Source organism: Cynocephalus volans, chromosome 10 (assembly GCF_027409185.1).
Source record: "Cynocephalus volans isolate mCynVol1 chromosome 10, mCynVol1.pri, whole genome shotgun sequence".
Taxonomy (NCBI): Eukaryota; Metazoa; Chordata; class Mammalia; order Dermoptera; family Cynocephalidae; genus Cynocephalus; species Cynocephalus volans.
In genome coordinates, this window is record NC_084469.1 from 17907077 (window position 1) to 17978275 (window position 71199).

Consider the following 71199-nt stretch of genomic DNA (forward strand, 5'->3'; position numbering starts at 1 on the left):
CCGTGACCTTACCCGTCAAAGGTTAACCCTATCGCCACCAGGCACCATGTCTTAGGTCGGCACACGTCCGGGGGGAAGTTGCCCGTCTCTGGACCTACTGGAACGGACTCTGAATTGTGAGTTGTGGGCCAACACGAGCCAGGGCGAACCCCACTGACCAGTTTTCAGGGAGGCCAGCCGGACTAGTCTTTGAGCATAGATAGCCAAATATCGGGATTGGCTCCTTGCTCCAGAGCCACAAGTGCTTGGGCAACGACCACCTTGTCTCTTTGTGTTTGGGCTTTCAGCCTACAGACCAGCCACAGAAGGAACACTAGTCCACAGCAAAGGGCCGCCCCAAACAATCCCACCCCCACCCATTCCTTGAAATGTGACATAGCAGTTGTGATCCAGGAGGACAATCCAGCTGCAAAAGAGGCATCCACTCTTGTCGAATTCACAGCCACGATGGCAGAGCGCAGGTCCCGCATCAGGCCGTCAAAGTCTCCTGTCCAGTTTCCTAAAAGATACTCAGACAAGCGATGAGACAAGTTTGCTGCCCTGGTATAATTTTCATATTGGATGCAGTTACACATAATCCTGAATATTTCCATTGACATCCCAGTTGTGCAATTTGCCATAGAACCTCTATTTGTTCTTGGACTAAATCTACCCTTTGATTGACCACCATCAATCCTCCCCTTAACTGAGAATTTATTGCAGTTTGTGTGTTCAGGGCCTGAGCAACAGAAGAGGACAAATTATTCAATGTGGAGGCAGTCTGAACCGTGGTACCCAAAGACACAGCCGCAGCTGTAGCTGCAGCTGCCGCCAAGGAGACAGCGGTAACAATGGCTGCGGTGATACCAAAATCCCTCTTTTGCCTGAATAAGGACATAGCATTAGGGGCTTCCACAGGAACGGGAACCCACCTAGGCATTCGCGCAATCACAGCCAAGCTAAAGTTAGCAGCATCCCAACATTGAGCATAAAAACAGGAAACATTTGTGCAAGTAAGTTGATTGTCTGGCGGCGTGCAGGTCCACTCTTGTGTATCTTCTGACAGGACCTCTTTCTTTCCCCCCTGGACTTTGTTGTTCCCATACTTTTGAGGGCCCTGGGAACGAGGGCCCGACCTCACGTTTTTTGAATCTGTTTTGTGTTGTTCCTCTGGCGGTGGAAGAAGCCGCCCCTTAATGTCCCTGATGGAGCGACACTGACTAGCTTTATGATATCCCTTGCTGCAGCGGGAGCAAAGGGAGGCTCCATCTCTATCTGGGGCTCGGCAGTCCTTTTTTAAATGTCCCACCCGGCCGCACTTAAAACAAGCTCTCTTGTCTGGTTTCGGCTTTAGCTGTCTCTGTGATAAGATAGCAGCCGCCAGCCCAGCATTGGTAAGGGGTCCTCCAAGCTCCCTGCAGATCCGGAGCCAATCTTGTAACCCCTTACTTTTCCTAGGTGCTATGGCTGTGCGGCACTCTTGGGTGGCCTGCTCGAAGACAAGCTGTTCTATGAGTGGCGCGGCTTGTTCAGGATCGCCAAAGATCCGTCCTGCAGCCTCTGTCATTCTAGCCACGAAATCCGAAAAAGGTTCCTGGGGTCCCTGAATAATCTTTGTAAGCTGACTATCGGCCCCTCCTTTCCTGGAGAGCGCCTTCCAGGCTCTAATAGCCGCGTTAGAAATCTGAGCATATGCGCCCCAATGATAAGCAGATTGGTTAGCCGCATAACGACCCTGTCCTGTCAAAAGCTCAAAAGTCCATTCTTGTTGTTCAGGTGTTAGGGCCGTAGCGTTTGCTCTAGCCTGCGTTTGGGCTGCCTCATACCAAAGCGCCTTCCATTCTATAAATTGGCCCATACTGGTAAGGGCAGCCTTCGCAATCATTTGCCAGTCTGTGGGCGTCAGTGCTGTCATAGCCAGCCTGTCAAGCTGTGTAAGGGTGAAGTTGGCCGTGACTCCATACTTTCTAACTGAATCTGCCAACTCCTTAATCTGAGTAAACTCAACAGGGGCATGGACCCGTCCTCCCTCGGAAGTCTCAAAGACCGGAAAGGTCATGGTCAGTCTTTTCCTCACCCTTTCAGGGATCAGCGAGAAGGCGGATGAGCGTGACGCATAGGGAGGCGGCGCCGGAGGCGGCGCCGTGGGCGGCGGCCGCGTTAACCTTTCTGCGTCACTTCTCCAATATTCATCAGGGTGATATCTCTCTTCCTCATATCTAGCCACTTCTTCCTCTAGTTCTGACTCATCACTAAGACCGAGGGAATCAGAGCCCGAATCCCCTAAGTTTAGGGCTCCCAGCTCCCTCAGGGGATAGAGGCTGTCCCTTTTTTCCTGAAAATCACTTGGGTGCTGACTTTCTCCCTCGTTAGCAGACTCGCCGGGAGGGCCCTTTTTCTTTTTGGAGACGTCTCTCCTTTTGCGGGTACCCATCCTCTCACTCCGTTCAGTTTCTGACATGCTGTCTTGGACTTCCTCTAATATATTTTGTCCTTCTGTCACTACCGGTTTACAGCCTTCATCCTCCAAACAATTCTTAATGAACTTCCAAATGGTCTTGGTGCCCTGACGTAGGTCTCCCTCTGCGTACTTGCGGTCAAGGTCTTTGCCCAATTTGTTCCAAGAGCTCAAGGTTAGGGAGCCGGAACAGGCATACCATGGCGCCACACGATCTACCTCTTTCACAAAATTTCTGAGTACACGGCCCCCTACTTTGATCTCACGTTGTCTCAGCACAGCCTCTAACGCGGTAACCATAGACTGCGTGGAACCCATAATGCGCCCTGCTTTAGGAGGCGCGGTGAGACACACCGCTCCCTTATGTACGAGAGGCTCACACGGGTCTCAGGTGCAGCTGCGTATCTACGTCAGTCTGACCACACCAAGGGACGAGTCTAAAACCTTGTAATCTAACCGAATTCACCCCAGACCAAGAACAGACACACCTCTCTGAACTTACCCTCCTGCAGTTCTGAATCCTCCCTGTCACCAGGGGGTCTCCGAAGGTGCTGACGATGTCACAAGTTTCCCGGGTTTCGGCACCAGATGTCCCACGCAACCGTCTCGCCAGCAAGAACGACGCGGCACACACAGGATCCTTCTGCAGTAAAGCTTTAATGCGTCTTGAGAGGCAGAGCACAAGCTTATCGGGGCGGAGACCCCAAGTACAGAAACCCGTTCCCTTTTATAGAAAACTGTCCCTCGCCTAGGACGTGTCCCTCTCTGACTGGCGGTCGTGCATCAGCCCAGATGACGCCACGGGAGAGGCAGAGACTGGAGGTCGGGGAATTTCCCAGCACATGCGCTCTAGACTTGTTTTTGCCGATTGTCAGTGTCGGCCGGCGCCATCTTGTAATGGCGATTACGGTGTAACGTGGGCAGCTCCCCACATTGTTCCACCAGAAACGTGGATCCCCTGCACACTAAACTAGGACAGTGGAAATGCGTAGAATCCAATGTTATTACATATTCAGAGCAACACATCAAGTGACCTTCACTGCTACTCATCACCAGGGTCTGGAGCTGTTTTCACCCTGAAAGACATTTGATTTTCCAACTGGAGGCAGCTTTGTAGAGAGTTGGAGTCAGCAAATGATTCAAGTTTTTACAGGTTATGTGACCTTGACCAATATGTATTTATACCTTCATTTCCTTTGTTTATAAAGTGGGGATAATTATACTTTCCTTACAGGTTTGATGTAAACAGAAAAGATCAGATATGTCAACACAGCCTGACATGTAGTAGACTGATCTTTATTGGTAGCAACTTATAGGTAACTCAGAGAAACGGAGGTATTTATGGTGGTCATTAGTGTGAAGTCCTCTAACCTCTTCATTTTTAGATTTCCACTCGTTCTACACTTCCTCTGATATCTCTCACTGGCCACTGAGGCTGGCAAAGACATTCAAAATATTAGCTAAATTAAAAAATAAATTCCCTGCAGGAAGTTCATGATGTTATAAAGTTCAATATTTGAGCAATCAGACAAGGGACAACGAGCCGATAATTCTGCAGGTATGGCAGGGGTCCCTGACAGTCATGAGAGTGAATCAGATGACTTAGCTCGGGTAATTAATACTCAGGCAATTTGGTGGCTTATACCAGTCAGCCTGACCTGAGGGAAGTGCAGAGAGTCTGGTCTTCTCAAGTGTTGGGGATTTGATACCTTAGGGAAGAAAAGCAATAAAGTAAGCCAAGTGTGTGGCCCAGCTGAAGGAAGGGCAGAGCAGGAGCTGGGCAGCCACCATATGGGACCTTCCTATCCCTAAACTAGAGGTGGCTCCTGGTTCTCAAGCAGGCTGAAAGACTCACGGAGTCAAGGCTTATCTCAGGGGAGAGAGGGAACGTCTGGCTGTGGCACCTGGTTTGGGAGTAAAGAGAGGAATCTACGGCTCTGAGCCCAACCCAAGCCGCCAACCTGATACCCATCTCGGGAAACCAGGATTCTGTCAACAAGGGGATTTTCAGAAACAGCTTCATTAAGGGAGGTACTACTGAAGTGTCCACCGGACATTTAGGGGTCAGGCAAACCTGAGGTTTAACTTTTACTTTTTAAATGTCAACAGCTAAATAAAATATTTAAAAAATAATAAATAAAATAAATGTCAACAGCAAACGGCAGATCCAGCAACAGTGAACCATTTTACCTGCCGCTGTCTAATCCTTTTATCCACCGCAAATTCCATTCCAAAGGAATCAATAAGGCAAAGTAAAAGTGATGAATGCTGATTAGGGAGGGGGGTTAATGAAGTTCCTACCAGAGCCGGCGCTTTCCTAAACCCTCAGTGCTGCTTCTTTCTCATGTTTCTAAATTATGCATTCAAAGGATTTCATAAAAAGTAGATGTTAGGCAAAAAATACTAAGACAAACACACATGTACCCAAAACACAAACTAAGAATATCACCTACGCCACCAAATAATCCTGCACATTCCTCCCTCACTTCAAATTCTGCTCCCTGGACCCAGGAAGTTACTCTGTTCTGAATGTTGTATTTATTACTCCTTTTTCTCTTTTTCCTGAGTAATAGGCTTTATTTTTATAGCAGTTTTAGGTTTACAGAGAAATTGAGCAGAAATCACAGATAGTTCCCATGCCCCCCCCCCGCACTCTTTATCCTAATATGAACATGTTACACTAGTGTAATACCTTTGCTACAGTTATAAACCAATATTGTTGTATTATTAACTCAGTTTTACATTAGGGTTCCCTCTTCGTGTTGTATCATTCTATGGGTTTTGCCAAATACATAATGACATGCATTTGCCATTGAAGTATCATGCAGAATAGTTTCACTGCCCTAAGAACCCTGCGTTCCCATCCATCCCTCCTCCCCTAAAACCCAGGCAACCGCTGAGTTTTTCCCCCGTTAACTCATTTATCATTTCTGTGTGCTGGGAACGTTCAAAACCCTCTCTTCTAGCAAATTAAAAGTACACAAAAATTGTTAATTACAGTCACCCGACAGTGCTGTAGAACGCTAGGAATTAGTCCTCCTGTCTAGCTGTACTTTGGTATCTGTTTTGTGCTCCTTTTCTTCAGCATGTGACTTACCTGTGCAGGTAGCGATCCCTAAACTGCACTGTTCAGCTTTTTGTTTTGAGCTTCATAAAATTGGTATTATACTGTATGTATTCTCCTGCAACTTACTTCTTTCATTCAGCACGTTCGTGATGTTCACCCACGTTGGTGTCCTGGATGTAACTCTTTCATTTTCACTGCTGTGGAATATTCCATCATTTGACTACACGAAAATTTATTAAACCTTTGTCTTCTTGATAGATATTTGGATTGATTCTAATGTTTCGCTATTGCAGACAATAAATACTGCTTTGATCATTAGTGTACCTGCCCTCTGGGGAACATGGCAAGAGTTTCTCTAGGGATCGCTTTCTGTTGGATCATACAGTTTGCACATCTTCAACCTCCCAAATAATGCCAAATTGTTTTCCAAATAGTGTACACAGCCACCAGCTCTGTGTAGTTGTTCCGGTTGCTCTATATCCTTTTCAATTCTTGTTTTATTTGACATTTCAAGTTTTGACAATCTACTAGATGTGAAATGGTAACTCTGAGACCTTAATTTGCATTTCCCTGATTTCCGATGAGATTGAGCATCTTTTCCTATATTTATCAGTCAGTCCTATTGGTTCCTTTGTGAAGTGCATGTTCAAGGCTTTTACCCTGTGATCTATGGAATTGTTTGTCTTTTTCTTATTAATTTGTAGAAATTCTTTATATATGCTGGGTCTTTGTCAGATTTGTTGCAAATATATTACTGACTTCTCTCTTTATTTATGCTTACTTTTGATAAGAAGTTTTAATATGGTTTGTTATTACTAACATCTTCTTTCCTTATGTAATTGGTGCTTACAGGAGGAAAAATAAGCTGGGATTTAGTTCACCCTTAGTGAGTGGCTCCCTTCCTCTCTCTTGGATAGTGTTTTTGGAAGGAATCTGGAGTTGATTCAGTTTATTTTACACATTTTTTTTTAAAGCAGAAGTCTGTCTCTAGAGGCCCCCCAAAAGTACAGGCTTTTGTTGATAACTTTCACCTGTTCTGGGGGAATTCTGCTTAGTGTCAAACAACCATCAGAGTCTCAAAAAGATTTTTTTTGTTTCTGAGAGTCAGTAAGGAATTGTAGAAAGGAATCCTTACCCTTACAAAGGGTTCCTGGTGGTGTGGTAATATGGAGCTGAACAAACTTGGAATCTTAACCAAGTTTCAATCGGTATCCACTATATAAATTCTCAGACCCTTGGAATCCTTGTCTGTTAAATGAAGTTAACTGCACCTGCCTCTCTCCCTTTTAAGAATCAAAAAGATGATACAGATCAAGTGCCCACGTGGCACACAGCTCTCACGAGCGCTTGTTCCCTTCACTTTAAGAAGGGGGCAGTCCTTTAGCACCAGCCAGCCCACCTGTAATCTCTGCCATCAATTCCCCTCCGCCACTCCCCCCAAACTTGCATCTGCACATTTGGCCTGTGTGAAGACTATAGCAGAAAAACAGTTGCTGGCCAGGGCTTCTGATTCTTTTCTTTAAATACTCGGGAATATTAGCACCATGTGCTTAACCGTTCTAATTCAACTCGCTCGTCACGGCCCATATATTCATCAAATGAGGAGCCAATATTATTTTTTACAAGCACAAAATCTTAGCGAGGATCACTTAGGACAAAGTACACTTGGACATTCCGATTTTCATTTTGTTTCACAAAGTTTCACTCACAAATGCCCCCTAGACTTTTATTCACATTCTCTCTCCCTCTCTCTCTCTCTCTGTCACACACACACACACACACACACACACACACACACACACACACACACAAACACGCCCTCCTGCACAGGTATGTCTTAGTTACCATAATCTACTCAGAGTAGTCAGCTACTCTGATCAGAATGAATCAGAATGCACTTGCAATGGTGTTTTGGTTCAAAGCTTCCAGTTCCAACTTTACTGCTCTTTCTTGCAGAATTTAAGAAGCTTTCTAAGGCCGCCCCCGCCCCCCGCCCCGCGAACCTTTTCATCAGTTGACCTCGCCCTGGCTAGCACCAAAAAGCATGACCATGAGAAAGTAATTAGGGTTCTCAGCATCTACGCTGCTCATTCTTTCTTTTTATTTATTTATTTCTGTTCTTTTCTTTCTTTAGCCAAATTTATTTTTCAGTAATCATACCATTTTGTGGACTCAAGTATTCTTTGTAAACCATTCATTCCATTATGTTACAATCTTTCCCTCCTGGTCAGTTGCACTGGTTCATTTATCAGTTTCCCATTCTGAATTACTTTAACAAATTGTTCATTTATTCATTAATTTAATCAGCAAATGTGTTAAATTTTACCTTTAAAAATGTGCTCTTAAATTTGCTATCGATGAAGTCACTTACAATTTTTAGTAACTCATAACACATTGATCTGTGTCTGTGTTGTTGCTGTGCACATTGCTTTTATTATGTGTATATTCAGATATTTCTATCTTGTTCTACTTTCATTAATATCAACACCCTCCCCTGACATGGTGATTTTCAGTGTTTCTCTTTTCCTGTCATGGACTCGCAGAGCCCTTTGCATACGCCACTCTACAGCACCCATCTCACACTGCATTGTGACATCATTATGATTTTGTGTCTTATTTCCCCTTCTAGACGTAATGACAGCCCAGTGTCTGCCTGCCCCCTCTCAAAGATCACTTTTTCTGGTATCCTTGAGGAAAAGGGTTTTGTTTCAAGGGCACGGTCCCGAACCTTCCTTCCTCCAGGCGGTGCTGCTGCCAGCCACGCTGGCCTCGAGGCGGGGCTGTACGTCTTTTTATTGTCCTCACCCTTGGTTTCCTTTGACACCATTTGCACAGGCTGTCATGCACAGTATATTTTTATGGGGGTCGTAGAAGGGCTAACAATATAGCACAACAAACAACTTGGAAGTGAACATGAGACATCACCGTCCTGAAGTCCCCAGGCCATCTCCATTACAGAGAAATTTTCCAGAAAGAAACTTTCTTTCCTTTGATTCTGGCTTTACCGTCATCTTCTCAGGTCCCCCTTCCTCCCTCGCCCCTCCTCATATGTCCGGACATCTCTGTCTTGTGGGGTCACCCCTTCTCTTTCACATTGATTCTCTTCAAGTCCCCTCACGTTATTCCACAGAGAAATCGTGCTCTCTTGGTCTACCACATCTAAGCTATGCCTTCCTCAGCCACAAAGTTCCATCAAAGGGTTTTCCTAAACTATAATGTTATCTACCCTGAAATCCAATTTCGCAACTTCCCTATAGAAGTGTCTGTAATCGGTTTTTGTTTTAAACAGCTTTTTTTCCCTTACCATTGCAAATGTGGGGACCATATCTTATTCCACATCACTCACGGTGACCTGCACTTCGGAGGCTCTAATTTTGCTATACTCTGTTGTTCTTGTTTAGCACCAACCCTTGCATCTCAATTGCATGCAAAAAGGAAAGGGAGGAAAAGGAGGGACACACACACCATGAACTCCGAGCTTTCTAGCTTAGATGATCAGGTGGCTGGTAAATCATCGACCTCTGCCTAAGACACACCGGAGGAGGAGCTTCTTTCGTATGGGGACAAGAGTTCAATTTTGAACATGTTAAACTTGAGGTATCTATAGAGCATCAGATAACTATACCCAGAAGGCCGTAGGAGTAAGATGTTGGCACTCAAGAGAGAAGTGATTTGTCTCTTGACTTGGGCATCAAATTAAGCTGTAAGAGAAGTCACTCGAATGCCAAGGAAAAGAAAACAACCAACAATGAGAGATAAGATAATAGATAGAGGAGTCAGTGAATAAATGTTGATCCCGGAGATAATAGAACAAATGGGAACAGATACAATAATCAAACAAATAGCAAAAGAAATGTAGGAAAAAAACACTAGAAGGGATTTCCATAAAAGTCAGAGGCAAGACAACGAGGTCTACTACCATTACGCTTATTTATCATTGTTGTTAAAATAAGTTCCATCCAACAAAAAGATAAACAGGAACAAAGGAACGAAGGGAGGAAGGAAAGGAGAGAGGTTGAAATTATCAATAATTGCAAGTTGATGACTGTCTAACTAGAAAATCCAAGAGAACCAAATAAAGTACTAGACCCAAGAGAGTAATAGTAGTCATTTACGAGATAAAAACTGTTTTCCTATCACATCTCAGAAACAACTATCTAGAAAATATAATGGAAAAGTATTAAAATAAATACCATTCACAATAAAAAACAAAAGTAAGGAGAGAGCAAAGTTTGGAGATGCCAAAGAAGGAAGTTAAGGGAACTCTTTCCTACAGCCCATGGTATGGGTGGAAGAATAGGCCGCATCTCTGCTATTACTGCACACGGGCTACTCCTGAGTCCTCACTTAACTCCAGGACCATGTCCTTCCTTCTGTTGCTCATATGAAATCTCCTAGAGAGCTAAGGAGGTCTGAAACTACCCTCAGAGGAGCAGGGCTGAAACTACCTGATTCATCCTCTTTCAGTACATTTTTCTCAATTCGACTAAAACTTTAAACAGAGACCTAACAGAAGGAAATAATCACTTTGTGAACTGAGGAAATATCCTTGTATCAAAATTATTAATCTTATCCTCTCCCCCCAACCTAAGAACTAACAGTTTCACAAGACAAGATTTAGTGTCCACATTCCTGTTAAATTTCTTTGCTTCAACAAAGCATGTTTTGTAAAAAGACCTTTGTAAAATGAATCTGCTGGAATAACCACAAGAACCAGCATTCTCAAAAAGACTAGAGTCAAGGGAAAAGGAAAGAAACCCTTTCAAACCAGAATTTTCTCTCTTCTGTCATTTCTCTCTCCTCATCTCCTTGCTGGCACATTGATTACCTGGCACAAGAAGGAAGACAATTAGTACATCTGTGAATCCAGGGTGATGTATGAAGAATCATTTGTAAATTTAAGACTATTCTAAATCACAGTGTCTTTTGCCTCATGGTTGAGTCAGCCTAGGTCCCTGTTTCACTTAGAACAGAGCCATTTGAGAAGGAAAAATGCTTAAGGAAATTCAAACAGGGTTATAGCATTATGTATGGTGGTTATAGTTTGCATTTCCCTGACAACTATTAAGTTGAGCACCTTTTCATAAAAGACTTCCAATTTTGGCAATATGGTGACAACCTGAAAATGCTCCTGCTCAAAAACCTGAAAGATGGATAAAATATAACAACTTTCACTTACATAGCTGAATTTGCAAGAAAGTAAGAGAGATCCTTAAAGACCAAAAATGTACAAACCAAGGGGCCGACCCCGTGGCGCACTCGGGAGAGTGCGGCGCTGGGAGCGCAGTGGCGCTCCCACCACGGGTTCGGATCCTATATAGGGATGGCCGGTGTGCTCACTGGCTGAGCGTGGTGCAAGTGACACCAAGCCAAGGGTTGCAATCCCCTTACCGGTCACAAAAAAAAAAAATGTACAAACCAAAAGAGTTGTAAATTTAAGTTGATGCTGGGATTACCTGGGATTAGAGAACCAATGTTATTAATGAAGGGCTTAAACTTTGTTTTTCTCTTTTTAATCAGTTAAGGATTTTCCTTTTTTTATTAACTTTTCCTTAGTAAACGTTTCTGAAGTGTAACACGCAGACAAAGATGTACTCACATCATAGTTGTGCAGCCTGATGAATTTTCACAAAGAGAACACATCCATATAACTAGCACTTGTACAAGGAAACAGACTCTAACCAGCAATCCAGAAACCTCCCTTGTGACCTATCCAGTTCCCACCCATCCCTCCAAGGGAAACCTCCATTCTAATTTCCAACAGCATCGAATTAGTTTTGCCTGTTTGGTCTTTGTATGATGAAAACACATGGTACGTACTCATTTAAGTCTGGCTTCTTGTTTGTAAGACTTAGTTACGCTTTTGCATTTAGTTGTAATTTATTCATTCGTATTGTTGTGTGATAGTCCACTGTATGAATACACAACAATTCATTTATCTTTTCTACTGCAGATGGACTTTTGGGTTGTTTTCATGTTGGGGTTATAGTGCATATTGCACTGCTAGCATTCCAGACATGCATTTTGTTAGCATATGTATGCATTTCTTACGGGTATATACCTAAAAGGGGAATTGCTTGGTCACCGGTTATGTTCCTGTGTCCCTACTAAACATAGTTGTAGAACACTGACAGTTTTAGTAGATACTGCCAAACAGTCTTCCAAAGTGGTTGTACCAATTCACATTCCCACCAGCTGTGTATAAAAGTTCCCCCAACACTTGGTATTGTCTTTTTCATTTTAGCTCTTCTGGTGGGGGGTATAGTAGTATTGCATTGTGATCATAATCTGTTTTTTCTTGATGACTATTGCGGTTGAACACCTTTTCATATGTTTCTGGGCAAATTGTGTATCCTCTCTTGCAAGCAGCCTATATAAATCTTTTGCCCATTTTTTTATTGGATTATCTGCCTTTTTCTTTCTGATTTATAAGTGTTCTTTATACATTCTGGATTTGAGTCCACACATATATAAGAAAATCTTCAATATCTTCTATTCTGTACCTGGCTTTTCATTGTCTTAGTGGTATCGATTGATACGCATAAGTTTTAAATTCAGTATAGACCAACCTATTCTTCCATTATGATCAGTGCTTTTTGTGTCTTTAAGAAATCTCTGCTTAGCCCAAGGTCATGCTGATATTCTCCCATGTTTTCTTCTCAACATTTTATTCTTTTATATTTCATATTTAGATCAAAATCAATCTGGAATTTATTTTTTGTGTATGGTGTGAGTCAGGGATCAAACTTCATTTTGCTCCATATGGATAACCAGTTGACGTGGCACATCCTTTTCCACTCCTGTGCTACCTTTGTTGTAATTCAGGTATCACGTATGTGGGAGTTGGCTTCTGAACTCTCTATTCTGTTCGAAGACCTATTCATCTACCTTCACACCAGTACCATGCTGCCTTAATTGCTATAGCTTTATGATAGGTCTTCTTATCTTTTAGGATACATTCCCCAGTTTTATTCATTTTCCAAGATTTCCAGGGGCTTGAGTTTTAACTGACGTACGAGGACAGGATAGTAAGGAGTTGCTACCGAGACTCATGAATAGCCAAAAACTCCCAAAACTCCCACCTGGTATAAGACAAGGAAATTTTGTCCTCCATTAAATTTGTGGTCTGAATTTATCCTTCCTGCATAATCTAACAATCCCCAAGCTGAAAAAATCAGCATGAAAGGTTCATCTTCAAAAGCAAATAAAACTGTTTTTAAGGGATCTGACAGGAGATAAAGCCTGGCTTAGGACAAATTCTTACAAAATTATAAAACAATAGAAGAAAAAAATCTGTTGTGAAATATTGGTAGACCCAATAAATTACAGTTAGCTTAGTCACACACACCCCAAGAAACTCAGATAATAGAATTATCATCTAGAGATGACTTTAAAGTATATTTGACAGTTAAATGCATAAAAAGAAGAGATCATACACATTAGAAAAAGCAATATTTTTTTTAGAAGACTAAGCTGACTTGAAAAGGAATCAAGTAGAATTTCAAGGAATGAAACATATGTTCTCTGAAATTGGGAGTATTCATTGATTCAATAAAAGCGGAAAGTCTTAGTTAAATAAATGACTGGTTTTAACCGCAGAAGCATAAACATGACCCTGATTAATTGTCTTTTTCTACTGCAGGCATCAGGCAACTTTCCATCTTTGGTTGTGTCATGCTTAATGCCAGCAGGCATGCAATAAGCAGGGAATGTTCTGAATGGGCTGGACATCCCTACCACCTCATCCCCAGGGTCTTTGCCTGTCTTAAATGTTAAATGTGGCATTTTTACTGAAACACCACCGACAGGGTAATGCACAGAAGTGACCCAGCAAAATAGAAAATCAGAGGGAGCTTCCTGGTGGCTAAGCATTAGAAGGAATTTTTAATGCCACCTGAGCAAAATGTGTCCCATCTAGCCTGGTTCAGGCTTAGGTTGTGTTGCAGACAGTGGACATAATTCTCTATATTTAACTTCAACACTTTTCCCAATCTGGATAGTTTTGGAGTCATATCTGAATTTAAATTATGGTTCCACCACTTACTGCTGTATATGGCTCAGAGGTGGCACTCGGTTCCTGAGGCCTCTCTCTTCCCCCCGCATCTCCACAACCCTTAACAATGCTCAGGACACACAATGGCTGAGCTTCTGCTCGTCTAAGTCCTCAGGCCCTCATGAAACAGTAATAGTAGCTGTTATTTACAATCAGTCGTGTCAGCCATTGCACCAGATGTTTTATGTGCTTTACTTCATTTCAATTCTCACAATAACCCTGGAATATACACTGTACATACAGTGGCCCTCCAGCTCTGTGGGTTTGGTATCCATGGATTCAACCAACCGCAGATCGAAAATATTCAGGAAAAAAACAACTGCGTTTGTACCAAACATGTACATGTATTTCTTTCTTGTCATTATTCCATAAACGATACAATATAGAAGTATCTGCATAGCATTTACACTGCATTAGATATTTTAAGTAATCTAGAGATGATTTAAAGTATATGGGAGGATGTGCATAGGTTATCTGCTAATACTATGCCCTTTTATATCAGGGAATTGAGCATCCGCGGATTTTGATATCCGAGTGAAGTCCTGCAACCAACACCCCCCCCCCCCCGGTATATAACTTTCCCCATTTTTTAAATGAAGAAACTGAGACTCTGGTTTTTTTTGCCCCAGATCACACAGTAAATTGTGATAGAAATAAGATTTGAACCCATGCCTGTTCTAGGTTCTTTCCACTAGCTTGCCTGACTTGTGGCTTATAAACGACACTTTCTAAATTCAGCTTCCTTTTGAAAAGACAATTCATTTTCATAAAATTTAAACACTGGCAAGTAAACAACAGGGCCTGGCTGACTCTCTTCTGGCAGCTCCGCGGTCTCCTGACAGCCGTGTTTCTGGGGCAGGTCTGGCTGCTCCCCTCAGCTGTGAGCTGCTGCGGCTCTTATGTAAACCCCTCATCCAGGACAGGCTTTATTGATGCCGCCTTCAAAGCCTAGGCAGCCATCTGAGAGGATGGAAGAAATCAGTAAAAGATGGAATTCTGTGGAGCCATCCCAGGTAGAGCTGTGTTTTTTTATGCACCAGCACATTTGTGGAGAAAATTTGGTGTACTCATAAGGGCAGTTAATGAGCACAAGCGACGTTCAGTTCTTTGTGTAAACAGCGGACAGAGCATGTGTCTGAATGTAATTCTGACTGCATCAAGGTCATTTTAGAGCTGGTCGAGCTCTATTTGTCTTAGGAAATCTCGAAAACTTTTATAGGGAATTCGGAAAATATTTCTGGCCAGCAGGAAAGATAAAATCCCTGCACACAAAATGCAGGCATGGGCCCAGAGACTGAACAGACAGACTGCTGTAAAACCCCTGTTTAATAAGGCATTAAAATGCCATCGACCTGGACACATTAAAAAAAAAAAAAAAAAAAAGCTATGAAAACAAATACCATTCAAATAATTAGGATCTTATGCCTGAGGCCAGCCTTGATGCCAAGCAGGGACTTCCCTGCAGGAATCAGAGTGAGCCTGATCCCTGAAAGGAGGAGGTGTAGTCCAAGACAAAGGCTTCTAGCTCTGGGCCTGGGTTTTTTCCCAGCCCCCTCTGCTGCCTGCCTCATGCTGCTGAAGGCAATGTCTTTGAAATAGTTTCCCTCACCGACATCTTGGGTGATTCCAGTCTAGCAGATCAAATGCGGATTCCATGCCCCAAAGGTTGACTCACCCAGCTTTGGGAAGGCCCAGAGAGCCATCCTTAAGGGTGACTGCAAAACTCTTTAAGGGTGGGCACTCGTACCTTTGTGTTCCATAAAGGACAGGGAGGCATTTGAAGACCTACTCTATTGGATAAATATGTGCCAAATTGGAGTGAAGGTTAGAAATATAGCTATGAGGGGAAAAAGATGTCTTTTCACAGCTCCTGCAAATACAGAAGCTGCTGCAGAGCTATTTCCTGCCACCATAGCTTCGGAATACTTGAAGTCCAGGTGCACAGGAGCATGTTTTATTACCTCCCCCCACCGCACCCTGCTACCACCCCCAGGGTAGTTTCCAAGAGCTCAGCCCCAGAAATTTGAAAAATAAGGAACTTGTCCTTTTGTTATTTCTGGAATGGTTTTTTGTTTGTTTGGGAGCACCAGCATTGTGCAGGATTGATGCTTAGCAGGTCTAAGTGAAGGAGTTTTCATAAAATTGAATTTTAAATTAGATGTGTCTACCCTACAACTTGAGAGAACCTTGTAATTTTTGGCCTTTTTATTTTCTCTTTTAAAAAATCCTCATATGAATTTGTGTCAGTGATCAATAACTTTCCTTAAGGAGTTCTGTGGAGAAATTAGTGACTGTCTGAATATGTTTCTCATATTTTATTTCTTCTTCCTGTACCTTTCCTTTTCTTCCAAGAGATTGTAATCGCCAGCAAAATTTGAAAATGAGATAGTAGAGAGAGGGAGAGAGAGAAAAAGAAGGAAAGAAAACAGAAAGAAAGAAACATAATTAAAGTCTGTGCATTTTCTGGGGTTAATTTGAGTTTGACCAGTTGGTTTCGTTTTGCAATGCAAAAGAAAAATTCAGGCCTTAGGGCGTAAGATTTTCATTAAATTCAGCTTTGGCGAGTTCTAATAATACAGTGGTTTATTAAAAGCGTGAAAAATGTCATTGCGAGGCCTTCCCTAAGCAGCGGCCTCACCTCTTGGGTATGACTCATGCTTCCTCCACAGCCGCCTGAACTGTGAAGTCGTGGGCAGGATATTTAAGGTCCAGGGAACCGGCTCCTTGAATCTTTCTTGCCATTTGGCTGGGATCACATCCCAATTAGCAGTGTTGCCATGCAGAGCAGTAGCTGCACAGCGAAAACAAGAGAGGGGCTGGTGCTTAGGGCTGTTATAAATGATTAGTCCAAAAGAGTAGCGCAAAACTTAGAACTTCGTCCCGGCAGGAGTCTGCTGGAGGAAATGAAAGGATCAGCAGCACAGAGGAGCACTGTGGCCGATTGTGCATGGCCACAGCCACAGGCTTTTCTGCGTGTGCCGGAAATTGACCTCATCAAAAGCTGAGGATGCAGGCAGGGCAAGGTAATGATAATGCAGGTGATGATGCTAAATCATCCACCTCGCAGAGCTGGTGAGGTTGGTCAGTACATTGCCAATCATTCCCCTCCTTAGTCTATAAAAAGCAGTGTTTGGGGTTTTGGGGTTTTTTTCTTTTCATGAAAATGCAGAAATGAGCATGGACTGGTACTAAGAGGTCCGACAGGAAGCTTACTAGTTGCAATCCCTTTAATTTCTTAGTAAGTATTTTCATTCCGAAGCATCTCATTTGGCCCGTGAACCAAGCCTAGGAGGTTGGTAACATAGATATTACTCTTCCCTTTTTATAATGGAGGAAATTGATGCCAAGAAAGACTGAGGGATTTGCCCAAGACCTCCAACAAATAGCGGCAAAGCTGCAACTTTCTTTCAACAATAGATCAGTTCCCAGTGTCTGCTGAGTTTGGCAATGGACTTTGAACGAGACATGAAAAACTTAAGCTGTCTCTTCCTGGAGGCACTGGTAAACATGGCTGGCTGCTCTATTGGAAGCAAACCCTTTCCTAAAGGTCATTGAATGTTGTCTGGCCTCCTGGACAAGCCCCAAACGCCTGGAAGTATGAAGTGCTCAGAGGGCTGCAAAGACCAAGCAGGACTCCTCGCGGCCCTGCCCTCCTGCGTCCCGCTTGGCCCTGTACACTAACTGCACATAGATCTAGGCTCCGGCATCTGGGAACGGAGGCTTAACTGTGAGACAGGAGAAGCAATAAAGTCCTGAAAAGCGATAAACAGACTTTCCCAGAACAAAAAGATCTCACATCTTTTACACACCTAAAATAAAACCCATGCAGACTGGCATCCCATGTTGGGGGAAGGGGAGCAACTTGAACTGAGCACACATTTTACCTGTATTATCTCATTTAACCTTCTCTATAACCTTGGCGGCGAGGCAGTATTTATTACCCCTAATTAGCATGTGGGGAGACAGAGGCTCACAGAGATTAGGCAAATGTCTAATCAGTGGTGGAGCTCCAGGTCCATTCTCTGTCTATTAGGCAGCCGGGCCTCTCCACTCAGAGCTCCGGTAAACCATGGCTGGGAGGCTCAGGTGGAGCCGAGAGCATCCTGGGGGCGGCAGAGGTCCCAGCTGCCAGCAGAGCTTGTGGTGACTTCTCCATCACCCTGTAGTCTCCACACTTCTTTTTTTATCTCACTTCCCTTGAACAAAAAAATTCAAAGCACATATTACCAATATATTATTTATAAGTTTATTTACAAAGTATTCATAGGTACAACTATACAAATGTAGGCATTAGCTATTTGAAAAAGATGAGATTAAAATAAATAGAAAAAGAAGTTCTAGTATTTCTTTCCTTTACTTTACATCAGAGAGTCCTGCTATTCAGACAGAGCCCCCCTATAACTAAGAAATTCACTAGCGCAGACATTATTCATGGAATTATAGTCCTTTAATGCTGCAAGAGATATGAGAAGCTGCATGGAACAAGGAAAAGGAAGCTGAGAAAGAGGGGACATTGCACAGCCAGCATGTGACAGATCTGGGATTAGTACCACATCTCCTCACATCCAGCCCCGAGCTCTTTTCACTTTTCTACACTGAAATAAAAAGAAGCCAAAAGTTTATGCTCTTGGTCTAGAAAAATACATTTGGATCTCCAGCATGACAGGCCAGAGCTTAATACCTGCACCTCCCGTGCTCTGTCTGCAGTAAGTTCAGGTCCATCAACTGCCCTGAAGAGACAGCCCTTGGCTTTTCAGTCTGGGCCACAGAGCATGTGGCCCAGGCCACCAGCACGTGGGGACCTGGAAGAAGGAAGCCTGTGCGGTGCTGTGTTTGATGCTATTAAAAGCAGCTCACATAGTTTCCATCGTTTCTAATGGAGCCAGGTCATTTTACAGACCCAGCTCTTGCTACAGGCACCCGAACTAGGAATTCTGGGTGTTAAAGAAAAGGGATTTCCAACAAGTCTCTTCCAGAGAAAGAGGTCGTCCTAAGGAAGCATATCGTGACCGGGAGTTGGAAAGGCATGGAAAGGGCACCCTAGCTCTGCTGCTCTAGCCAGGTGGGGCTTAGTGCCATTCCCAAAGCACTACTCCAAAAAACACTTTAAAGAGTTGTTTTAGACGCACCTGAATTCTTTACTGACTCTGCTAGTTTGGGCCAAGCTGACTCGCCCACACGGAAAGGGTGAGAAGTAATGGAATGACAGCCCCTCCTTTGATCAGCCACCTCTGTGACATGAAGGGCAACAGATAACCCAAGTTCCTGGCCCCGTGGTGGTAGGTGGTTGTGGTGGGTGGAGACAATTGTTAATTCTCACCCTCTAAAAGGGCACCCCTCTGCCATTTTCTACCCTTCACATCATAAAACTACTTTTAAACATGTTTGGTTTATTTTTGTTAATGAACTCAAAGTCACTAAAAATACAAATCTATTCAGTCCAGCAGCCTCCGAGGAAAGGGGGCAAAGTGAGGCAGGTGACAGAATGCACAGTGCTGGTAATGGTGACGATGGCAGCAGCAGTGGCATCTTACAGAAAGAGCAAACGCTTTGGGTTAGAGAGTCCTGAACTTGAGGCCAGTTCTGACCCTTAGCCCGTAACCTTGAGCAAGTGTTTTTACCTCCTTGAACCTCAGTTTCCTCCTCTGCGAGGTGATAGTGAGAATACCTCTCCTACCAAGTTGTTGGGAGGATTCGAGAAAATACACGTCAAAGTGCCAAACCCAAGGCCTCATGACCGATTACTAAGTGTAAAATTTATTTTTCCTTTCTCATTTTACAGAGGAGAAACCTGAAATTCAGAAACTTCAGATTCAACCTGTATTTTCTGAATCTGAAATCCAAAGCATCTCCCTTCCATCACGGGACGCACTAAAGAGGAAGGGAACTAGCGTTTGCTGAGTGTCTATTCAGTATTAGGACATCAGGGATGGAGACTTGCCAGATCCTTTCTCATGTTATTTTAATCTCCACAATCCCAAGAAACAGATGTTATTAGGCATTGTTATGTTATCTCCATTTTATTTACATAGACGCAGAAACAGTGTCTTTGCATAAAGGTATAAACCAGAAAGTAACCGGGCTGAGTCTTGAACCCAGGATTTCTGGCTTAAGGTTTAGAGTTTGTCCCACTTCCCCACAGAGGATGAAACGCTACTTCCCACTCACTTCAGGAGACAGCACCTATCCCTTAGGGGAAAACGGGAGATCAGGAGTGTGAAATTCAGCTCCTGTTCTTGGAAGAAGGCTTGAAAAGCCGCAGCAGCAAGATTCACCTTTCGTCATTGACTGAAAAGGTTGAACGTAGGCTTGGAGAATATCTGGCCTAACCTCCATCAATCTGATACCGGAGGACCTTCTGCAGCATTCACCAACCTCCAAAGACCCCCTGGCGATTGGCTTCTTGTTTTCGATCAGTCTCAAATTCCAAAGAACCCCCCTGGGACTCTCCTGCTTGGCCTGGCAAAGGGACACACAAATCTGCCTTGTGCCCTCAGAACCAGGAGGACTCAGACAGCTCTTACAGGGCTGAGCCTTTCTCCTCCTGAAATAAGAAAGTAGGACAGCTGGAGAGTGTCTGAAAGGAGCCTCAATTTGCCCAGCCATAAAGTAGGAGTAGCACTTTCCACCTTCCAAATTAGAGTGATGCTCTCTAAGTGCCACAAATTATTCACTATATTATATCTGGAGGAGTCGCCATTCCCTAGACTCAAAGCTGAAGGTTTATAGTGTGCGGGGGAACTCTTCTAGCTCAATAGCTTATCTGCAGGCAGGATGGTGAGTGACTCTGCTGCTGCTGTCCCACAGTCCATACGGGCACCTGTAGGTTGGGAGAGAGGTCAAGCTGTGAAGGGACAAAGGACCAAGGATCACCGTCTTTCCTGAGCATGCACCCTATGCCAGGCCTGGTGCTAAGTGCTTTATGTAGGGAGCCATGTTTAGGGCTTCTTGTTTTTGGTTTGGTTTGATTTGTTTTTTCTCCTCTTAGGAGAGAATCAGGGCCAGTCCCATCTTGACATAGGCTGAGTGGTCTCCCATGGAAGGGTTTGAAGGGAGAGACAATTTGAAATCTCTGAAGGAGAAAGAGGTGTTGGGGCATGGGGGAAGATGCTAGAAACAGCCCTGATCCAGTGTTCACAGGCCCATGTGCCCCTAGGAAGCAGCTGGATATGAAGACGGAGCTGTCAGTGTGAGCGTCACACCCTGGGCACAGGCTTATCAGAGTGAGAAGGTGCTCAGAGCCTGTGAGCCTAGGGGATAGCCTGTGACCCCCGCAGAAGCACCCTGCTTTCTCACCAGGCCCATCGTGGCAGCCAGAGCAGAGCGCTCAGGCCACACCAAGCTGAAAGCAGGTGAAGGTGGAGCTTCTATCTTTGAGCAGCCCGTGGATACACACAAACACCCATTGCACACGTATACCCCACACACATAAGTGCACCCCACACGGAGGCTTGTTTTTGTTTTGTACTGCACACAAATGAGAGACCAGAGACCATACATATTTCTCAGGAAATTTTTTTCACGTACTGTGTCATGGATATATATTGTTTTCTCTTGTTAGTTGCTATTCAATAATACATAGTTCGACCACACTAATCTTTTTTTTTTTTCATTTCAGTGTTCTTGAGATCATACTCTATATTAAGATCCTCTTTTTTCACTTAATTTCAAATCAATTCCCACGTCACTAAAAGCTCTTTGTAAACATAATTTCAACGATTGCATCATATTCCAGAATATGAGTATATCGTAATTTACTTTACCAATTTTCTTTTTGCCAATTTGAGGCTATTAAAAATAGTACCACAATGAACATTATAAAGCATTAAGCCATGCCCACATTTCTGGTTATTTTCTTTAGGATACGAACACTTTTTTTTCCCACACTACCAAATAGCTTTTTCCAGAAAAACTGTAACAATCTGTACTCCCACCCGCAATGACTGAGAGCCTTCCCACGTCTTTTCTAACCAACTGAGCTAACTGGCCAGGCTTTGTTATCACTTTAATTTGCATTTTCGATTATTAGTGAGGTTAGCTTTGTCCAGACTAATTATCCATCTGTAGTTCCTCTTCTAAGAATGATCCGGTCCCACGCACCCATTGCTCTAGTTTTCTGAGTCAGCCCCTCCTCTCTTAGCACCAGCCAGGCCCCAGCCCTGAGCCCTCCTGCCCTGGCTGTTTATTGTCCTCCTTTGGCTCCCAAATGGCCCTTTCCCTCCTGGTCCTGCATCCCTTGCCATCTGCTCACAAGCCTCTCCCACCCCCTCCACAGTCCCATGACTGGTCTCTATGGCTTCATGCCTGTTGGTACCCCTTGCTCTGCACCCCCTAAGTCCCTGCACTGGAGACCAGAACAACCAAACAGGAGCCTAGAATTCTCAAGCAGGCTGCCAGGTTCTGCCATCAACTGGGATCAGTGTTGACAAGCGGGTAGACACCGCAGGGGCCCTTGCTGCTCTGACCTGGGCCCTAACCTGCTGGCACTTTGCACAGCCCTCTTATCTTTTCCTTTCCCATCTTCCTCCTCTCCCCATTATTCTGACTCAGACTTTAATTTTCACAAATGATACAATTTGGTAGTTTGGGGTTTCTGCAGGAGAATTTCTGTGATCCTCAGAGCACTGGGGCCTGTTTGCCCTTGTTAGGGGAGAAGGACCCTGGATGCTCTGCAGACCCCGTCAGGCTGTGGTAATAAGCAGGGGCTGTTTGAGCTGCAACGGGTAAACCTGGTCCTTCTTAGTGAGACTTCGCAGAAATCCCACTGGAGATTTTTCTGCCCCTGCTCTGTCTACTTTCCTTCATAATGATAAATGGCTGAAAAGAAAACTATCTAATCTCCAAAATGCTTGCTTTTTTTCTACTCTTTCTTCAAGGAGAGAAGGAAGAACACAGTCACATAAAACAGAGTCCTTCATTGCCTCTTCTCAGGAGACAGTTCTTTCTTTTTCATCCCGGGCCTGTTTCTGATCTGTGATGGGCTCTCATTGAAAGCTCCAGCCTGGCCCTCTCTAATCAGCTGCGACAGACGCTGCAGTTGCTTGGGCTGCCTATTGAAATTGAATTGATTGCCCGGCCCCTTTGCCATTTTGTTCTGCGCACAATTGCTTAATAGCTGTCACCTTGGCTTTCAGTCCCGGCCGGCTGCAGGCTGACTGGTTCCCATTACTCAGGATGGCCAGTGCAAGTTCATCACCTTTACAGGATGTCCCTGATTGATTCCGTATGCCTTGGAGACCTGTAATATATTTGCATAGGGGGGTGAAGGGGGCTGCTGGGGGCCGGACTAGAAATCTCTTGGCCACAGGAATTGCCAGGTTTCACGGCAGGGCTCGCCATATTTGAGTCATTACCAGCACTTCTTGTCAGGAATCTGGCCTCTGCTGACACAGCTGCTAATGAATTTGTAAATTTTTTAAAAATACAAAACAATCCAGCCTGCTCTAACCTTTGCTGTCGCCACCTGTCGTCTGGGTGGGGGCGCAAGCAAGAAACGGCACTTTTCCGGCCTGAGCTTGTGTTGGTCTTTGAAATGACAGTCCCTCCCTCCTCACCCCCTTCCCAGCTCAGCCCGCCGAGCAGGAGAACGTGCTTGGAGGCAGACATCTTTCAAGTGAAATCCTTTGCACTGGGACTACTTCAATTAGACAGCAGGGGGAATGTTAACATGCCCTCCGGCCTTTTAAGTGGGTTTTAATTTTATGTTGTAAGATAAGACACTGGAGCTGGGCTGCTGCTCCTCCAGCAGGCTCCATTAGTGGGGCCGGCCAAGGCCTCCTGACCCCCTGAGGCCCAGCGAGGCTGGAAGTTGGTTCAGTTTTTTAACAATTTGTCAGGCTGACCCAGCTTCTCTTTTCCTTCTCCCTTTTGTTATTCTAGGCTCTTCGGATGTTGAGGGCAGTTTTGTGGCTGAGCTGCAACTGAGAGGCCTAGCCCAGCTTCTCCCCAGTGACCTGGCCCTGGGCTGGAGAGCAGAACCCCAGAGACTGCCTGCCCATGGCTCGCAGCTGAACATTAACCGGCTTTTGTCCCTGCCCAGGCAGGGCACAGCAGAAGCAGACCCTTTTCATGTGGCAGGTTTCAGCCCGATGATGTATGACCTGTTGGTGCTACTGAATGGTGCCCTTTGTTCCAGGATATCCCATGTGCCCCCTTTTTAACTGAGTTGTTGATTCAGAGGGGCAGGAAAGTTCCACAAATCCCACTGCAGGCCTGGCTCTAGCCATGCCCAGGTGGGGAAGAGGGACCTCATGCTTCCCAGAAAGCTGGTAGGAAGCTGTGGCTGCCTCAAGGAGAAATACCCCTAAGAAGCGGCTTTCTTTACCTCAGAATCAGCCAACTGTGTGGAGAGAGCCTGGGAATAATATACTTTGAGTCCCCAGCTCTCTGCCTAGGTTCTAGAAGGCGTGGAGTATCCCAGATGTGCAGTCTTCACCCAAAGATTGAGCAGAGCAGATGTGAGCCCCCCTCCCCACCCCCTTCCTTGCGCCTGAGCCAAGCTCAGGTTAAGTTTTTCTCTGCGACCAACAAGGCCAAGGCAGGAGCCAAAAGCTAAGGGAGGAAGGAGCTTGGCCTTCTGCTCTGCAGAAAGAAGTCCAGCCAGAGAGCAACCCTAGAGATACAAGGGAAGGACTCTGGGGAAACAGGAGACAGGTTGACTCTCTACCCAGCAGGAAATCTCATCTTAGTTGCAATGAGGACAAGGATAAAAGGGTGCCCCTACCTTTGTCTTCTCTTCTCCTGGGTTCCCAGACCAGCCTGCATGGCAAAGGTGGAGGAGGGGGACAGCTCTGGGGAAGAAGGCATGAGGGGACAGGGCAATAGGCAGGGGTCATAAGCAGGGAGACCCAGCAGCACCTTCCTGCACCTGCTTCTCTTCTAATCTGGAGGGTGAGCCTGGACCGGACTTCATGTTTCATTTCTATCTTGTGGCCGAGCTTCAGAGATCTGGCAAAGCAGCGGGCAAGAGGAGAGCTTTGCTAGGCCCTGACTCCTCCTGTCTGGGGTGAAGGTGGCCGATGAGCTCACTCGTCTGACTGCTCCAGGAAGCCCTGGGCTCTGACTCTAACCTACTCCTCAGTTCCTTTTCCAAAGCAGCTGTACACATCCCACCAAAAATCCCCTACTTGTGAGACCATTTCCCCCAAATTGCCAGCTACTAAAAGGTGGCAGGTTCTTGCTTACTGCCTGCCCTGCTGCGGTTTTTGTGGGTCTGGGAATCTGGACCTATAACCTGGGGAGTAGCCTGAGATCAAAGGTACAATCGCTCCATTTGTCCTAAATTAATTCACTCTGAGTTTAGAGGCTCCATAGTACAGACGTTTAGAGGCACTAAGGTCCCCACCTGGCACTTGATAAAAAAATACAAACAAAATAGGATGTAGACACCACTGCTAAACCAATAAATGACAAGTCAGTAATAAAAAGCATCCACACACTTCACAGTTGTAAAATGGCTTTATGTTCCGATATGTAAAATAAAATGTCCATGCTATATAACAACACACTTGAAGTTCCATATCACCTGTTAGCTAATGTGTTTTCTAATAGAGCTTTATCTGCAGTGTGTGTGTATTTATATATATATATATATGTTTTATCTAAGCCATTCTTAGTTTTTAACATCAAACGTGTAATAAAAATTTAAATAGATGTCTTTCCAAATACCCCTCAATGTTCATTTTTATTAAGTTTATTCATTTGTAAAAAGCAAAGCTGAATTTGACATGTGGCCTGCATTTGTGAGATATATATATATTTATTTATTTATTTATATAAAATAATATATAAATAGCTATTCAGCATGCAAAGAGTTTAGTGATTTCCCAAATTTGATTTAGAGTTCACACCAGCCACGCTGATGGTCTGGTGATGTTTGATGCTGAAGAAGGCAGCTAAGGGCAGCGAGGTCACCTCACTAGAGAAATTATCTTTGCACCTCTGTGCTCACTGGCTGAACTTACTGGAAGAAGAGAATTTTTCTCAATTCTCTTTTTTATTTCTGTTGAGCTTCCTTGCCCCACAGTCGTGGATTTTCTAGGAGCAGAACAGGCCCTAAAGATGCCTGACATCAGTTCCAAAATGGTCTCTTGGGGACGTTGCTAGGTGAGATGTGTTCCCTAATTGCCAGTCGCAAGATGCAGACAGTGCCTGAGAGGCCGAGTCTTGCACACCAGGGACAGGGAGAGATTATATGTTGGGGACAGAGGAGGAAGGGCTTCGTACTTTATGACAAAACCTGACTGAGGACAGAGATGCTTGCTATTGGTTGCATTTTCCCTCCTCTTGAAGGAAAAAAAAAAAAATTTTCAAAAAATACCCATCAGGTGGAATTTAGCACATGACCCTTTCTGAAAGGCATCCCTCAGGCCTCGGAGCTCTGGGAATCAATTTGCAGGCCAGCTCTGCTCTTATACACACTTTGTAGCTTAGCTGAGCCCACTTCTCAGATAGTCTCACAGAACCTCCAGAAGCCAAAGGAGTGGGTCTCCTGTTCCCAAACAAGATTCTCAGCTCCTCTTGCAAATAGAAAGCCAGGGACTCTAAGATGTGCATGGAGCCCTCCCACCCTGCAGTGAGAATCCTTCCCAGTGAGAGATCTCACCACCTGGCCCCTGAGTAAATCAAAAATTATGTTATAAAAACCTCTAAATAACTCATATGAACCTTCCACTCCCATCCCACCCATGGGCATATCAGATAACAACGGACCCAGGTCTTGAAGCCCAAATCACTTCTTACATCATTGCGTTTTTTTTCTCGTCCTGGCCTTAGTTGTACATCAGAAGACAGATGTTCTCCAAATACACACACGCATGCACACACGCACACGCACACCCCCCCTTTGAAATACCTTCCTGTGTCTCTTGGTAGTACAGGCCACCCACAGAGGTTAATACTGGATTAACACAGTCCTGGGGCTGTCAAGGAGACATGGGAGTCATCCGTCAGTCCAGTTCTCTACAGTCCCCATTCCTGAATGATACTGTAAGGAAGATTCCCGGGACAAGGAGAAGCTTTGGGAGTAGAGAAACTCATTGGCAGCATTCAGGTGTGGGGAGGGCGGCTTCCTCTCACACACAGGAGGGAGGCCACGCTCTCTTGAGAAGGAGGTGGGGGGCCCCCGCTCTCGGACCTGAGATTGTGACAATTGGTTGTAGACACTGAAGTGGGTGTTTCCCGGTGGCTGGGAGGTCTGAGCAGAGATGGTGGGCAGCCGAGGCATCATAGTGGTGGCGGTGAAGTGCGTGGGGAAAGGCTGGTAAGGCACGGCCTCCATTGTCTGAACGCTGTAGCTGGTGTACGGTGAGACCGAAGTCCACATGTTACAGCTCAGCGGGGGTGGGGGCAAGTCGTCCACCCCAGACACCCCGGGAATCTCAGGCCCTGACCCTGAGTACATACAGGCTTCTCTTGGGGTCACCTCGCTGCAATAGGAGGGGCTCAGCATCTGCTGGTCGTAGGGAGGGGGAGAACGGAAGTAGTGATCCTCCCCTACCGAAGAGGGAGCTTCCAGATAGGATCGCTTGCACGGTAAGTCCAGGTGGCGTGCACTGTCTGCTGGAAGACAAAGGGATATTCAGGAAGAGCCATTACCCACAGCCCAGGGCCAAGAGCTGCTGTGCCCTGCCGGATAACAGGACAGCCCACTCTTCTCATTCAAGACCCGCCTGTGCCCTTGTTGCCATGGCACTCCAGCACCATTCTAATCAGCTACAGCTTTTATAAGGTGGCAGCAGCCAAGACGTGGTCAGATTATAGACCCTACTCAAAGGCCCAGGGGACACTATGTCACAGGATGCTGAGTGATGTGCTTAGCGGGGCAGCGCCAGCTTTGATCCTTTGCCAGCCTGACTCCTGGGATGGTAAGAGGCCTTGATGTGCACTGGCATTCTCAGGCACGGCCGGCCTGGCCAGGGAAAGAGGAGGCACTGCCAGGCCAAACCAGGCCCAGAGGCCACATCTGTCTGAACCAGCCAGAAAATTAAGGCCACGATGTTTCTGCCTCAATCCTCAGCTCCCAGGAAGGCCTCAGTAAGCCAAAGGTACTTGTAGGCATGTTTCTGTTGTTTTTAGGAGAGGAGGTTAACCTCACATATGTTCAAAGACGACCCATCAGATTGTTATTACACAGATTACAACACAGTGTCTACAAAATTAAGAAATGGAGCTGATAATAAGTGAAAAGGGTGACATACTTTTCAGGCTAAGCTGACACTCTGCAGAAAGATGACATCAGATGCCACTGGAGGAGCATGTCCTCCCACAGGATTCAGGGCTGACCCAGGCCTGAGGGCTTGGGTAGCACCTACGCAACCAATTTCAGAACACTTTTCTGTGGCTTCTCTTGGCCTCCCTCTTCTACTTCCTCTAGGGATTCACCCCGGGGGCTGCGAGCTGAGCTGCGTGTGTGTGCGCAGGGCAGCCTCGCAGGGCAGGGAGGCTGCGGCAGGGCCGAGGCTGTAGCCTACACTCACCTCGCCCCCTGCCCAGAGCAACTTGCTCCTGCCTCTTCCCTGGCTCTCTCCTTGACCGCCCTCTCTTCCCTCCTCCCCATCCTCCTTCAGGTTCCTCCTTTCTCCCTGCACTAAGCTCTTAGACTTGGCAGGTGGCCCAACACTCTAGGTCAGGAGTGAGCAAACTTTTTCTGCAAAGGGCCAGATGGTAAATATTTTAGGCTTTGTGGGCCATACAGTATGTATCACAACTACTCAGCTCTGTTGTTGTCCAATGAAAGCAGCCATAGATAATATGTAAATGAGTATGGCTGTGTTCCAATAAAACTTTATTTATGGATACTAAAATTTGAATTTCATATAATGTTCACATATAATAAAATATTTTTAAAAATTTTTTTCAACTATTTAAAAATGTAAAAACCATTTTGTCTAGACAGCAGGCCAGAATTGGTCCAAGGGCCACAGTTCTCCGACCCTGCTTAAGGTCATTGAGCTCTAATGATTTGTGTCTGGCTAGTCCCCAGAAGCAGAGCTGAGAGAAGAACATTCTGGATTGTAAGCAAAAGTCCCCAGACTCATTCTCAAGAGAATTTCAGGGGCTGGGTCAGGTCTTCTGCTGGAGTAACCCTAATCATCCTGATTCTATCCATGGAGAAATCAAGAGCTGATACCAAAGACAGATGTTATGGTTCCCAGCTCAGGGCTCTGCTTCTTCACAAAGAAGTCCAGCACAGACAGCGCTGTTGCCTGGCCTCCTGGCCCCAATCTGTATCCACAATAGCTCATTTCACCTCTCATGCAGACTTTGCAGATCCTGGTATGATGAGGTGGTGAGCCCTGCACACAGGACTCCAGGTCCTCCCTATTCTGGGACTGAGGATGCTTTGAGAAATGATGGCCCCAATCCAAAACCCCCTGGAATGTGAAGCTTCAGCTTCCTTCCGCACTTCTAGGCAGCTGATTTTGTGTCTTCTGCCTGCCCCTTGGAGGCTCTCAAAGCAGTGACTGCAAAGCAACATCTGGGATTGGGCAGAGTTACCAGTGTCTGAAGACTACAAGGCCACAAGCTCTCTCCGAGGATCTTGAAGGCTGCATTAAAAAGGTGAGAACCAGCAACCCTGTGCCAGGCAACATGGCCCTGAGCCTGGCCCTGGTCCCTCACCACTCAGGCTCACTCTCCCAGATCACCCACATAACCGGGTGTGTGTGTGCACATGCATGTGCTCCCAAGTGTAATAAGGAGTGGCTGTGGGAGCACTGCGCCCTCCCCAGACCCTCTAGGGCTTCTAGACCACACAGTGCTACCTCGTCTTTTCAGGCAGTGATAGAAGAGGCTGGAGTCCCTCTGGGTAGGGAAGGTGTTGAGAGCAAGGTCCTGCGGCTCCGCTGCTGCGAACTGCATGTGAGCCCCGTTTTCGTACTGGTAGTGCTGGAGCGCCTGGTGGGCGCCATGCAGGGGGCTGACGTCAGGCTTTGCTGAGAGCTGGGTGGAGACGAGCCTCTGCCTCATGATGCTTTTGGAAATCACAGGATATTCTTTGCTGAAGGGGTGGGGAGGACAGTTAGAGAGACAACAAGAGAGTGAAGATGGCTTAGGAGTCCACAAGCCTGACCCAGTCTGCCTACCCCCACCCCTGGGCCGGGGTAGCCCCACCTTTGCAGCCGGGCCACACGCAGGTCACTGTCATCACTGCCCCGGAATCCCTTGGCAAAAGGATTGTTCTCAATTTTCAGCTGTGTGATCTGTCAGGAGGGGACATACAGTAGAGTAACTGGGAGGAGAGAAAGACTGGGCTGGCCGCTGGCCCTTGTCCCCCACCCCAATCCCAGACACACTCAGAAGTCATGGCAGGGGCTGGGGAAGCTACACACCACAGCCCTGAGCCAGCCAGGTGTCACACTGGGTCCTCCTCAGCTTTACCATTCACATCTGGCTTGTTCTAGACCCTCTGATTCTTTCTCCTAGTCTTAGAGTACTGCACCACCTGGCTTCAGTCCCTCTTCCATCTCTCCTGGTTACCTGCACACAGTTAGCTTCTGTGCATGTCGCCCCTGTCTAGGGCAACTGCCACTTCAGGTTCTGAGGGATCATTCTAAATGCAAATCTGACGCTATCATTCTTCTGCCTCAAGTCCACTTCAGCCTGTAGCCCTTCCCCAGTGACTCTTGCCCCCCTCACCCGTCCCAATGTGCATGATGGGACGAGCACCCATGAGAAGGGCAGCATGGGGCAGGAGTGAGTGGCCTGTCTGGGAAGCAAGGGGTAGTCTGGGATGGCCGAGCTGGAGTGGGGTTGGGAATGGGGTGGGAGGGGTCTGGGACACCCCAGCCATCTCTGACCAGAGCCCAGGAAGAGCCTCCACATGGCTCAGTCCCCTGCTCAGTCCCACCCAGCTGACAGTGCCGTAGGGCTCCTCTCCTCATTCTCTACCCCTCTCTCTGAAGGCCGAGAATCCTACCTTTGGATGTAACAGGAAAAGGAAGATTGAATAACGAAAGGGCCTAACACTCAAACCACAGGCAGGATCCATGCTGCCAGTTTTTACAGCTGCCAGCTTTGCCCAGTCCCCTATATACAGAGACCAGGATTGCTTTGTGCTGGAGATTGATGTGCCTAGTGTCTTTTTCTGTTCATCATTAGGTTTGCTCACTGCTCTGAGGAACATCACAGGTCTCCAGGGTCCCTGCAGTGGGCCTCTCTGTAGCGGCAGCAGGAATGCAGGTGGTGTTAGTATTGGGGACAGTGTGGGCGGTGGCTGTACCTTGTGATTCTGGTAGGAGGTCACAGAGATGAAGGAGGTCTCTGGGAACACATGGGTGCAGAAGGCTGTGTTTTTGGAGCCAAAAGCATTGTTCTCATCAGCCTTAACGATGTGTAGCCGTGGCTGGTACTTGTGCATGGAGTTGAGGATGATCTGGAAGAGAATGGTCTCATTCTGGTCTCTAGGTCCCCAACTTCTGGTTCTTGACCTTATTCGGCTGGCCCCGGACTGGCTCTCATTCTCCTAAAAGCCCAGGATCCAGGGCCTGACTACCCGAACTGAGCCCAGAAAGGTCCTACAGTCCCAGGTGAAGAACCAGGCCCCTGCACCCCAAGCTCAGCCCCATGACCCCCTCTTAGTCTCTCTGCTCCGGCATTACGCCTGGTCCCAGGACCTGCCTGATGTGACAGATTGTTTCACTATGGCAATGGAGAACTCAGGATAAGTCCTTACCAGTTTAAAAGCCCCCCAGTAAATTCAGCACAGTGTAGTAGGTGGAATTCTGAGTTGTAGGCAAAAGTCCAGGGTGCCACTGATTCACCCGTGTGACCTCCAGCAAGTCACCCAACTTCACTGAGCCTCAATCTTCATATTTGTAAAATGGGATCATAACATATAACTTACCTTCCTCGGGGGTCCCCCCCCCAGGCTGACCTCTTCCCACCCCTCTTACATGTGACCTGTGTTTCCTAGAAATGCCACCTGAGTGCTCGATGCCTCCTCTCAGGTTGTGAGCAGCAAAAGCAGCTCCACAGCCTGGGGTTTTGCAGAATGGGGGAGGGACAAAGCTGAGGAAAATGTCCTGCTCTCACTTTTGTCCTCATTCGTCTGTCCGTCACAGCAGGCTGCTGAGGGGATGCTGGGGAGACCTGGGTGTGTCCTGTCCTCAGCCTTGCCCATGGCAGCTCACAGCCGGGAGGGAGGCTCCTCACGGGCTGGAGTTTAAGATACCAAGGTGGGAGACAAGCAAAACTCCTAAAATAATGCCAGAGAAGGCCAGAGGCCCTAGGCACCCACGGGCCCTTGATGAGCCCTGGGCTGGGGGAGACATGGTGCCCCACTGGATGAAGCTTAGCAAAGAGCCATGGAGCCCCCGGGAGTAACACACGGTAGTCGCTGCTCCAAGCCCGCTTCATTTGGCTGTGCCCCACGGTAGCAGCTGCATCATGTGCCATTAAAATGTATTTTTTATTGTTGACATTTGCCAGACGCCCTCCCCAATGGAGGCAGGACCAGGAATTTGGGGCATTTTATCAGCGCTGCTGCTTTTGTTAACCCTTTGGTTTCTGTCCTGGCCAGGCTGTGCTGGCCCTCAGGTCCTCTTCCCCTCCGAGTTCCTTTCTCTCTACCTGGGAGCGCCCCTTCCTTGGGTTGGCCCTGCTGGCTCCCACTCTTCCAGGAGCCCAGAGACAGGCCTGGTGCTGAAGCTTCATGGAAGACTTAACCCTTTGGTGACCAGAGTGCCAAGAGAAAGGCCAAAGTCAGGCTCTTCCATGGCAAACCTGGGCGCAAGTCTTAGTCTGGGGAGATTCTGCTCCCATCATGCTTTGGGGGCAGGGACAGCCTAGGCAGGCTCGGCTGAGGAAGGGGGGTGGGCCAGGAGCTGGACTGTGGCCTCTGGCCATCACTGGGCCCCTCAGTTTGATGAGGCAGCTCTGACCAGCAGGATGCAGACTTTCTGCCTTCTGCACTGGCCACTCACCCCTTAGTCCTCAGTGACAAATCTCTGGACCTCTGGGGCAAGTAAAGAGCTTCCCAAACCCCAGACAAGGTCCTATAACTGGGGACCCACTGTCCAACTGCGGGTCTGCCAGATGAGAAACTCAGAGAGAGACTAAGGGACACAAGTCCTACCCAGGGAGGCCTCAATGTATGTCCCTTTCCAGGAGCCTGGGAATGTTCTCACGGTGAGAGGAGCTGGGTCTTGGGAAACCCCTCCCAGTCCTTTAGGTTACTTTGTCATCTTGTGCTATTCACAACACGGTAGGAGCCCACAGAGGACTTAAGTTCCCTGAAGATCCAGCAATTGACTACCTAGGAGGTGGCCTAGATGTCTCCAGGAAGGTCCAGATTCCCGCCTCTACACCTTTGCACATGAAGGTCCCTCTGCTATCATGACCTCCCTTTCCCATTCTCTCTCACCTTCCAGGCCTACTGTCTCTGCCAGGAAGCACCCTGGATCCTGGGCCTGTTCTGAACTCCTAGTTCTGAAACTTCCTTCCCAGGCATTGTCTACTTGGCTGATATGCTGCTTCCCATATTTCCTTGTCCCTTCAGTTAAACTGTGAACTCCTCAAGAGAAAAGGCCATGCCTTTTATTCCTTTTGTACCTCCAGGTTCCTTTGTCCAAAACAGGATCTAGTAAATGCAAGACCAGGTTATGTGAGTGGGAAGATCTGGGCCACAACAAAAGACTCTTTAAGGGAATGTTGGCAAGTCCCCTCCCTTCTGGTCTGTACTTTGCTCACTAGAGACAAGATAACCTCTAAGGCATTTTTCAGGCCAAATCTTGTGATTAAACACGTGCACCACCTCTCTGCAAGCACTCATGTGCCTCAGCTCCCCAGCAGGCAGGACCAGCCCTGGTCACTCTGGCTCTCCCCAGTGGCAGCACAAAGGGAGAACGAAGACAGTTGGCTGACAGAGCCCAGAACAGGGGCCAGAGGCACCAACACCCCAGGGAGGCTATGCAGGACACTTTGGACCAGCAGCAGCACCCCCCGCTCCCGAGACACCTGGGCAGTCATGAGCAGTCATAGTCTGGACAAAACCTGGAGCATCATCAACAACTCCCCTTCTCCTCACTGTCCCCCACCTCCAGGTCTACCCAGTGCCCGAATCCTGTGACTCTGCTTATAAAACAAAGGCCCTTCCATTGCCTCTGTGCCCCTGGCTCGGGCCCCATCATCTCTGGCTGGGTGGCTAGGCCAGCCTCCTCCCTGTCTCCGTCTACTTTCCCTCCATTTTCACCTGCTACGCATTATGTCCGGTCACTCCCCTGCTTAGAACCTTCTGGGGCACCCAGGAAGACTGTACAGTGCTTGAGAGCAGGGCCCTTTGTATTTCCCCACCCCCACATCCCCTCACCACCATTCCCGCCAGTATTTAAGGCTCAATAAATGCCTTATATTCATAATGCCACCTTTTATGGTCCCCTCTTGCCCCTTGGAATAAAGGCCAAACTCCTTAGCCCTTCCTGATGACTGGGGTGGAGAGACTGCCACACACACCTTCTACAGGAGGGAACCAGCCAGGCTGGCCAGGAAACCTGGGAAGAGAGAAACTGCCAGACCTACAGCGGAGTGCAAGCCCAGCAACAGAGAAGTTGAGAAGGGTCCAGAAGCTTCCATTGATCTCTGTTCACCAGCTGCAAGTCCTAAGCTCTTCCCCTCTAGCAATGGGGGCCCCTATCTTCTCAGTCCCCCTTCGACTAAGTGGTCCCAAACACCACTCCCAATTCTGACAGTCTGGAACCCAGACAGGTGTCTGGAATCCGCACAGGTGTCTGGAACCTGGACAGGTGTCTGGAAGAAAGTCCCACCCATGGACCAATGAAAATATAAACTCAAGCATCAGCCCCATCAGCCTGGGAGAGTGTGAAACAACCTCAGTGACTCACGCACCCGGCTTTGTTCAGAAGTTCCTCAGGCGCCACATTAAACGACTTTGCCAGAGTCTCACATTTATATTTGCTGCAGAGGATATTGGGCCAAATGGGCCGTCCACATCAACAGCCTCACTTCATGACTGGTTCCATCATCATCAGTGTTTTGCAGAAATGGGATTCATTATGTTCTGGCCACAATTCAGAAGCCTGCTCTATTTTAACAATTGCAATAGCGCCAAACATCCATCTCCTCAAGAGATCATCATAGCGTGCTTTGGCCAAAAAGACCCAGATTTATCTACATTAGAATCACAGAACATTTGGGCATGGAGAAGCAGACCTTAGAGATCATTCTAGTCCAACCCCCTAATTTGACAGATGAGGAACAGAAAGCCTATAGTAGGAACGTGACTTGCCCAAGGACACACAGCTGGTTGGAGACAGAGTCCTGAGCAGAATCCAGATGGCCTTTGAGAGAGCACATACTGCTCTCAACAAAGAGCTCAGTAATTAATGATAAAGTGTCAACCAAACAATGTAAGGAACATTGATCCACCAGGCCCTATTGTCCATCATAGAACACAGCACATCTGGATGCTAGCCACACAATAGAGTGACTAATGTCCATTTTGTCGTGTATTGAAACCAGATATACCCTGGATCATAATTTTACTTTCTAACACTACCTTTTCCATCATACTTCTTACCTTCTCCAGCTCTGCATAGAGATTAGGGCAAAGACAAGATCTGCTTTTAAAAAATAAAAGAGGAAAAAAAACTAAGACCCAGAGAGGTAAGTGACTCGTCCAAGGAAAATTCAAACTAGAACCGAGTCAGGCAGGGCATCAGCCTACTTAAGAGGCGTTGGCCAGATAGACCTCAGGCCTCACTCCCAGGGCAGCAAGACTGGCATAATATTAAGGGCCCTGAAGCCTTCCTGCCTTTTCTCACAGCCATAGGAATAACAGCCAGTGTGTACTGAGCATATCCTGTGCACCAGGCCCTGTGCTAGGTATTTTACATACATCATATAATTAATCTTTACAATATCCTTACAAAGTAGGCATTATTATTAACCTCATTTTAACAGAGGAGGGACTGAGGGTCAGGGAGGTGAAGGCATTTGCCCAACATCGGACGGCCAGTTTGAGGCAGAGCCAAAATTGGTACTAATTTCCAAGCCTGAGCTCTTACCTTTACCTGGCTAGGGAGGGTAGGACCTGATCTGGAGTTCTGTGGGGCATCTGAATCCCCAAAGCACCCAGCAAGGGCTTAGCACATTGTCAGGGCTCAGCAAATATGGGAGAAACAGAGGAAAAGAAGGAGATAAACAGTTCTGGGTCCTCACTGGTCAGTTAACAGCTTAAGCTTTGGAGGCCATCACCCCCTGGCAGAAGTGCCTTTCCTGTCTACATGCTACCCCGTCAGCGGGTTCACTCATTCACTTACTGTCCATCAGCACCAGCTGTGGCTTGCCAGGCACAGCGCTAGGCACTGGGACACAGTGGTGACTGAAAACCTCATGGTTTACTATCTAGTGGGGAAGTCACACAGTAACCCAAACATCAAGCACAAATAAGTGATGAGAAAAAGTAGTGGAAGAAAGAATGCATTTGTAACAGTAACAAGCAAATGGCATACCTAACAAAAAAACGTGTAGGACCTTATGAAAGAAACTTGAATGCACTTTGAAGGACAAAAAGAAGACTTCAGCAAAGAGACAGGCATTCCTATCAATCCTCCCTAAGTCAATTTGTAATTTAAAGCAATTCCAATAAAAATACAAGTAAGTTTCTTTTTCAGCTGATTCTAAAGTTCAGATGAGAAAACAGACAAGACTAGCCAAGAAAACTCTGAAAAAGAAAAGCAAGAGTAGACTAGCCCTGCTGAACACTAAAAACTACTAGTAAGTCTCAACAGTTAAGGCACTGGCACATGAATAGACACAAATTCATACAGGGATTTAGCGTACAGAAATAAGGCAGCCTAACCCAGGGGAGGAAAGAGGACTATTCAATTACTGGTGGTGGGGGAATTGGATAGCTCTCTAGAAAAAAAAGTTAGGGGCTGGCCAGTTAGCTCAACTGGTTAGAGTGTGGTGTTATAACACCAAGGTCAAGGGTTTGGATCTCCTTACCGGCCAGCCGCCAAAGGAAAAAGAAAAAGAGAAAAAAAAAAAAAAAAGGTTGGATTCACACCTCATATCAAATGCCAGGATAAATTCCAAAAGGATCAATGGTTTAAATGTAAAAATAAATCCATAAAATGCTAAGGAAAATAGAATAAAATTCCCTTACAAGAGAGGAATGGTTATGGGCTTTTGATTACTCAAAATCCAGAATCCATAAGGAACAGATTGATGAGTTCAATCAAAAAACTTCTGCGTGGGAATATCACTTATAGGCCAAATCAAATGACAAATGACAAACTGGGAAAATATGTGCAATTCATATCACAGAAGCTAAATCTAATTTATAAAAACTCCTAGAAATTGATGAGATCAAAAATCTAAGAGAAAACATGAGCAAAGGATGAGAACGTTCACGAAAGAGGAAATACATATATAAAGATGCTTAACCTCACTCATAATAAAGGAAATGCAAATTACAACTAAAACTGATATCTGCTTTTCACCTATCAAACTGGCAAAATCCAAACATTTACCCTCCCACCCTGTTGGTAAGGCTACCTCCCACCCTGTTGGTAAGGGAACACACATCGGTACAACTCCCGCGGAGGGCGATTTGGTGATATTTTCAAAATTACAAATCCAAATACCCTTTGAACAGGCAATTTATCACACAGATACACATGACACAGTGTAAAATGACATATGCACAAGCTTAATGAAAAGGGCAGAAAAATAGGAAAACGATTCCTTCAATAAGGACTGGCACATAACTTATGGAACAATCATGGGATAAAATTCTATGCAGCTATAAAAGAAGGAATGAGGAAACTATGAATGGAATGATCTCAAGATATATTTGTTTACAAAGCAAGGTGTTAAAAAGTATGTATAAAAGTGGGTACACCTTTTATGTATAAAAGAGGGAATTTGAGAGTATATATTCTGCCTGTATGTGCAAAAAGAAACACTGAAAAGGAATTAGTAACAACGGTTACCTGTGGTGTGGATTCAAAGAAAGTGGGCAGGTGGGCACAATACAGGGAGATGTTGTATCGTAGACATTTTAATTTATTCAGTGATTTATTGTTAAAACCATGTGAATGCATTTCCTATCCAAAAATAAATCTTAAAAGTGCAAATAAGTACAAAATATAACTTTGGTAAGTACTAGGATGAAAAGGTCATAGTGCTCTAAGAGCACAGAATGGGGTCCCTGCACTTCCTCTCTGAAGAAGCTGCATTTGAGCTTGGAGCCCAACGCCCAGGAGTAACTAACTAGGCAAGAGCATGGGCAGTCAGGCAGACTGTGCAACCCTGTGTCTGGAGGAGGAAGTAACACACTGAGGGGACTGTGCACAAACTACTTTGTGACTGAGGAGCCTCAGCCCATGCCCCCAGCCCAGGGCAACTCAGCCTCTGCAACAGACTCACCATGTCAGAAATCATAGGCTGGTCCTTCCTCCTCAACAATCTGGGAGTCCTGGGACACAGAGATAGTCACACATACACACACACACACACACACACACACACACACACACACAGAGCCCACTGTGGCCATCTCCTCCCTGCTTCCAGATCAGCAGAAAAGTCAGACACATATGCCAGCCATCCCTGTGTCCTGCCACAGGATACAGGCCCTACCTCCACCCTGCTGAGGCCCTCCTTGACCTCCTGAAGCCCAAGCAGTGATAGAACTTATTCAGAAGGTGAAGAGAGGAAGAAGGGAAAGCAGCTTCTTCTTCCATCACATGGGCACCTGGCGCAAGACCCTGCTGGGGGTGGCATGGCATGGGGTGGGGTGGGTGGTGGCAAGTAGGGGGAGACAATGGGCTGGCAGTTTTTGTAGTGAGCAAAACAGTGGAAGTGGAGCTGAATTGGGGATCTACGGGGACAGCTCAGTCCTGCCCTAGCTCCCATGATCCTTTCTGCCCAGCTGCCTGCCCAACCTCTAGGGCTTATCCCAGAATGGGGTGCTCATATCTTCCTGAACCCATCCTCCAAGGTTCTGACTAGAAAACTCCTGTGAGTGTTTGCTGCGAGGTCTTTCCTGATCTCACAGTAAAAACCCACGAGGAGTTCTGTAGTCGGAATCCAGTCCTGTCTTTTAGGAGCTTCTGACCGCGTTGTCTGAGGGGTTCCTGTTCCAGGGCCCCACCTGCCTCGTAGGACCGTCTGCCAGGCCCAAGCCCTCACCTGGATCCTGGGCCACTTTCCTGGGTCCTCACACAGTAGAGGAAAGTGGCATTTGTGGAGAAAGGGAGTCTTAGAAAATAGGAAAACTAGTAAAACATGATTATTCCCAAATGGCTGCTCTCCATCATCCCCCAGCCCCCCAAAATAACCAGTGCTGTCTTCTCCTTGAGGCCTCTCTGAGAGGGCAGACACATGGCCTCTCAGCCTTCCCTGTTCACCTCCTCAGATAAGGAAATGGGGTGACTTGGACTCCAACAGGAGGACACTGAGTCCACCTGTGGACCCCAAGATAAAACCACAGCCACTCTGACTGGCTCTTGACTTCACCACGATGGCAGCAGTCCCAGCTCACAACTGGCCCCTTTCCCAAGGAGAGATCCCAGCCCTTTGGGCACGGGTAATGAGGGAAGGCTGACAGTGGGAGGCAATGGCTAAAGCTCGTGGGATATGGTGAAGATCCCAGGGAAAAGCCCAAAGTCCAGTTGGCTGGAGAAAGTTCCTTGAGGCCTGGAAGCTTTTAGGGGAAGCTGAAAATGTGAAGGCCAATTGTGCAGAAGGAAGGTCTTGCTTGAGGGCAAGTTAACAGTACAAGATGGCTCTTTCCCAGGCTCCTGCACTGAGAAGCCAAGAAGGGTGACCTCTTCACCCTTTAATGGGACCTCACCGCTGCCATTGGCACAGGCCAAGGAGCAGAAAGCCAAGGTCCAAAGGGGCTACTTTACCCCAATATGATACTGTATGTCTAGGAAGTTAGTTCATCCTCATAGCTCTTGTCTGCATGGCCAACACTGCTCCCTTGTCAGTGATGCTCCCAAGAGGTGGAGATAGGACAGCTAGAGCCCTGGGTATGGAAAGACAGGTGCAGAAGTCAAAAGAGCACTGGACTAGGACCCACACGCAGAAGGTGTGGGTGCACACACCTGCTCCTTTACTCCTTACTGAGACCATCACCTTATTTCCTGAAGCCCTGCCATCCCCATGGAGGTGTTGTCGCCAATAAACTGCAATTGCTGGGTAAGAGTGGGGATGAAGTAAGAAGAAGGAAGATGTTGTGTTCCATTCCTCCAGGGAGAAAGCTGAGCTAGCATGGGTAATATCCCTATTGCCAATGAGAGGTGATCCCCAGGTAGGCCTGGCAAGTGTAGCCAGGGGTGCCCCCAGCATCACAAGCCCATCAAGCAGCCCCATTGGCCCAGACTTAAAACTATGTTCAGAGTTATCACAAACCCCTTATGGACCAGTTAGAGCCACCAAGGAGGTAAGCCAGACTGGAAAGCCTACTGCTGGGCTGTGAAAGCCAGATCTCTCTCCCACTTCCTACAGAAGGCCCAGCATTTCAACCCTTGACTCCCTCCCCTCCCACTTTCTACAGGGGTCAGGGAGGTGGAAGGGTCCTCTGAGGCATCCCTGCAGCTGGGAGCCATGACAACAAGCTGGTGCATACAAAATCCTTTCCCCAGCTTGACTCCCTAGGTACTTTTGGCCACTCAAAGACACAACTCCTGCCACACTCTGGACTCTCCCCCTGGTCTGTCTCACGGGTCTGTGTGTCCAATCACGGGCAGAGACTGTGCCTGTGGGCTGGGTCCCCAGCCTCCCCCCACAGAGGCCCTCCCTAACCTTTCAAGGCCAGTGCCAAAGTCTGGCCAAGAAGGGGTCAGGTAGGAATCTACTGGGAGCAAAGTCATGGCCAGGATGGTGTCCAGGAAGATCTGGGAGGATCCTCTGCCTCTCAGTGAAAAGGCCGCTGTGCTCTGGGAAGTTGGGACTGGACTAGCCATTCCCAGTAGGCATCCGCAAGCCCTGCATGGGAAATCCGGTATAGAGATGTGCAAAACAGGTAAGTCAGGCCTGCTTATATTAAGTAAGCAGTCTCCTACTTGCTTGTTTATAGATGACCCATGATTTAGAAGAGAACTGAACAGACTCTGAGAAATTAAAACTAGGAGCTGCTTACCAGTTACACACACATCAATCAATCAGAAATGAAGCATTGCTGGCACTTTCCATAAGAAACTATAATTCTCAGAATCCTGATTTGCACACAGCTCCCCAGAAATAGAACTAGGCATAACCCCATCCACATGCGAGTGTTACGTGTGCAGCACAGGCAACTGCATCTAGCAGATTCTACAGCATCCTCGCTCCACCCCCCAGCCAGTACTTCCAGAGTAACCAGGGCAGCTTGGGAGGGGGAGGGGTGCTGTGCCCTGGCTGACAATGCCAGGTCCCCAAGCTTCTGTTTGCCACACACTTGAGCTAAGAATTTCCACATAAAAAGCTCCTTTTTGTGGGCCTGCCAGGGTCATATGGGGAAAGAATGAGCTTCGGCAGTCTGGATGGGGCGTCAGCAGCAGCACCCCTGGGGCTTCAGAATCTCTTTTGCGAGCGCCAGATCCCAGGCCAGACCAGGCAGGAGCTAACACAGGAGCCAGAGTGAGGCCTTCGCTTCCAGAGGGCAGGCAGCTGTCAGGCCAGGCAGACCACACGGGCCAAAGAGGAGTTTCGGAATCTAGCCATCACTCTTTCTTGAAAAGGTTTACTGGTCTTGTGTTGTGCTCCAGCAAGGCCAGATTCGGGGGACAGCCCATCGTGTGGCAGTTGCCATTTCTTTAGAGCCTCCTGTGCTCAAGGCGCTTCCTGCCTATACTCTCATTTAAGTCTCACAACCATGAAAGATATGTATGGTCATCTCCATTTTCTAGACAAGGAAACTAAAGTTCAAACAGGCTAAGAAACTTGCCCAGAGCTACTCAGCCAGTACGTGGTAGGGGAAGGGTGCACAGCTGTCTGCAGGGCTCAGGGGCTTGTGCTCCTTCCCCTAACTGGTCGGGCAATTGCAAAAGCCTGGAGCTGGACATCAAGAGGGGATTCTCCTATTCCCCATCCCACCTGTCCCACCCCCAACACTGCCCCGGGATTCGTCACCCCCAAGGCCAGGCACTCTCCATTCTTACATGGCCAAAGGGGTCCAGGTGGTTGTTTGTCAGCTTGAGCTTCTGGAAAGAGACCAGCTGCCGCATCCAGTGGGCCCCAGTGGCAGGAGAATCTGGGTGGACATACAGCCTTCCTGGCATGGCCGGCTCAGCCTTCCCTGCCACCATCCTGCCAACAGAGCAGAGAGAGCAGTAGCAGTTGATTATCCTGGGGTATAATTATCCTGGTGAAGCCCAGGTTCCCTGTCCCCTCTAAGAGCAAACCCCCATTGACCAGAGAAAAAAATAGCTGCTGGTCCCAACACACTGTCAATTTAGGACTTCAGGGGTAGGAGTGAGGGACAGAGGAGAGAATGCTGAGGAGGTGACAGCAGTTCTGAGCCACTTTTATTTTACTGCAGTAAAAACAGAAAGGGATATTGCAAAGAAATGTGATCATTTATTTGAAGAACTGGGGCTAATCACAACGATATTGTGGAGAGATGTAGACACTTCTGTGAATGTTATGTTCATAATTTTTAGATGATATAAATTATATTATTTGGAGAGTGCTTCTCAGAGGATCTGGACAACTTTCAAATTGCTTGCCCCAAAAACACTGGTAAGAAATGAATTGGTAGCTGTCCCCTCAGCCGGAGCCTGCTCTGAGTTCTAATGTAGCCCAGAGAGAGAAGAAATAGAAACACAGCCTTGCCAGGGGCTGGCCACCAAAGCCTTCCTCCTCAGCCCTGTCTCTGTGGCTTTCCAACCCCCACCTCAGAGCCCAGAATCCTAGCCAGCTGCTCTCTCCTCAAGCCTCATCTGAGGTTCTGAGCTCTGGGGACAGAGCAGGTACTAAGCAGCCGGCCTCATGAAAAGTAGCCTGGCATTCATTCACCTGGCCGCAGCCTGGTTTTGCCCCTCCACCTGCGTGTCTCACCCAGCCCCTTGCCAAAGGGTCTTCCTGTCACCCAGCTCCTGGGCAGCAGCTTCAGTCTGGATGGTCACACACAGCTTAAGAGGGACAAGCCCCGAAGCCAGACAAAGAGGAAGTGAGTGGAACAGGAGAGAGCCACCACAGGCCAGGTAACAATCCTAACATTACAGTCCCCTAGAAAACTGCTCCCCCCATCCTCTCCCCAGTGAAGCACTGACAGAGCCTGAATCTGCACGGTGTTTTTTTTTGTCCGTCGCCTGACACAGCGTAGTCACCAAATCCTGATTGTCCATGGCTGGGAGAGAGTATAGAGCCTTGAAATCCACCAAACACCCAAACACTGCAGCTGGCTTCCAGCCTCGCCTGCAGCAGGCATGCAGACATCCGCTGCCCCTCCCCAGCCTTGCAGTCCCAGTTCCAGGCAGGGGACCCGAGGCTGTGGATCCAGGCAATCACTCCAGCTGGCTGGTGAGTCCCTGCACCAAACATCAGGTTGGGGTGGGAGGATGAGTTAAGGGAAAGGTGGGTGATGCGGAAAGGGTCCCAGGCCTCTTACCATTTGTTGTCACAGAACTTGTAGCGATGGTCATCTGCAGGGACGATGTCAATCAGCAGGATGTACTTGGTCTTGGGGTTCATGCCGGTGACTTTTACCTTGTAGCTGGGGAACATCCTCCTGGGGGAGCCAAGGGGAGAGGCGAGCGTGGACAGAGCACCAGCAGAGACGGTACAGGGTGAGCAAGGGGGCAGGGGGCCTTTAACAGGTACTGCCCTTTTAGCAGGCGACCTTACAACACTGGTCACTGCTGTGTGACTTGCACACTTACTTTCTGTCTGTCCTTGCTGAACAGGAGAGGGCCACTCTAGCTGCTCTCTCTGAGTCCCTGCTGCTGCCAGACTGTGTCTAGGAAGACAGTTTACACGGTTTCCCAAATTCAATCCCCTTCTTCCCCAAAGTTGCCTAAGATTTGGGCCTAGTGGCTGTGAGCAGCTGAAGCATACAGGCCCTGGTCAGGATTGTAGGAGAGGATTTTGCCACCAACCTGGCTGCCTTAACTTCTCTGTCCTTTGCCAGCCCATATACATCTAAAGTTCTGAGGTGCCATTAGAGGGGGCTGGAGCTGAAGACCTGGAAACTCCTGTCAGCTGCTTCCATAAACAATGAGATGCCTCTTCTGGGTCATTCTCTGTGGAAACCCTCAGGCTCTAAACCAACTAGCAGGAAAACAGGAGAGTGCTGTTGAAATCCTTGCTAGGTTTGGATTTTTTCAGTGTATTTAGCAAGGGTATTCCTCCCTGTAAATGCCTCACCTGGGCCTGTGCACTGGAACTGGGTATCAGGGGGAAGTCGATCCAGGGGCCTCGTGGATAAGAGCATGGATTCTGAAGCCACCCTGCCGTGGCCCACAGCCTGACCCCACCACCGACAAGCTGGGAGGCTGTGGTCAACTTGCTTGTATCTCTCTGTGTCTTAGTTTCCTTATCTCTAAAATGGGAATAATATTACTACCTATCTCATAGATTGCTGTGTGAATTAAATGAGTCAATTTATGTCTATTACCATTGACCCCTGCTGTGCTCTACCCTCCACAAATCAGTGTTATGATCTACTTCCATGAAAATGGATTCACCGAAAAACAGAAAGTTCTCCAGTTCCTGCAGCCCATGCTGAGGCTGTCCAGGACCCTGAGGCTCAGGGAACATTCTAGAGAAGGCCTTCCCCAGACCTCTCAGCACATATACACATACAACAGCAAGCACACATACTGCAGAGGCACAGCTCCCTCCCCTGGTCACCAGGACCCTGACAATAGACTTCACCAGAGGAGGGGAGACAGAATTTCCTCACAATCCTCCTCAGACAATCCTGCCCCCTCCTAGCTGATCTTCCACAAAGGTGTTCCCCAAGAGAGAAGCAGGATCTAGACCTAACTGAAGACCCCAAGGGTGATGGGAACCAGCTCCCCTGAGCTGCGATACTGCCCAGCCAGTCTACTGGGAAAACCATCAGGCGGTCCTCTGCCTCTCACTAGCCCCAGACAGAACAGGGACCCTCACGAGAAGCTGCTCTAGACACCTCAAACAGATGATGAGAGTCTCCCATTTTGTCAGCAGGGGGTCCCAGCTTACCTGGACAGGGCAGGGCTTCCAGAAAGGAATCAAGGCTTCCACAAGCTGGCAGACCCTACAGCAAGCCCTGGGGCCAGGACCCTGAGGTGGAGGTTTAATTCCACCCCCCTCCCCCGCGCAGCTCCCAGCCCAGCCGGGCCTGTGGCCTGTGCCCTATGCCCCTCTCTTGCTGGAGGAGAGGCCAGTGAGAGCACTGCAGGGGGATACAGGGACGTGTGTGCTGGAGTGTGCCCAAGCGCATGTGCATGAGAATATATAAGTGCGCATGTGTGCATGTGTGCGTGCCTGGAGGGAGGGGGGAAGTTCTAGTTACAAGTCTAGGGACTTATAAACCGTGTGGAAGAATTTGTCTCAGATGTCAATTGAAAGCATTTTCAAATGTCCACCCCACCCCCTCTCCAGGAATGGGGGAAGTGAGAGGGCTCAGGAACCCAATCCTGCCTCCTGCTTGCCAGCCCCCCTGTCCGGCCTGGGGGCACAGCCGAAGCTGCACCACCCTTCCTGGCCTGCCTCTCCCCTGGTGGGCCTAAAGCTGAAGGGGGAAGGCAGCAGCTGCGTCACCTCCCCCTCCCTGGGGGAAGGCCAAGAATCCTGTCCCCTCCAGGCCACCATTTTGTAACTGCTACATAAACAGCCACAAAATGGGGCAGCCCTGGCCATACTTGGGCTGGCTTGCACCGTGGACTGCACTCAGCTCTACAGTTCCTCTTGTAATCATTCCAGGTGGCAGCAACAGAGGGCAGCCACGGCTTCCCTCCAGGGCCAAGGTCCATCCTGGGGGCCAGAAGAGAATGGCTCACTGCTGCTTCACTAGTCTTCCTAACCTGGGTTGAGAGGGGGCTAAGGGGCCCCTGTCCTTCCCCTTCTCCTACTCCCTGCTACACTTCATCTCGACAGTTCAAGGGGGCTGACATTGACTAAGTGCTTTCCAGAAGGCCTTTGAGGAGCCTGTGCTCTGCCTCCCAAGGCAGATCTCGCCCCTTGGGGAAACTGACTTAGACCATATTCCCACTGATACCATCCTCAGGGAGGTGCTGGGGCATTGCAGCGGGGAAAGAGAGGGTCTCCTAGCCTCTGCCTCCCCTGCCCATCAATTCCCCTTGTCCCTGAGCAGCAGCCCTCCAAAGACTGGAGGAAGAGCTGGAGATATAGTCTGAAGAGTCATAAGTCCTCTGCTCCAGGCTGAACAGGCCGGGGCTTGGGAAGCTCCAGTGCCTTCACGGGAACAGATGTCTAGGCCTCTGGCAGGGTCCATTTTGGGGACTGCTTCTGGGCCACGCAGAACAGACCCTGTGGGCGCCCTAGGCGCTATCATTCCCCACCTAGGTGGCTCCAGAAGGATGAAGGGTCCATCCAGTGTGAAGGTGAGGCACACCTCCATCCACCCCATAAGCCTCCTGCCTAGGCCAGGAAAAACATCAAGGTCCCGTGGGCACCTGCCTTTGGTTCCTGAGGGGACCTAAGCCGGAGCCCAGAGGCCTGGCTTGAGGGTGCTCACCAGATCGAGGCGACAGAGGCCAGGCTGGGTTTGGGAGCTGTGACTTCCTCTGGGCTCTACTGACCCTGTAAAGGTCCTCTCTAATGAAACATATGAAAGGATGGAAATGAGATGTAAATTGTTTGTGTGATTTATTATATAAAATGTGCCTTAAAAACCAACACCCTGTGCAGGAAGCACAAGCCTTCAATGGGCCAGAGAGGGAGGACCAAGCACAGAGGCACTGACAGTGGGGCCTGTATGCCCTGCCACCAGAGCGGGCGGTGCCCGTCCCTGTGCCCCCACCTTCTCCCTGCTCCCCTGGAGCGCTCTTGCCTCACCCTCGCCCTACCCTCGCCCCGCCCCGTCCCTTGCCCTCTCCCCGCCCCGTCCCTTGCCCTCTCCCTTTGCCCCCGTCCCTCCCTGAGCCCCCGTCCCTCCCTGAGCCCCTCCGCACCCTTTCCTTGAGCCCCGGGTGCCTCCTCTCGGCGCCCCGCGCGCCCTCCGTGTGCTGTCCCCGTTCCCCGCGCCCCCTCGGGCTCGCGCACCCCGCCCCCGCCCCGGGCACTGCACGCGCGGAAGCGGCTCCGCCAGGGGAATAAACAAGCCGCCTGCCCCGCCGAAAGGAGATGAAAGCCCGGGGTTTCTCCTCTGATCATGAAACAGGCTCTGAAAGGGTGCGGGGCTGGAGCCTTTATATGCTCCATACTCGGAAATGGTTTTAGAATGAGCTGCTAAGATAAGCTTCCTCGGACGTTTCTCGGTGTCGCAGCTTGCGGGGCGCGGGGCAAGGGTTTCAGTGCATTTTGATTTTGGCAACAAACCAGTAAATGCGAACTCACTACGTTACGGCTGAGCTCGGAGAGCCGAGCTGCGGGGGCCCCCAGGCCAAAGTGGTGGCTAAATTCAAGGCACTGACCTACTGGACCCCCCACCCCCAACCTGGAAGAGGGGCAGCGAATAGCGGGCCTAGCCTTCCAGACTCTCTCTGCCTGGCGGGACCCCCAGACCCCAACCCGGGGTCTTCAGAAGCACCTATATGTGCCTTTCCTTAAATGTAGGCGTGAAACCAAATCAAAGTGGTGAGAAGTCTAGAGAGTGGTTTCAAGGGTGGAGTGGTGGTGACTGGAGGCACACGAGGGATTCTGGGGGCTGGTAATGCTCTATTTCTTTATCTGGGTGGAGGGTACATGGGTGCGTTCATTTTATGCAAGTTTATATAACTGTATACTTAAGATTTGTGTACTCTTCTGCAGGAAAGTTCCACTTCAATAACATTTTCATTAAAAATTATTTACCCTCACAGACCTACACACACACCTTGGAGCCCAGAGTCTGAAAAGAATGGGCTGCAGGAAAAGGGCAGGGGTCCACTAAAAACCCCACCCATCTTTCTACCCCATCTTTCTGTCAGGGGTCTTCAGAAAGAATCTCGGGTGTGTTGAGAAGAGGCCAGGGCCCAGCAACTAGGCTGAGGAGCGGGGAGGGGGTGCTGGTGCCAGCTATACTGAGACCAACCTTTTGTAGCCGAATGATTCCTGAGAGCAACATCGAAGCTACTAAATTGATTTACATTTTTCACACACATACACACACACAGAAAGTTTTCTAATTCACCCAAAGCATTTTTAAGAAATATTTCCCTTGAGGGGAGGGACTGGGGTGAGGGTGTGTGGAATGGATATGCTGTTTTGGAAGGTTGGTTGCTTCTCTTGAATATTTTTTTTTTTTTAAGGCACTTCCTTCTGATAGACTTTTGCTTTCAGAAAATACTTTAAAAAGAGATCAAAGCACTCTCTCCCCAACCCACTTTCCCAGTGTCTTCAACCCTTACTTCTCTTATCATCCACGCCACTGGGCTCTGACGCTCTGTATACAGAGTGAGGGCAATTGGCTTTGAAGCCCCGGATTAAGCCAGGCCAAATCCTTGCCTCAGAATAACAAACAATACAGGTTCAACAGGAGTTCTCATCGGTAGTTCATTTTTCAAACGCAAATTCACTGTCACTAACACAAGCAACATTGAACTCAACAGGCTATGAAGGCTGATAGTGGAGATTTATCTGGTGGCAAAACCATGACCTAGGAGTAGGGCAGTTAGACGGTTAGGAAATTTTCATTTTGGGGAGGTTTATATTTAAATTTTTGTGGAGCTCACTTTTATCTGTATTCGGGAGAAAATGCAGTTTCTCACATGTATCAAGCTTGGTAGGGATGTGAGGAGGCCAAGAGAGGGGTCTGCTGTCCGCAGTTATCATCATGAACCCTCTGGGTGCAGGGGCCTGAGAGGAACAGAGACTGGCTGGGGAGGGGTTCAGTCCCCATTTTACTCCTGACATAAGGGGTTCCCAGGCATTCAGAAACTGGTGTCTCACACTGTGGTTGGCATTTTGTTCACCAGATCAAATTTTCTGGTGATTCAAAGTCACTGTCTAAAGAAGGGGACTCTTCTTTGGCCTTCAGACTTTCAAGGACCCAAAGAACTAAGGCAGGAAGTTTGTGACCCAAGAACTCAAACTGGCTTAAGAAGGTTCTGGCTCCCCTTCTCCAGGGCCCACTCCTCCTCCAACCAGATGGCAGTTATCACATCCCTAACCAGCCAGGGTCTCTAGGACAGAGCAGCAACACGCTGAACAGGGCCCTGTAAAAAAGCAATCAAGGGAATTCCTCAAAGTTGGGGTTTTGTTCTGGAGATGGGGTCCTTCATCTGTTTGGCTTGTGCAGACCTGGAAATTGCCTAATTTCCCTTCCCTGGGGTTTGGTTTATGTTCTCTCGATTTTCCTCCAGCTCTAGCAGTCTAGGAATCTATGATACAAGGTTCAGGAGAATAGGCCAGACTGTCTGCTGAGAATGGAAGCGTACCAGCAAGGTTCCAGCAGAGGCACACAGAGTTTAGGGGAAAAGGGAGAGACACTGGACAGGATGTTGAAGACCCACAAGCCCAAGCAAAACAAGCCGCATCCAGAGACCACCTTTGTGAGGGAGGTAATGAGGGGAGAGAGGGGGATACAGAGATCAGAGAAATAAATGTGGTCTCTGAAGACAGTGGGCAGCTATGCATGAGAAAATGGGTCTGTGAGAACATCGTTGGGCAGAGGGGATGGGAGAGGACTAGGAGTGGGACTTAAGGACTACTATGAGACCTGGTGTGAGGATAACTTTCTGCCAAAGAAATGAAAGGCTGTGATGAATCTATAATTGGCCAACATCATCACAGCCAATTTAAAATTATTGTCATCATCCCTTGAGGCCCGTTTCTAAGTCTACTGGGATCAGGCACAAACAACTGCCTGAAGCTGGTCACCTCTGGCAGTGTGCGTGTGAGTGTATGTGTTGGGGGGAGGGAGGAAGGAGCACCCACACAGGTGTAGGAAACCCCACTGAGGAGAACCACACATGCCTTTTGTTTAAAATGGCAGAGGCCAGGCATGCCCAGAGAACATGCTGGCCATTTATTTTCAAGAGACAAGGTCATTTCTGCTGCCTAAAAATGGAAGTTCTGGATATTTCTCATTCTTCTTTCCTCCCATCCACCCTAGCAGGCACAAGAAATAAATCCCCCTTCTTCACACTTGTAGTCCACTTTACAATGTACCAAGCTCCATTCACATGATCCTCTGGTTTGAGTCTCACAGTAACTAAAAAAGGAAGGACAGCAGGTAGGTCTACAGTCATTTTACCCAACACCACTGAGATACAGGGTGATTTAGTGACTTGCCCAAGTGCACTCAGCTAGGAAGAGTGGGCTTGTGACACCTGACCCTCACTGTCTTCAATGACTGCTCCATGTAGCACCCTCTGCCAAGCCCCCCTCATGTACCCTCTTTCCCCATCCCCAAGATCCAGTGAACTCAGGCCCTGAAATCAACCTGCTTCCTCCCCTGATAGAGGCCCTGGATGGCCATGCCACCTCCCTGACTAAGGCACGAAGGTGGCCAAATACCCAGATGACCACCCTCAACAAAATAAAGGAAACTTTATAAGGCCTGCCATTGAGTAGAGACAGGAAGGACCACAGCATCCCTATGCTGCACACCGCAAACCGCTGGCTTTTTGCTTTCTTTGAATAGCCCACCATTCCCTAAGCAGTTCAGCAGAGCTGGGTTCTCTAAAAAGTGGAAGAAAATGCTGAGTGGATGCCAGACTTTTCTCTAATTATCAATAATGTTATTTATCTAGCATTTCTTGTGTGCTTACATGTGCCAGCAACTGTGCTTAGTGCTTTGCATACAACTGAACGAAGCAGGACCTATCCTTTTATAGATGGAGTGGGGAGGGGGCAGAGACCCTTAAGTACCTTGGCTGAGGGTTGCCCAGATGGAAGCAGCTGAGTTGGAACTGGACCCCTTCTCCCATGGTCTGACACCAGATCCCTAGCCCAGATGCTTCATCATCTTATTCCTCTGAAAGCCCAATTATCAGCCCACGGCCAAGCAAAGGGAAATTTTCACACCTGACCTGTCTCCAGAAACCAAAATCAAGTGTGTGTGTGTGTGTGTGTGTGTGTGTGTGTGTGTGTGTGTGTGTGTGTGTGTGTGTGTGTGGAGGGGGCAGAGTGGGTGGGGAGGGGCTTTCCTGAACCTAAACTTTGCAGCGGTCTCTGTCTACAGCAATCTCCCTTCACCTGATAACCGCCCTCCTCGGGCCATCGTGCCCCACCGCAGACCCAGCCCATCTCTCAGTCATCCCCGTCGCGTCTTCCCCCTCTCATCCTCTCCTCCCTGCTGTCTCCCACAGACACCAGCGCATTTTAAAGATGTTTCCACTTTATAAATCATCCCTCTCTGGCAGCCACCCCAGAGTTGCTCCTCAGAAAGCACACAGAGCCCAGCGGTGCCTTCCAGAGGGCCTCCGAGGAGGGAGCTGGAAACAGAGGAGAAGCGCCCCTAGGATGAGAGACATGGGGTTCAAGCGGCTCCCAAAAAGTTATGGAAATCGAAAACCATAGTCTCAACCGCTTCCCCCAGCTGCTGAGGGGCATCTCCGATCAATGCAGTCCTGAGAAACCCCTGCAGGTCCCCAATGGGAGGAGGACAAAGCAGCCCCCAGGGGGGCAAAAGTACTGGAGCAGGGACTCTGGATGTCCTTGTTTGCATTTCATTTGCATAGTGCTGCCCTCTCCCCCCCACCCCCCCCACCCCCCGATCTTTTCAGTCTTAGCGGGGGTAGGACTTCTGGACCAGTCCTAAGCTGCAGCAGGAAGTGGCCCTGAGGCCCGAGTGGCAGAGGGCACTACCGCAGGCCCCCAGGCCAGGGACCAGAGGACTTCTAAGGGAGCTACCTGGAGATCCCCGTTGCTCCCACCCGTCATTCCCTGAAGTCAGTCTCCCAGCGCTGACCTGCCCGCTTTGGTGATGATCATCTCGGTGCCCGCCTCGTGGAACTTCTTCCAGAGCTCCTTCTCATGCAGCCCCACCTTGATGTTCTCGATGGTCTGGGGAGGGGAGGGAGGGGGACTCGTGTTTGCCTGGCCCACGGCTCCACACGGAGCCTGCAGAAAGAAGAGCCCAGACCCGAAGAACTGTGCCGAGCACTGCCTGGCAGGGGGCCCACGCCTCAAGATTTCGTTTCACAAAATCATATTGAACCACTGGTGAATTTTTAAAACGGAATCAGTGTCTGAAACTCTCTCCTTTGGGGCTGCACCTACAGATGGGCCCGCAGAGGACACATACAGCGACCGTGCCAGGGTAGCGACACTCCTGCACAAACATAACTCGTTTCGTGGCTGGCCACAGGCTTGCGGGCGGACGCACAGGCACAAGGCTAGGCCCACACACCCCTCGGCCACGCGCGCATCCGCAGACAGTGCACACAGGGGCCGGATGCGTTCACCGTGGTCGTCGGGTACCACGGTGAAGCCTGTCTGCGACTTCCCCCAGCCTCAGAGCCCCGAAGCGATTTCTGCGCGCACCCGGGCGGGCGGGGTCGGCTCTTCCCGCCCGGTCCCAGGCTTTCGCCTCCGCCCTCTCGCAGTCATCGGAGCTGGACACCTGGCCCAAGCCCGTTCTGCTGCCCCCGGGGTCTCTCTCCCTCACCTGTTCCAGAGTAGCCCCGGGAACTCAAAGTGGAGAAGGGCCCAAAAGGCAGAGAAAGCGAGCTCTGCCCAGTGCAGAACCAACAGGCACAGTCCAGACGCAGCCAGGTCCCCCTGGAAGCGAGTCCTGGGCGCGACCAGACGGAACGACGGACACAGGCGGCCCTGCCGACAGACCAACGCCCGACCTCTACCCGACGGCTGGCGCGGCCCTACCTGCTCGGCCGCAGCGGCGGCGGCGACGTCGGCACCGGGGCCTGGGGGGCTGCTGAGCGCGGCTCCTCCGGTGAGGCCCGGCGCGGCCAGCGCGGGCTCCGGGGCGTTGGCGGCGCTGGCTTCGCCCAGCGCTGGGCCGGGGGCCCGGAAGGCCTCCTCGCTTTCCGACAGGCCCTTGTCCTGCAGCATCTCCTGCGGGCACAGCACACACCGAGTCACTTGCCCGGGTCCGTACACGCCAGAGGCCCCGCGGCCAGGGGCTTCGTGCGGGTGCGGAGACAGCCCTGGCGCACGTGGACCCCGCCCCCTCCTGAGCTGCGGGGGGAGCACGGGGGCAGGGCGAGACCCTCGCCTGGTCGCTCGGGTTCGGGACCTGGGAGGGTCTGCGTGCAGTTCAATGTCTGCCTGCCCCTGGCTGTGGGGCTGTGTGATGAGTAGGTCTGGGGGAAGGACCGCCCTCTCGGCATTGCCCCAGCAGCACCCCAGTCCCTCCCTCCTGCTGGGCTCCGGTGGGGTCTGAGGCCTGGGTCTTCTCTGTTGTTCCAGGATAACTGGGGTTCAGGTCTCACTCTTGTCCCAGGGCAGCCAGGACACTTCCTGGGCAGACAGGAGAGCAAAGCCAGGCCGAGAGCACAGGACCCAAGCTCCTACAGCTCCACACCTGTATGCAGAGAGGGCCTAGAGCTGGGCGGCCCTCCAGGCTCTGCTTATCCATCTGCCCTCACCCACCCCCTCGGACAGCACACAGGTAGATGCTTCCTGAACCAAAAGCTTTCAGGCTTTCACTCCTACACATCCCCACTCCCACAAACACCCTCTTCCCACTTGGGTACAAACATCCTCACACCCACACCCAGCAGCCTCAGGCAGCATCCCATTTGCCCAAGCAGCCACGTTCTCCCAAGGCTGCTCTGATCCAGGCCCCGAGCTCCTCCAGGGGCCTCCTAGGCTTGCCTTCACATTCACACCCGGTTGCTCAACCACTCATTTTAGCTCCAAAGGGCTCTGCTTTGGGCCAAAGTACCCAGGCCTTTCCCAGCTAAAGACCGATCAGTAGGGTGGGTTCAGTTCATAGGCACAGGCTAGTCCTGCCTCAGGGCATTGCTGTATTTCCCCCAAGTGTTTGACCTATTCTTTGGCCTACACATCTGTCTGCTCCCTGCCTGCAGTTGGTCCCTGGACATCAGAATGAGAGCCCAGCCTGCAAGGACCAGCCTGTCCTGTGCCCTCAGGGGTGCATCGCTGCACAATCCCTGCTTCCTGTTTCCACCTGCCTGCGCTTTCTCCTTCTGGATCTGGCCAAGTTCTGGTGGGGCTTTCTGTATGTCTGACTGCCTCTCTTGTCCCTTGTGGCTAAATATGCCGCCTTTCTCCTCCTATCTTCTTTCTGTTCTCCTCTGGATCTCCCTGAGCATCCCAAGGCTGGGGCCCCTCATGCACCCTGTTCACTGGCCTCCCCGTTCCGGGCTTAGACTTCAGCTCCCAGAGCCTCCAAAAGTAAACAAGCCAAGTGCAACCGAGAAGATAAAAAGGGGCCGGGGCCAGCCGGGGCTGGGAAAAACCCATAAAGATAAGGCTGACAGCTCGGCCGGTCCTCAGCCCCAACCGGCAGGGAGCAAGGCTCGCTGGGCATGCCGAGCGCCAGCACCCACCTCGGGCCAGGTGTGGGTTCCAAGCTAAGCCACGGAAAACCCTGGAGCCCCTAAACGGGGGCGCTATGCGACGAGAGTAGTTGCGCGCTCGGGCCAAGGGGCTAGTTTAGACTACATCTGGGGCCCAGCCGGGATGGGCGTTCGTGATCTGCCAGCCCCAGGTGTGGTGGCCCGCCGGGAGGAGGGACCGTCTCTCGCCCGTTTGCCAGCCTGGCCACTGGGTCCTCTGCGGGGCACTCGTTACACCCAGAACCGTGCAATGGCGCCTTCTGGCTCGTGCCCCACGCTCTTAGTCCTGCCCCATGCGGAGCACGTCGGCTGCCGGTGTCCACTGACGCCCGTCCAGTCGCTCGGACTGGGAACGAGGGCAGTGCCGTGCTCTGCTTCCCGTCCTCGGGGCTCGCCTCTTCCCTTCCTCTCGGCCACCGAGCCACTACATCCTGACCTCACGACGGCTTGCCCTCTCCAAAGCTCCCCGCCAATTTCCTTTCTTTCCCTCCCGGCTGGCCCGGAACGGCCATCCCCGCAGTCCCCTCGGACGCCGAGGCCCGGCGCGCTCGGCCGCCGGCCCGGCTGGGTCCCGCGCGAGGCCGGGGTCCGCGGCCCGTGCCCGCCGCAGCCTCTCCTCTCGTCCTCCACGTCGACCGCTCCGCGGGCGCTGCCAGTCGGCTCCGCTCCCCTTGCGCCTGGGTCTGGCGATTTCAGCTGCCTCGTTTTCCAACGAGGACAGCATTTTTCTTTTCACGTTGCACTGAGGGAATTGTTGATATTTTGTACTATTTTTAATATTTTGTCCCTATTATCAGAGTAGTAATCTGGTCAGTTCAGTAACATTAAGAGTATTTATCCTATCACATGAATTGTTACCACTTTTTATCTTTAATAATGAATGATTAAAGCACTAGTTTGATTCGTCAATTTATCGTTATTAAATACGTTCTTGTTGCTTTCCTTTCCCTGCTCCATCACTGCAGGGCCTCCTGGCAGATTAGTAATATTATTACCAATATCTAGGTAATTAGATAAAGTGTTCCAATAGGTCATGTTAATCTACCGTTTTCTATTTTTACTCTGTATCCTCAAAATGTTTCCGTTGCTAGTTCTTCATTCTGTTCATGTATTGTCACACTGTGTCAATAATTTGTTATTTGTCATAACTGGTAATATTGTTCTAAATATTCGTGTTAATTATCTTCATGTCCTTATAATACTTATTTTACAGTAATTTATTTTATTAGCATTATCCATAATACTCCAGGTATTCTTCTTTATCACATCGTTACAATATCTCGCTACTTAGTCATTATTTCTAATGTTATGGATTTTAATTTGCTAGTTAATTTTCATTACATCATTACTTCTTGTAACTTTACCGTAATTTGTAATATTGCTGTAGCACTTACTACGGATTATTTTTCATCACACTGGTACAATACTTCATATTACTCAACCATTATTTATAATGTCGTTGTGACTATTAATACCTTGGTCATAAATTGTCATATTACTCGAGCAATTCTTGTTACTATGTCTTTATTTATATCGCTATTGCTCTTAAGATTTTGGTTAATATTTGTTTTAATAGTTCATTGTAGTATCAATAATACATTATATGATACTATTCTATCACTACTACTAATAGTATGTCCCTTAATAGTATTTTTCATTGTTCACCTTTCTCCTACAGTTTCCTACCGGTTAGTAATTTGTTACACTATTACTATTTGTTATACTATTGCTATTGAGTTTAATACAATAGTTCTTACATTGCTCCTATATTTGGAGGTATTTTGTTTTTAGTCCTTTTAATATTGTGATTACTATTTTCACCTGATTCTTGAAAGTGACTGTTATTTTATTGTTTTAAAGTCTAAGAGTTGTATCAGTTATGCCCCTTAGCCCTGTTTCTTTGGCAATTGCTCACATTCTGATAATTTGTTACCATCGATCGTTATTTATATATAATGCTCCTTGCTTTAATTTTGACGAGTCTGTGGCATCGAAGGCTCTGCAGTGCAGTGTTCTGATAACTCACATTTTTAAATCGATTTTCACCGCCAGTACACAGGCCCTCTTCCTTGGCCTTTCGTATTCTGCAAACATCAATTTCAAGGCCACCGCTCCGCCTGTCACCTCTTAACTTTCTTCCTACGGTGCTGGTGCTGTCGCTTCCATGCTCTTGGGTCCCTAGACCCAATTCGTCGCGTTACTCGGAGAAGAGGGCTCCCGCCGCAACGGCTGGGTGTTGGGCGGCCTCAGCCAGACCCGAGGCACTTCTCACTTCCTTCTTGCAGCTTTGACCGCCCCGGAGGTTCTTACTCTGGTCGCCTTACTTGCCCCTTTCCAGCTCGTCCTGCTCGATCCTGAAGCCTAACCCCGGGCCCCGGCTGGCCCGGCCCCGCACACCCGGCTCACCTCCACCCCTCCGGAACCGACACTCACCCTAACTGCGCTGCCGCATGCGGAGGCGCCTGGGCCCGAGGTCCGCTGCAGGCTCGGGTCGGAGGAGCGCTGGACAGCCGGGGCTCCGACTCGGGACGCTAGGTCAGAGGCCCGCTGCCCTCGGCGCCCTCGGGGCCGGACGCATCCCGGCTCTGGAGCGGGCCCTTGATCTCCGAGGCTGTACTTTGGGGCCTCGGCTCCCTCCTCCTCCCTCCCTCGCTCCGGGGCCGCCCCCCCACCCCCCGCGCTGACGTCGCCGCTGTCAATCAGTCCGCGCCCGCCGCCCCCCGGGGAGGGGGGCTCTAGGGTCCCCGGGCTCCTCGGCCCCAAGACCCCCATCCCCGAGCGGGCCGCCTGCTCGGCCACCGCGCAGCCCGGTGCCCTCCCTGCGGCCCTCGGGCCTCGGGCCCCGCCGGCCGGGAAGGGGCTGGGAGCCCCGCATGGTTTAGATTAGAGAGGCGGGAAGAGAGGGCGAGCGGCCGGGCGCCGCGCGGCTCTCACCCGAGGCTCGACAACTAGGACGGCTCGCCCGGCGCCGCGGGGCCCGCAGACTGGGGCGCCCCACGGCCGGGGCCCACTTCCAGGCAGCCGCCTCCACGGACCCCGGGCCGCGGGCTCCCTGCCCGCGCACACCCCTTCTCCAAGCGCCGCGCCCAGCCGTGCCCGCAGCTTCTTTGTGAGCCCATTTTCCCGGGCCTCAGGCGCCCACGCCGTTCACCGACCATGCCCACAAGTCCTCACACCTGCAGGCTCCCACCGTCCGGACGGCCGGGGCATAGCGTGTCTGGGCACGGCCCCTCTTGCTCACCCGCCCTCCTCGTCCCTGCCCGGGGGCGGCGGGCTCTCGCCCCCGGCCTGGCGCGCCTTGGAGTAGGCCGCGGAGGTCAAGGGTGAGGGCAGGTCCCGCGCCTGGGCAGGGAGGAGGCCCGGTGGCCAGGCCTGGAGCAGCGGCGGCCCGGAGGTGCTGGGCCGGTCTCTGAGTCGACCGGCCTCGGCTTAGGCCTTGACAGAGCCTAAGCGGGGCTGGAAGGTGCCAGGTTTGGCAGAGCCTCTTGGGGAAATTGCGGCCGAAGGTCAGGACTCCCCTGACAGCTCCCTGAGACTCTGGAGAGCTGAAGAGGAGGCCCAAGGCCTGCTCCAGTCTCGGAAGACTGCGGAGCATCCTGAGCCTAACCAGGCCGGACTCTGAGCCTCAGAAAGTGTGATCCGCTCAGCCACCTTAAAGCCTTCTGCCTCCACTTATCTCCCCACAGGACACTGCAACTCCACAGGTAGACAGACCCATGTGGACCACAGCCCACGCCCCAGCCTCTCAGCCTGTCACATGCCCAGAAATGCAAGGACAAGCCTGCCCACCCATCCTCAAAGGCCCCAGAATCCTCTATCAGTGAAGATTCCCAGATTAGCCTCTCCATTCTCAGCATGGACTGCATCCCTCCTTCCAAGGGTGTTTCCAACCTCTCCAGTCAGCCTCTGTTCCTTTCCAGATTCTGACCTTAAAATTGGATTGAAGGGAACAGACAGGGAAATTCTTTTCCTGCTGGGTCTGTCCCTTTTCTAATGCTAGAAAATGGAAATCTTGCATCCCTACCTCCCTCACCCTCCTGCACTCAAGGAGGAAGCAAAACACCAACTCAAAAAAGGCAGCTGCTGCTGCTGTTGGGAGCACGTAATCCAGTTGGACAATGGACCCACTGCTCAAGAATACCTATTACCCCCCGCAGTACCAGACCCTGCTACCCCATCTTCCCTTCACGACCCCTCTCATGGAGTCCCAAACCAGACAAGGGAAGTAAGATCTAAGAGGAGTAGAGAAGCTTAATCCTCCCCAATCCTGCCTCCTCCTGGAGTGGAGAAAGGGAAGGCCCTGGTATTTCAGGAGATGCCTGGGGAGTCATGTTTCCTGTGTTATGGAGAACTGGATGACATGCCTCAGCTTCTGCTCCCAAGCCCCCTCCCATGCCCTCCCCAACAGCCTGTAGGGAAATCCTTTGCAAATAAATAGTGTACAGACTAACCAACCAATGACCATGTGGAATACTGGACAGGGAGGGCAGTGAATCACCCAGTACCATGGGAAGACTAGAGTTAGGCCAGACTCTGGAAAGATTTGTTGACTGTCATTGGAGGAAGTTCATAAAGAGACCACATAGTGTAGCTTTTTTTAAAAAACTAGACTGGAGCCTTCTTATAAGTGCAAGGCTTTCTGTAGACTCATGCAAAACAGCTGAAATCAATATTAACTGGTTCATGATGATGTGGAGAAATGAGATATTGGAGGGACAGGCAAGATTTGGCAGTGAAAAGGAAGGAGCAAACCAGCCAGCAAGAAAGTAAAAGAGAAAGACAGGTTATGTACATGCATTTCCCCTTACTAGAATGAAACACCTCATTTCATTGACTCTAAAACACATATTTTTCATATGTTGATATCTCTGAAATTGGGAATGCACCTTATAGTCAATGGTGCGTCATAGTATGATTAGTAGGGTTTTTTCTTCTTAGTGGTACATAAAATAATAGAGTAGCATATCACTGATGAAGTGTAGTATTTGCTGATAAACAGCCCATGAAGAAAAGAAAAAGAGCATATTTTTCCTCTCCAAAACTGCTTTGAGGCATTCAAAGTACAAAAACCCTCCTCAACTAGTTAAACAAATAATTGACTGTAACCAAGCATCTATCACACTGATTTGGGTTGGCTTGGGGGAAAGTGCTCAGGTTTGGTGTCAGGCTAACCTTGGTTTTGAAACCTGGCTCTGAATCCTGGCTCTTTTAGCAGCTGTGTGGCCTTGGGCAAGTCCTGTAACACCTACATAAACTGGGGATAATCACACCAACCTACTGGCTTATTTTGAGGATTGCCTAAATTAATGCATGTAAATGCCTAGCATGTGGTAGGTGATTAATAAAGGTTAGTTCCCAAGTATTTTAAAAATTTATTCCCACCCCCACCCACTCTCACTTTCTCAAAAAGACTTGAGGTGGTTTATAACCAAAATTAGCTAATAAAAATACAAGTAGAAAGACAAATTGGGACCAAGGAGAAAGGTGAAAGCATATATGTGATCACTAAGTGCTGACAAAACTGCTGTAATTGAGAGCAAAATCTGGCGTACCAGCAGCAGGACAAAATGGTAGTTCTCCACTTCAAAAATGTGGAAACAGTAATTCTTTGGTGAAGAGTGGAGGAACAAACTTTGTCCTGGCCCTAAATTTTGAAAGTAGTTTCTCATGTAAATTTTTATTACTATATCTGTATAGTGTTTTACCATTTACAAAGTGGTTTCACAGCTACTATCTCATTTGATGCTGTATTAACTCCATTCTATCTATACTTTATGGATTAATTCATCCAAAGAAATATCAACCAAGTGCTTACTATGTGCCAGACACATAAACAAGAGAAAAGGCCAGCTGACTACTTTATTAGTTAGTGAGTGACCCGAAAACTCACTAATTAATCACCTAAATAATCAACCTCAGAGGGATCAGGGGCTGCAGGGTAAACTGGGAAAGCCAGTCAGCACAGTAAGTGACTTGCGCAGAGACTTGGGTGGATTTGGTCGAGGATAATGACTTGAGCTGGCACCATAGTGTAGTGAAAAGCAATTACATTTTTTTAAAAAACCTCAGTTTTTGAGCATTTAATAAATACCAATGCCAAGTCCCAACCCAGACCAACTAACTGAGTTAGAATCTCTGAGAGTAGAGCCAAGGTTGAGAACCATTGCTCTATGACAGTCATGGAAATCCTGTTCTCTACTCTCTCCTAGTCCCCCTTGTAGCTAGGGGTTGTCATGTGATCCAGTGTTGGTCAATGAGACCTAAGCAGAAGACTGGGGTGGAGGAAGGTTGTGGGAAATTTTTAGCTCTCTTGATAAAGGGGAAGACACAGTCTTCCTTTTCCCTGTGGACGAGATCCTTGGAGTTCTCACCCTTTGGAGACCTTAAGGCAAGAAGGATGAAAGCCAATATGCTGAGGATATCAGAACAAAAAGAAAGAGCCTGGGTTCCTTATAGCATCATTGAGCAAGTACACCAGTGCCAGCCTCCTTCTTGTAATGTGACAAAAATAAAGCCTATTTCTTTACATCTTTATTAGTCTGGATCTCTGTTACTTACATCCAAATACACTCCTGAGAGATATGTAAAGGTCCCAGCTCAGTGCTGATTGATCTATTAAGTACACCATAAGGAAACACACATATCTGAGTGTCTATATATACTTATGCATGTGCACATACCTTCCCATCCAAATCTAGGAAACAAAATCCCTCCCCAGGTCCTTCCCAGCTATGTTATTCTGTGTGCTCTATGGTCTAAGGCCTGCGATCTTTATTAAGCTTTCAAGAGGGAAAGGATGGGTGAGGCAGCAGGGAATTTACCTGTCCCCTAGAGCTTTACTGTCAGTCACTAGCCCCAAATCTTGGTTCCAGGTTCCCCAGCCCACATCCCATTGGGATTAGCAAGCTCAGGACAGCTGGTGTGGCGGCAGGAGTTTAGGCTCCTAGGAGGTTGGAGGACTGAGCAAGGGGGATGGGCAGAAGGTGGCAGTGGCAGCTGCTGCTGCTGTTACAGGTGATTCCCCTCACACTACAGATGCAGGTCTGCTCACCTGACCTCTCACCCTGGCCTCCCTGGCCTTCTCCCACCAGAGAAAATTAGGAAACTTCCAGTTAGAAGGAACTGAAGACTAGGCTGCCCTGATCCCTAATCTCAGTAAGGAAGACTGGTCTAAGCCCCTTCTGGACAGAGGGCAGACACAGTGACTCACTATCAGTGAGGGCAGGTCCCTCCTATAACTTTCATTTGAGACACTGCAGAGGTAAGGAATGGATTCTCAAATCTGGGTCTTGCATAGCCTGGGCTAGCAATCTAGACCTTCTGATCCAGAGTCCTTATCTAGGTGGATTCTCTGCAGGTCAGCCTTTCTTCCATCATAGTACATGGTCCTGACCTGCCTCTTCCTTCTGTTTCTTTCAATAAGACTTCTCTTATTTTACTATCTGTCTGAGATATATTTGCTAGGGTAGTATTAGGTGAAAAAAATTCATAAGTCAGAGAAACTATTTAATTATCCAGCACCCCCTTTTTTTATTTCTCCCTTCCATTCTTTTTGAGCATGGGTAATCCAAAATTGGCTTTAGAATTTGGCTCCTTGGGGATACTTCTGAATGAGGGGCTGAAATAAATTAGAATTAAAGAATAGGAGAGTATGTGAGCTATCAAAAAGCCCTTGGAATGTGAAATTTAACAACTTGAATTCAGGTCAAGTTTACAGAGTTTTCAGGCTGTTTACAGAGGGACCTAGAGCATCATCAGTTTTAAGCCTCTGTTTCTTCATCTATAAAATGAATTTAATGATAACAGCCACCTAGTAGGGTAGTAGAAAGTATGAAGTGATAAAAGTGCTTTGCGGGGGCTCACAATAATAGCTTGCATTTATTGAGCACCTATAACAAGCCTGGCAGGATTCTAAAAATTCTATGTGCATTATCTCATCTCAAACTCACCATCCTATCAGGTGGGTACTATCGTAAACCCAATCTTAAGGATGAAGAAACTGAGGTCAGATAACTTGCACAAGGTTATACAACCAGGAAATGAAGTCAGGATTTGAAGCCAATTAGTCTGGATCTACAGCGCCTACGCTTTTAAATATACTGCTCTATGGTCACTTAAGCTAAGTGGGTTTTATTTGTTAAAAGGGATAACAGTACCTACCTCAGTGTGTAACAGTACAATAGTGCCCGACACATAGTAACAAACAGTAGTATCATTATTATAAATAGTATTTGCTCAAGGTCTCATAGTAAGAAAAGAGATCATTGGACCTACTAAAACTCAAAATCTTAACCTATTAGCTATTATTAGGAAGTTTTTCTTTTCTTTTTTCTTTTTTCTTTTTTTTGGCAGATCTGAACGCTTGACTGTGGCATTATCAACACTGTGCTCTAAGCAGCTGAGCTAACCAGCCAGCCCTCCTACTAGCTATTATTATTGTTCATTTTTTAAAAAAAATAAAATACCCACCCAGAGACCAAAGATTTAATCATCACTGTCTTCACACTCCCACAAGAAAGACACCTCCAGTACCCTGTATGGTTCCAAGAACATCATGCTCTGTCTCCCACTGACCCCAACCAAGCTAGCCACTGGAAGAAAGTCTCCAGGACCCGTGGGAGTGGGCTGCTCATTCACCAGGACACATCATTGATGGAATGAGAACATTGTACACACAGACGCTACTGCAAGCTTTTCATGAGCAAAGATGGTGTTGATGGCCCTTTCCAGCTGGGAACACAGTCTTGGCCAAAAAAGGCAAATTCTTGACTAAACCATACACAAATGAGGATAAGGAAAAATGTGCTGTCATTTGGAATAAAGTCCTCTATAACAGCCCACTAGGCAAAGAACCCTCTCATCCTGCTCCACACCGCATATACTTGGGCACAAACTCACTGCCCCAGAGGTAACACGCGCTGGAGGTGGATCCTGCACAGTGAGATCAGAACACCATTCTCTCTCCCCTTCCTTGCATCTGATTTGTTTTTATGAAGGCACCATACAAACACAAAGTCAGATAACAAATGGTAACAATGCTGAATGTTTGCCAAATGAAATTCCAACAAAAAACACAGCCTCGGTGCCTTCCACTCCCTCGCCGCATCACAGGGCCCTTCTCTTACCTTGTACTACAAGCTCGAACCTCTTTTCCACTCACAGTCCCAAGAAGCTGTGTCCTGGAGTTTCCTGGGTGCCCCCCATCCCATCCCACCAGTGCCCGCCTCTCACCGCTGTCCTCTCCCTCAAACATCCCCCTACAGCCTTGGGCCCCACTCACCTAGAGCTGCTTCTCTGTGCTTCAGTAGTGGATTTTTCAATCCCCAACTCTAGGGGACAAGCACAGTAGAAGAGGGATTGGAAGGAGGCTTGATGTGGGCATCAGTGGGAAGATTTGGAAGAAATCAGAGAAGAGATCTCGCTCACCACACAATGACCAAAACCTTTTTCTAGCTGATTTCATGGAGGGCAGATGGTGAGCTAAAGGCCTTGGGGAAACTTTTCCTTGCTTCCAAGATCCATAAGCTCCCTCCACCTATCTAATGTTTGGGAAGTGCCTCCTAACATCTAGCTTCAGTCCCTCTTGCTGCTGTTGGTCCTTTAAGGAATCAGAGTCATGCTGGGGCTCTGTTAACTGGTCGGACCTCCACAGTGAGAGTTTCCATTCCCTCATTCAGTCCCCAAAGCTGCGTGGATGGAGCTGTCCAAGGAGCGCTGTGCCCTGGAGCTGTGCCAACTCTGGCACTGAACAGGGGGCAGACCCAAGTCTGTGCGTTCCCGGGAGGCAGGCCTGGGCCGTGGCTTCTCCTGGAGATTCAACCGGCCCTAGAAGGGGAGGGCAGGGAGGACTCCCTAGGCCCGACCCCCACGTCCTTGCATTTTCTGAAGTTTCTCCTTTGAACACTTCCTTTATTTATTGGGCCTCATTTAACATCTGCCATACCCTCCTGGGATCATTTATTTGGTAACTGTCCGTCAGCCTGCTCTGGCATTAACCTCATAATCTTACTGATTTCCTCCAAGCTAGCTGGAGGTTTTCCCGTCTTCTTCCTGGGCTGATGAGGACTGATTCCCAGCTCTGGTCACCGAGAAAGACGCCTCAGACTGGAAAAGAGCCTGTCCAGAGGACCCCCTCTGGCCCTTCCCAGTCTGAGGGGGATGGATTCCTGAGGCCACCTCTGCTGCTTAAGTGTGAGGTAAGGTGGCGGAGTACCCACCACCACCACCAGGAGCTCCCTGAGTGGCTGCTGATGCTGTCCTTCAGCTCAAAGGGCCTACGCCCCACCAATCATAGCTCTGATTGGCCTGGAGCCCCGCCCCCCCGCCATCTTGGATTCCTGAGCAGCACGGATCCCAATCACCGAGGTGGAAGCGGGTGAGTGGGGGCCGAGGCCTAGGCTAGTGCCCACGTGGCCGCCAGGCTGCGCGTTCCCGCCACTTGCCGCGGGCAGCCTGGCCCCGTCTAGCTGCAGCTGCAGCTCCCAGACACCCCCCCAGCCCGTCGCCAGAGGATTAGTGTCCGTCTGTCGGTTGGGACAGCCTCAGTGGGGGTTGTCCTGGCCCAGACGAGGGCCTCCACTTCGCCCTTCCCCAGGACTACCCCCGCACAGTCCAGCATGGGCAGGGGGATTCTTTTGGGGGGCCTGACTGCCTGGGGTGGTGATCTCACCCAGAGCAAAGGTGTGGGGTGGCCAGAGTCCCCCTCCTCCCTGCCAAGCCAGAGCCACATGTGCTGGGAAGTTCATTTCCCCTTGTTTTGCAGAACGGGCTTCGGGATTGACCCCAGGAGTGACCCCAGTGTCAGGAGGCATTAATGATCTCCATACGGGCAATAAACAGGCAGACCGGCTGGCTTGGTGTGGAGGTGCCCTGGAATGGGGCCGCCTTATTAGCCTCACGTTCACTTGTGGGTAGAGGCTTAATTAGCGAGGGCTCCCTCATCCGTCTCCCCTCCCCCAAGCATCCTTGGGCTCCATGGGAAGATGACTGGAGACACTGAAGCCTTCTGACCGGTTCCTCTGCTCCTCATGGGCTTCTTCAAGAGGCAGTCTCTTTAGAAGTCAGCTCAGTCATTTGCCCACCTCTAACAGGTCTTCTAACTGGGCCCTGATAAAATCTACCTTGTTTTTAAAAGCTTTTGGAGGGCCAGTAGACAAGCATTTTAAGTCAGCTCACTTTTTTGTCTACCAGACCCAGGAACAAGGAGGTTCTCCTCTTCTTTAACTTAAATCCCTCTTGGCCCTTTAGTTTGAGCCCATTGAGCTTTATTTTCCCAAAGAGCGAAGGGAGATAACTGGTTACCAACCTTTACTCCTGGTCTTTAGCAACTGCCGAAATGACAAACCACTATCTGATTTACCACAACTTTCTCCAAATCCATTTCCATCAGGGAGGTTATTCATTCTAAGTGTGCAACTTAACCTCTTTGGCCTTCAGTTTCTTTATACATACAGTTCATTTAAGATTCACCTGGGCTGGCCAATTAGCTCAGTTGGTTAGAGCACAATGTTAAAACACCAAGGTCAAGGGTTTGGATCCTTGTAGTGGCCGCCTAAGAGAAAAAAAAAAAGGATTTGCTAAACACTACATGCCAGGCTCAATGCTAAGCACTAGGGGAATGAAACTGGGGAAAACTCAGGCCCTACTTTGAGTTCCCAGCCTAGTGGAGAAGACAGACTTGTAAATAAATGCAGTAATAAAACGTGCTCAGACTATCATCTAAGTCCATACTGAATGTGATGAGAGTACAAAAGAGGGATTCAACTCATCCTGGCTTATTGAGGAAGGTTCCATGAGACAACATGTGAGTCCATCTTTGAAAGATTAATGTAAATAGGATCCTGCGAGATAGAGAATGTGGGAAGGGCATCCAGGAGAAAGGAAGAACATGTACAAAGGCATAGGAGGCATGTTTGAGGAGGCGTAGGGCTGAAGGGGTGGAAAGCGAGGCCTTGTGGAAAGGTAAGGTTTGGGAAGGATTTTGTAAAACACATTAAGAACTTGATCTAAGAGCAATGGGGAGCCACAAAGAATTGGGGGGGGGGGGTAGAGCTTGGACTGAGTAGATTTGTATTTTAGAAGATGACTCGTGATGGGTTGGGCAGATTTGTGGGTGGGGACTGGCAGCAAGGAGTTAGGGAGGGCAGGGAAATTATTAGATATTTAGGAGAAGTGGAGTATGGCAGAGGCAGGAGCTAAGGATATTTCTGGGCAGGAGTACGATGAATAGTTGTGATTTTGCACACCCAGAGTCCACTCTTCTTTTTCAGGGTCAGAACCCTGGTTTAATTTTAGGGAAAAGAATCTTTCCCATTTACAGTTTGGTGGGACTATCAATGAAGAGGTTCTGCCCACCCCCTGCCAAGATCATGTGACCCTAGTTAGCCCATTCAGATGCTCTCTTCCTAGAATTCTAATCTTGAGTATAATGGCAGAAAGGATGAAGGGACAAGAACTGAATCATCCTCTTTGGATCTCAGCTTCCTTACCTGTACAGTTCATTTAAGATTCAATAAACATTGCATGGTGGTTAACATTCTTCTACTACATTCTTCAGTCCTCATGCCCTAAAGAAGCCATTCACCTACACCCACTGCTCAACTCCCCAGTCCTGCTCCAGCTTCCATTATTTCTGGGCCTGGATCTTCAGCATTTCTTTCAAGTCAGCAAGTTACCCCATCCTTGCAAAAAATTCCCTCTTTGCTGAAGCCAACCAGGTACATTTCCATGGCTTTGAGAGAAGAGGCAGTGGGTATGGGCAGAGAAGAGGTTGATTTTAGTCATGACAAGACTAAAGTTGGAAATGCAGGACCTGGAGATTACAACTTGGGACACATGGTGGGGATTCATACTGATAGCTGGTGAGATGACTGAGGGAGATTTCACAGGAAGAGGAAAAAGGAGACCACACATAGAATCTTGGAGGATATGGAAAAGAATGAAAACCAGCAAAAGGACCGATAGAGTTTGGATGTTATTGTCCCCGCAAAACTCATGTGGAAATCTAATCCCCAATGTGGCAGTGTTGGGAGCTGTTTGAATCATGGGGGCAAATCCCTCATAAATGGATTAATGCTCTCCCTGGGGGATGGGGATAGTGAGTGAGTTCTCACTCTATTAGTTCCCCCGAGAGCTGGTTGTTTCAAAAACCCTAGGACCTCCCCTCTTTCTCTTGCTTCCTCTCACCATGTGGTCTGCTTATACCCAACAGCTGCCTGCCACTTTCCGCCATGAATAGGAGCAGCCTGAGGCCTGTGCCAGATGCAGCTTCCCCAGAATCATAAGCCAAATAAACCTCTGTTCTTTATAAATTACCCAGTTTCAGGTATTCTGTTATAGCAATACAAAAAATGGATGAGTACAAGGACCCAAGAAGAATCATTTAAAAGATTGGTCAAGAGAGAATGCAGTCTTGGCAGGAAAAGGAGAACTTTTTAGGAGCCTGGGAGAGGTCAGCAGTATAAAATACCAGCAAGAGTGTCAAGGAAGAAAATGTAAATGATTAGGGAGGGGGCAATTAGAGGTCACTGGGGACATTAGGAAGAGCAGATTGAATAGAGAGGAGATAACAGTCCATCTCTTCAGACTGTTGGAGGAGCAAATGAGCTGGCACTGTAAATTGGGAGGAGCTACCAAATGGGAGAGGCTCACACTCTGATTTCTCTGAGCTTCTGGAAAGAGCAATAATGCTGGCCTCCTCTACCATCCTTCCCTCTCATGGACTTTGACTAAAACTTGCCAGCAAGTCCCTACACACCACTGGAGTCCTCACCTGTCCAGAGGGCTTGTCTTGGAAAGCTCTGTGTCAGAGTCACTCAGGAGCCCAGGGGCCCAATAGAGAGGCTGAAGACAGACACAGGTGGTATCGCTATGCCCATTGTACAAGTAAGGAAACCGAGGCTTAGAGAAGTTAAGGGACTTTCCCAAAGACACACAACCAGATTTCTGGAGTCTAGTGGCTACCAGATGCCAGGCCCCAGAATCATGAAGTTTAGTGCAATTGTTGCCTCCTTGTCACCAAGGGATGAGCTGTTGGCTACATGAAATTTGGCCCGAGGGATTTAGAGGCAACATGATGCAGTGGTTAAGAGGTTGGCCACTGGATCCATACAGCTTGGGTATTATCTTGGGCAACCTACTTAGCTTCCCCAGTCCTCAGTTTTCTCATCTGTAAAATGAGGAAATATACACAAAATAATACTCATTTACTTCATCAGGTCATTAAATATTTGGGAAGCATTTAGAACACTACATAGTAAATAAATTTACTTGAAAGCAAGTCAGTGAACTCAGTGATTTAAGCAAAATGGTCTTGGTTGAAAAAGATTAGACCCAATCACTCATTGTCCATGGTATCACTACTGTTTTAGAGTAAAATATCCTCCTTGGAGAGAATCTGGCAATTACAGCAGAGTGCAAAGGAAACAAAAGAGATGACTACTGTCAACGTTTTGCCAGAGTGATGTCAGCAAGATGGTAGAGTATAAGATTCCAGCCTTCATATCCCCACTGAAACATCAGTTTTCACAACCATTCATGGACAGGAATACCTCTATGGGAACCTAAGAGTCCAGTGGAGAGATTCCAGCACTCAGTTCAAGCAAAAAATCTGAGAATAGATGCACTGAAGAAGATAAGAAGAAGTTTCACTTTACTGGTATCACCCCTCCCCGAAAACAGTACAGTTCAGTGCCAAGAGAGAATCCCTTAGCCTGAAATTTCTCCTACAGGGGATAATGAGAGCAAAGTGAGTATCCAGCTTTCCTAGTCTTATAGAACATTGCCAAAGAGTCTCACTTCTGCTTCACCCCACCCAGATCACTGAGCAGATTGCACACCTCATAGTCTTGGGGGAGTTAGGAGCAGGGAAAAGGGGCTCACAGCAATCACTACACATATCTCAAAATCTGGCTCAAGACTACAACAAGGGAGGGCAGGTGCACTCGTAGAAAAGACCTGAGAGACCTCCAAAATCTCTAGCTGGCCTGACTTTCTCCCAAAGCCAGTCAGTAAAGACTGGAGGAGGCAACTGCTTCTTTAAATGTGAAGGCAGCAATGCAAGACTTTAAGGAACATGAAGAATCAACAAAATATGACACCACCAAAGGGACAAAATAAAAGGTCCAGGGGCTGATCCCAAAGAAATAGAGATCTATGAATTGCCTGATAAAGAATTCAAAATAAAAATAAGTGCCTTAAGGAAGCTCGTAGAGCCACAAGAGAACACAGAGAAACAACTAAATGAAATCAGGAAAACAATACATAAACAAAGTGAAAAGTTCAACAAAGAGCTAGAAATTATAAAAAGGAACCAAACAGAAATCTGGAGCTGAAGAATACAGTGACTGGGCTGAAAAATTCAATAGAGAACTTCGACAGAACACTCAATCAAGCAAAAGAAAGAATCAGTGAACTCAAAGACAGATCATTTGAAATAATCTAGTCAGAGGAACAAAAAGAAAAAAATGATTAAAAAGAGTGAAGAAAGCCTGTATGACTTATGAGATACCATGACTTAAAACAACTTATGTGCTGTGGGTGTTCTAGAAGGAGCAGAGAAAAAGAAAGGTTCAGAAAGCTTATTGAAAGAAGTAATGACAGAAAACTAACTAAATCTGAGGAAGGAGATGAACATTCAGAACTAAGATGCCCAAAGAACCTCATATATGCTGCACATCCAGAGATCATTACCAAAACACATTATGATCAAATTGTCAGACATCAAAGACAAAGAGAGAATTTTGAAAGTAGCACAAGAAAAGTGACATCATGTACAAGAGAAACTTAATACGAGTATCAGTGGATTTCTCAGCAGAAGCCTTGCAGTCCAAGAGAGAGTAAGACAATATATTCAAAGTGCTAAAAGAAAAAAACAAAACAAACAAACAAAAAAAACCTTCCAGCCAAAAATACTTCTTCACCCAGCAAAGCAGTCTTTCAGAAATGAAGGACAAATAAAGACTTTCCCAGATAAACAAATGCTGAGGGAGTTCATTACTATTAGACCTGCCTTACAAGAAATGCCAAAGGAAGTTCTTCAACTTGAAACAAAAAGACACTAAATACCAACTTGAAAACATGTGCAAGTATAAAATTTACTAGCAAAGGTAAGTATATAGTCAAGTTCAGAACACTCTAATACTGTATTGGTGGTATGTAAGTCACTTTTAGCCCTATTATGAAAGTTTAAAGACAAATGTATTAAAAATAACTATAGCTACAGTAATTTGCTAATAGACACATATTATAAAAAGATATAAATAATAATACCAATAATATAAAATGTGGAGGAGAAGTAAAAGCATTGAGTTTTTGTATGCAATCAAAGTTAACTTGTTATCATCTTAAAATAGTCAGTTATAACTATAAAATGTTTCACAAGGGTACTCAAAAAATTCATGGAAAGATTCATATTCTTTTAGTCCTATTTTTCCACAAACTTTTTAAAGTACCCATGCATGTAGGCCTCATGGTAATCACAAAGAAAAAATTTGTAGTAGATACATAAAAGATAAAGAGAAAGTAATCAAAACATAATACTACAAAAAAAAAATCATCAAATCACAAAGGAAGACAGCAGAAGAGAAAGAAACCAACGAATTGTGAAACAGTCAGAAAACAATTAACAAATGGCAGTAGTAAGTCCTTACCTAGCAGTAATTGCTTTAAATATAAATGAGTTAAATTCACCAATCAAAAGACAGAGTACCTGAACAAATTAAAAACAAAATCCAATTATATGCTGCCTACAAGAGACTAACTTTAGTTTTAAGGACACGCATAAGCTGAATGTAAAGAGATTTTTTTTAAAAAGATATTTCATACAATGGCAGCCAAAGAGAGCAGGAGTAGCTATACTTATATCAGATTCAATAGATTTTAAGTAAAAAACTGTCACCAGAGACAAAAAATGTCTCTATATACACTCAAAGACAAATTAAAGTTTGAGAACATAAGTTATAGACTAAGCTGGTCTCTGCATGCAATGGAGAATGTACTACAAAAATGGCTATAATATTTGAAAGAAATCATTGCTGTGACCTTTGTATGCATAATTAAGAGATCAGAAATATGATCAATAGATTATTAAGAAAATAATAAAATAACATTGAGC

At 48.1% G+C, this 71199-nt stretch overlaps 2 protein-coding genes across 3 annotated transcripts in view; both read right to left on the reverse strand.

Moving 5' to 3' along the window:
* The window catches only part of LOC134387288 (igE-binding protein-like), a 5777-nt gene extending 1368 nt beyond the window's left edge, over positions 1-4409 (reverse strand). Inside the window, exons 1-2 of the mRNA XM_063109774.1 lie at positions 4399-4409; positions 912-2156 (exon numbers count right to left, since the gene is read on the reverse strand). Of these exons, the coding sequence (XP_062965844.1) occupies positions 912-2156; positions 4399-4409 (1256 nt within the window). The remainder of the gene's footprint in view (positions 1-911; positions 2157-4398) is intronic.
* A 22088-nt stretch (positions 4410-26497) lies between these two features.
* TBX4 (T-box transcription factor 4) lies at positions 26498-52614 on the reverse strand. Of its 2 annotated transcripts, none has more exons than XM_063112423.1 (8): positions 52426-52614; positions 51512-51606; positions 43121-43240; positions 41670-41817; positions 30779-30931; positions 29671-29759; positions 29322-29557; positions 26498-27114 (listed from the first exon to the last, which is right to left on the reverse strand). In XM_063112423.1, exons 1-8 carry the CDS (start codon positions 52612-52614, stop codon positions 26498-26500), a joined length of 1647 nt encoding a protein of 548 aa, XP_062968493.1. The 2 variants fall into 2 exon arrangements, with proteins under 2 accessions (XP_062968493.1, XP_062968492.1); XM_063112422.1 differs by having other exon boundaries at positions 26498-27117.
* Between the last annotated feature and the right edge of the window lie 18585 nt (positions 52615-71199).

Excerpts from the sequence above, each read along its gene's own strand:
- TBX4 (XM_063112422.1), bottom strand. The coding sequence starts at position 52,614 with ATGCTGCAGGACAAGGGCCTGTCGGAAAGCGAGGAGGCCTTCCGGGCC. Across the intron at positions 51,607-52,425 it reads CCGCCGCTGCGGCCGAGCAG|ACCATCGAGAACATCAAGGT; the intron begins GTAGGGCCGCGC and ends TCCCCTCCCCAG. Across the intron at positions 30,932-41,669 it reads ACCTGGACCCCTTTGGCCAT|ATCATCCTCAACTCCATGCA; the intron begins GTAAGAATGGAG and ends ATTCTCTTCCAG.